Raw genomic sequence first — 72,089 nt, forward strand, 5'->3', positions numbered from 1 at the left:
CATACACAGCATATCACTTTTTTAAAAGAACTTTGGGGTTGAGGATCTTGTCTAGTCACTTGATTTTCATTAGTTGACTCCAACAGCTTAGGTGAAAGTGATTCAATTTGGTCTGCAGGATATCCTTGTCTTGTCCCAGAGACATTCACAAAGTTAGCCAAAAGCTAAACTGGATTTTGTGATTCTGTGAGTCACTCCTGTATTGATATATATATCTCCAGCCAGGTTGCTACCCAGGTAGGTGAATCTTCCCGCATTTGGAAGCATGGGATCACTGATTGTGATTATAGGTGGAGCAGAATCCTTACCTGGAGATGATTGAAAGAGGATCACTGTCTTTTTATGGCTCATAGTCATCCCAAATTGCAGACAAGCATGTTCAAGTGGTTTCTGGTTGCATATCATCACAGGATTGTATGGCAAGATCACAGTCATCAGTAAATAGGAGTCACAAACAAGTTGTTCAGTTTAACTTGCAGTCTAAGGCTGTGAAGATGCCCAAGAGTCCTGAATTTGACTCCTAGTTCAACATTATTGAAAGACACAAAAAGCGTGCAAATGCTACATTTATGAATAACGTAATAACGATATCCACCTGCTGGGTTCAGATAGCTGGAACTCTATTTTGTAATGGATGCTCTGTTCAGCTTTGAAATGTGCTGATACCAGTATTAAGCATCCCACTTGGAGACATAAAGGCATGTATTAATATTCCTAGGCTGAGCTGTGTCAAATTGCCACTTGATGAAGATTTGAGCATGAAACCTTCAAGTTGCTTTTGTTGACATGCAGACTTTTAAAGTTTTTATTCAACATTGTCATTGTTCCCTATCATTGCACTGAGTGGCAGTCCTCATGGTAAATTACACTATACATTACAATGACAAGAGAGGTTGTGCCAATGTTATATCCAATGTATTATTTTGCTGTTGAGGTGGATCTATGTTTAAAGTTGCATAGTTGTAAAATCAAATTGGTGTAAATAGGTGCATATAGATGCATCCTAAGGTTAATTGCTGACAGGTAAATGCTTTGAAAAACCTGCTTCTAAGTCATAAGAAACCGGCACAAAAGTATTGCCCTTTTTACCTTTTTCTCTTAATACTAGCTGCACTTAGAAGTTTGATATCTGAATTCTCTGTTTATTTTAAATTGGTTCCCACTTCAGTAGAAATAGCAGACAAAGCAATGAGGTGCCAGGACGTTTATACATTCCCACATGAACTTCATCAATTGGAAATTTTACTTTGTTATGTCTGAAGTGTGCTAAAATCAAAACTACGTGCATAAGATTCTTATCTATATAGTTCTTTTATAAGTATACAAATGAAAAAAAATGTGAGATACCATAAGTCCTGCTGCAAAAGTGTGCACCATCACATGATAATCTCCAGAGCAAGGCTATTCTTCCACAGCCGATGGTTAAGGCTGAATTGTTCAAATCCCAGAGGGAAACTTGAAACAACTGTCATAACCCATCTTTGCAATTTGTATGTTTCGAGGTGCAGGCTTTGAAGTCAATAGTATTAATACCACTGAGTCTCAAGACATTTTTTTTTATAAAACTAAACTAAACATTTATTAATACAATAAAGATTTTAAGCACATGCATAAGTCCACAAAATTCCTACCATAATAACTACAAAAATCGCCTAATTAATCTGACTCTCAGTTATACCCCCGTTAAGGCAACAATAAATCTCATAGATTTAAATAGACACCTGGCAAAGCACACCCTGGACAATCACATTCAAAATGAGTTTCTTTCAGCTCTGGGTTCTTGCAGACAGCAGCTTGAGACTTACAGGCTGGAGGCTTCTCACACTTGTTGGATCTTAAAATGCCTCTACCTTGCACACAATCTCTTTTCTCCTTTATACATATCTTTCTCTTTGAATGTAAATTTCCCATTGTATCACTAGGCTTTTAACTTTACCTCTTTTAACAATAACATCCTTTCATCCCACCAATTTTATTAGTAAACTGAAAAAAACCCACATTGCTTGCCGTCTTTTAGCTAGGTGTAAGATTTCACTCACAGTCTGAATGGTTTCTTTTAACAAATGCAAATTTGCACTTTACCTTCCACCCTCCTTATGTTTACCTAATTAACATTTCAAAACTACTATACATCAAAGCACCCAGACTAGCTGGCTTTAATCCAATTCAGACACATGCAGACACACACATAGAGACAGACCCCAATAGAACTCTATTTTAAAATAATTTCCAATAACATTATTATATCTTCTTGACAAAGACAGATAAGCCATCCGCAAATTTAATTTTGTACCTCATCTATAAATGTAACTTGGGTACTTTAGCTGATAGGGATTGGGGAAGAGAGAATGTTATTTGGCTCCCTCTTCCTACAGTTTACAGATTCTGCTCCTGCATTCTCAAACTCGTGGATTTTTCCTGCATTAAGGTACCTGACAGAAAATCATGGGCTGCTAGGCGCAGAAGTGGAATTGCTATACCTGACAACAAGCAGAATTCACCCTGTGGGCCATCCCATTTTGAGTAAACACGACACATAAGTGCCTAAAAATGGAAACTAGCTGGATCCAAAACGCAATTTGCAAAACTATGAGTCTCTTACCCTCTTAACAATCTGTCCTCATATTTTTTTCTTTCCATATTAACATGTGAAATGAAAAGTACCTGCGTATACATCAAATGCTTTGAAAGTTCACTGCAAATGGTTTGAAAAAAATCTCAGCGTACATTATAGGTTTTTTTTTTGCTGGAGTGAATCATTCTGCTCATCAAAATGAGAGTGTTAGCACTGAGAAATAAAACACTAATCCACTTTGATCCATCAGTGTCAGCATGAAGCCAGCCTACACATAGCATGGTGAGACGCAGAACAGATTTCCCTCTACTCTGCTTTAACAGTGAGCCTTAGAATTGCACTGTGTGACTTTTTTTCCATTCTGCACTTCAACCAACCTGTGACCTTGAGTCAGATCATCTCAGTTTTGCACTGTGGGCCCATACCCATGAGAAACTGGATTAACTGTCCAAGAAATTGGCAGTAAATTTCCACAGAGTTTTGACAGTATTTACTGTAGTTTCAAGTATCCTGGTTTTCTCAACAAATGTCAATAAATAGCATGGCTGCAGGACTGGGCAATCCAACAACCGTCGGGGTGTTTAACTTCTGGGTGTGTTAGCATTGTGGTCATGCTACTGAACTAGTAATTCAGAGATAACCTGGAGATGTGAGTTCACATCCCATCACAACATTTGGGGAATTTAATTCAGCTAATTAAATAAACCTGGGGATAAAAAGCTAGCATCAGTAATGGTGACCGTGTAGCTACCAGATTGTTGCAAAAAGCCAACTGGTTTACTAACTTCTTTAGGGAAAGATATCGACTGTTTTCACCTAGTCTGGCATATGTATGAATTCAACCATGTTTTCCACATTACAACAGTGAGGACACTTCAACAGTACGTCATTAGCTGTAAAGCACTTTTGAGAATACGGTGGTTGTGAAAAGCACTATATAAAATGTAAGCCTTTCTTTTTAGACCCACAGCAACATGGTTGATTCTTAACTGCCCTCTGAGATGGCCTAGCCAGCCACGCAATTGTATCAAAGCTACTACAACGGACTGCAGTGGTTCAAGAATGTCTCAAGGGCAATTAAGGATGGGCAATAAATGTTGGGCTAGCCATTGATGCCCACACCCCATGGATGAATAAATAAGAGAAGACAAAACTGCAAACTGCATTTGTCAGAAGTTTGAGGGCTGAATTTTATGTAGGCAAAACACATCAGCGGGGCAGAAATGTTAGAAAATCATGCTTCAGAATCGTGCTTTGTAAAGGAATTGAACCACATATTCAAATTCTGCCACTCTAACACATTTGTATAACTTCAAATGCCATGGTTTAAGACTCTAAGCAAACCTTTGTAACTTTAACCTGCATATTTGCATGAAGCTGCATTAAACTAGCTAAAACCAGTATAAATTGATAAAGTGACTGGAAGGCTGAGAACTTTCTGTTCCGTTGTGCGGCCGGGTCTAGACAGGGGTTTTTGGGGAGTGTCTGTTCTCCCAAAGTATGCTGCTCAAATCAATTTTCTTAAATCCATTACTCTTTATTTACACATTTGGATCTCTACACAAGGCTGGAGCTTCTCCTCCTTCCAGAACTTGCTTACTTCTCAGTCATGTGATCTGACATCATTATTACATCAGCATCATGTAGGCTTCTGATGTTAACCCTTTACTCTCTTTATCCCTATCATATTTACATCCTCCTACATCTCCCCACCAAAGTCTCAGACTTCACAGGGTTAGTCTCTAAGTGCTTTGACCAATCTCCCTGTTCTTGTTCTGATCTCCTTTTGAGGTTGAGGGTATTCTGTACTCTCCCTTCTGTTGGTGTGAGTGTTCTTCTCCTGGGTGGTTGTAGAGCTTATAGTAAGTCTTTCTTCCTCTTCATCAGGATCTGAGATGTAAGCCCAAGTTTCTATTGGCTTTCTTTCCAAGGATATTAAGGTGCTGTAGTTTCTCCTTATGATACTCCCTGCTCCAATCCTGAATGATTTGTTTGTGGAGAGTTTTTCAAAGATTGAGTCTCCCTTCCGTTGGTCTCGAACCCATACTCTCTCCCCAGGCTTTAGCGCTGATAATTGATGTGCTCAATTGCCTGTGATTAAAGTTCTGAGCCTCATTGCTTCTCTGTTCTTTCTCGCGCTGTTTGATCTTCCCGTGGTTAATCATGGTGATATAAGGTTCGATGGAAGCTGAGTTCTCAATCTTCTGCTGATTAATAACTCTGATGATGAGAACCTATTTCGCAGTGGTGAAATTCGATAACTCAGAAGAGCTAGATTGAGGTCTTCATTTTTCTTCTATAAATTTTCAAACTTCATATTCCTCTCTCAGCTTCTCCATTTGTTTGAGGATAAGGAGGTTCAATGAACAAAGCCATATTCATTTGCACAAATGTGGAATAGCTCATTAGCAAATTGCGGATTGTAGGTCACTACGATGTCCGGGATGTCATGCGTTACATAAATTCTCTTGAGGGATTGGATGACTGCTTCTGCCATGGTGCTAAGCAATCTGTTTACTTTAACCCACTGTGAATAGTAAAAATTGGCAATAAGGAAGATTTTCCTCTTAAAATTCAAATAAGTCTATTCCCAGGTGCTCCCACAGCCTTGATGGAAAATAGAAGGTAACAGTGGTTTATAAATAGTGATTTGGTAGTACAAAACTTGAGTATTTTTTTTTGTCGATCTTTTTCATCTTGCACTCATCAGGATAATTTGCAAGAATATCAAATGTAAGGGAAACAATTTATACTATATGAGAAGAGAGTGCTGATTGGTTGGCAAATGGACTCTGATTGGTGGAGGTGTTGCCATAGAGAATGCACCAGCTTCGACAAAAATGTCTCTATTTTCAGCAGTAATAATCCTTCTTTTTGTTCTTGGCTGTTTACGGCACAAGTAAGACAATTAGAAATTATTTTTCCTACAGTCCAAGTAATGCCTGACTACCAGACTGATTGCTGTGCTCTCACAGAACATTTTGCCCTTGATGACCTTGGTGAAGTCTTTAAAGAATATCAAACTGAAGTGCTTTCATTATGACTATTTTCTCTTTGAAGACTAGTAAGTCGTCAAAGACAGTGAGGTGCTTGCACTGTTCAGAGTACTGCCATAGTATCAGATTAGTGAGGATATGGTCTGGCCCACCCTTCAGATAATATTCTCAGATTTAGAGACATTCATCATCTTGTTGCTGGACTTGATTTATTTCCTGCAAATCTTTTGCAGTAGCTGAGTGATTAAGGATGTAGATGCTTCAACCTCCTCAATGAAGTGTAAATCCTCTTGCTCAGTTCCTTCTGATGGTATTTGTGACAGTGTGTCTGGCATTGTTTGATACTTCCCTTGCACATACTCTGTGATGGAATCATATCTCATCAATCTTCATCTGAACCGCTGGATTCTGGCCAGCATCTACACAATTACTTTCATGTTCTAAAGGATGACTAGTAGCTTATGGTCTGTTTAAATTTTGATAAGCAATCCCATAAGATAGTCTTAAAATTTTTTGCACGCCCATGTTGCTGCCAATATTTCTTTTTCTATCATGACGTATCATTCTGCTTCTGTTAGTTAACTAGAGGCATAGTAGGCTGGTCTATGCTTGCCTTCTCTTTGCACTTGAAATAAAACTACCCCCAGACCTGTAGATGGTATGTCTGCTGCTGCAATGGTTGGTAATTCTTGGTCGTAAGATGCCAAGATTTTTAGAAGAGATTAAAAGTTGTTTAATTCTTTTGAAAGCGTTTTGCTGGTCCATGTTCCAGCATGACTGTTGACCCTGTTTGAACAGCTGTTTCAAGGGCTTGTTGACCTCCGCTAAAATTTGGTAGGAACTTGCCAACTTGGATGACCATCCCGAGGAATCTTTGAAGCTCAGTTATGTTCCTGGATTGTGGAAATTATCTCATTATTTTTGTTTATTTGTGGATCAACTGTGATTCCAGTGTATTATGTATCATGGCACACCCTGTTCCAGGACTACAACATTGTGTATATCTCTCATCCTGTGCCAGTGGACATGTCTTTCAAACAGCAGCCATTGTAATTTTAATCCACAGTCCAACATAAAATAAAAAGATATGTTCTTTACAACAGTCCAACAGAAATAAAAAGATATGTTCCTTACAATAGCAGTACCAACCACAACCTATGCCAATGAGACATGGAAGGGAACAAAGCATCCACTCCAGAAATTTTCCAGAGAACAATGTATTATGTGACCTAGAAACTGGATCATAGGTTTGCTGAGCTCACATTTTTCATTCAGTGTTAGGCTTGCATCCTGTAAGACTCTCAGGATTGCTCTGACCCTGTGATCACGCACTTGTCTTATGCAGCCATGTATAATTATTTAATTCATATAGCATATTACTCCTTCCATGCCTTCTAGACTGTGAGACATTGTTCTCTGGAAAATTTCTGGAGTGGATGCTTTGTTCCCTTCCATGTCTCATTGGCATAGGTTGTGGTTGGTATTACTATTGTAAGGAACATATATTTTTATTTCTGTTGGACTGTTGTAAAGAATATATCTTTTTATTTTATGTTGGACTGTGGATTAAAATTACAATGGCTGCTGATTGAAAGACATGTCCACTGGCACAGGATGAGAGATATACACAATGTTGTAGTCCTGGAACAGGGTGTGCCATGAAAGACAGGATGGTGCTGGAAAGCAGTCCTGAACCAAGGGAGCTGCCTGGCAACAATGTTTTAATTGGCTCCTGACCAAGTGACCAGGATTTGTGTGAGGGCAGTGCAGCAGAATAGCTCCTAGCCTAAAAGGAACAAGACCTAAAATCTCTTTCTCCTGTGTGTGGAAGATTCCAGTAATTCCACAATAATAGATAGCTGGCTTTTTCTCCTCATATCTCTGTATCTGCTCTCTCTCTCTGAAAACCCCTGTCAAGACCAAAGGGGAAAATCACTTTTAGAAACACTGAAAGGCAAGTGTGCAACCAATGAACTAAAGGCTGAAAGTTCCGGAAGACCACCTCTTGTCATCAACAAGGCCTGAAAGGAATTTGGAAGACATCGATCAAAGTCAACCCATCGAATCCTGCACTCCGGAATTGGTGCTATTGAACTTTTTTTTATCCCACCCTTAAAATCTATGTTTTTGTGTGTCTTATGTGTCATGTATGTGTGTGTATAGGGATTTAAGAAATGATAGAGTTTAGGTAATGGAGTTAGAAATTAGCAGTTCATATTCCTTTCTTTCGCCACTGGTTAACAACAGTTTGTTCAGTAAATGGTTATTTACATGTTAAGTTTACAAACCTGGTGCTCGTATTCTGTTAACCTAAATTAAACAGTTAGGTAGAATCGGGGCAATCTGATGGTTTGATCAAACGTTTCACATTTGTCACAGCCTGGGGGGGCTTGATATTGCGGCACACTATCCTCAGTGAGTCGTGACACTATGCACGTGTAGGGTCACAGCTTTATGGCCGTGTTGATGGTGTTGGCTGCCCAGCCTTGTGGAGTCACTGGAAGACCAACGCTACTGTGACAATTCTTGTGTGGTCATCGATCTCTACATACCCTCCCTGGAGATGTTGCTTCCTAGCTAGGAGAAATGGTTAACATCTTCAATGTTCTATCTCCCGCTTGTGATGTGGCAGAGGTAGATGGGGTCCTTGTTGCATCCAGTTGTCATTATCTTGGTTTTCTCGCATAAGATGCATAGGCCAACCGTAGCACCACTACCCTCAAGACTGATGGTCATGTCTTGGAGCGTACACAATTTTTTGGTCAGCAAGGCAATGTCAGATGCCTGAGATTAATCAAAAATCAATAACGTGTCCTGGTAACTGGTCAGTTAGCTCGAATGGTTTGTAAAGGAGGGGGCTAATTAAGTGTTTTGGGTATAAGAAAGGTGGTTGAAACCATGTTTATTGTAGCAGAGAGCAGACAGATATAAAAGGAAGTATCTTTCCTTTCAAAACACAGAACACTGTGTTCAACATTAGATGTGATTCTGCAATTAGACAACACTTGCTAAACAATCCTGATTGTACTAAGAGTTACACTGACAACCAATTTAAATTATCTGTCAGCCTCGCAGTGGGGCTCACTTGCACATGCTAGAAGCTACATATATTCACACACAGGGTCCTATCCTTTGCAAATAGAAAGAGCACGTCTATGCATTGTGCCTTTTTCAACTACACAAAAGCTTGGGGGACAGCCATTCTCTGGTTCATTCCCCATGGCAATGCCTTGACAAATCAGAGTTGACCTGCCTAATTCGAATTGAAACAAAAGCTTGGCAGTTAATTGCTCCCTGGTGAAATCTCCATGGCAACGCTCCTACCAATAAGAGTCCTCTTGCCAACCAATCAGAATTCTTTTCTCATGCAGTATAAATTGTTGTTCCCTTTAGATTTGGTATTCTTGCAAATCTGCCCTGATGAGTGTAATATGAAAAGCTTCAACAGCGTGTCTCTTTTTTCAGCAATACTCATATTTTATACTTAATAAATCTTTCCACTTTGCTACAACTTGATGGTCTTGCTGTTCACTTATTTAGCACTACGTACTTCCCTAAAGAAAGCAAGGACAACCCTGAACGGCATGACAGTAGGTAGTTCTGAGGAACAAAGGGACCTTGGTGTGTGTGTCCATAGATCTCTGAAGGCAGAGGGGCATATTAGTGAGGTGGTGAAATAGGCATATGGGACACTTGCCTTTATCAATCGAGGCATAGATTACATAAGTAGAGAGGTCATTTTGGAGTTGTATAGAACCTTGGTGAGGCCACAGCTGGAGTACTGTGTGCAGTTCCGGTCGCCACATTATAGGAAGGATGTGATTGCACTGGAGGGGGTGCAGAGGAGATTCACCAGGATGTTCCTGGGATGAAACATTTAAGTTATGAAGAGAGGTTGGGTAGACTTGGGTTGTTTTCGTTGGAGCAGAGAAGACTGAGCGGCGACCTGATCGAGGTGTACAAGATTATGAGGGGCATGGACAGGGTGGATAGGGAGCAGCTGTTCCCCTTAGTTGAAGGGTCAGTCACGAGGGGACACAAGTTCAAGGTTGAGGGGCAGGACGTTTAGTGGGGATGTGAGGAAAACGTTTTTTACCCAGAGGGTGGTGACGGTCTGGAATGCGCTGCCTGGGAGGGTGGTGGATGTGGGTTGCCTCACATCCTTTAAAAAGTACCTGGATGAGCACCTGGCACATCATAACATTCAAGGCTATGGGCTGAGTGCTGGTAAATGGGATTAGGGAGGTAGGTCAGGTGTTTCTCACGTGTTGGTGCAGACTCGATGGGCCAAAGGGCCTCTTCTGCAATGTGTGATTCTGTGATCCTGTGATTCTGCTTCAGGAGAGCCTGAGACTGCATTTTGCCAGTGGCAGTCAATTCAGGGTCTGCTACCAGAGCTGCTGTCCCTCTCAAGGAGAGTGGCCTGCCCTCAAGAGCTGCTGGCCCACGGGTGGTGGCCTTTGCAGGGGCTGCATCTAGCGGATAAGGCCTGGGCATGCTGAGGCCAGTCAAGCAGACCCCAGTGAGTTGGGAGGGGCAGAGATTGCTGAGGTCAGGTCGGCATGGTCACTGGGGTGAGACCCCTCTATTGGCCAAGAGTGCCAGAATTGGAGGCCACACCCCCTGGAGAGTGCTGGGAGGTCAGCAAGGTTTACCTGGCAGTCACAGCAGAGGGCTCTTTCTGCCACATAAGTTGCCAGCAAAGGTGGGAGGAGGCCCTTAGTTGGCCACTTAAGTGGTCCAATTGGACTATGAGCAGATGGGCCATCTAATGCCTTCCTGTGACGTTTTGCCAGCCTTTCCTCCCTTTTGAACCCATCCCCAAAATTCAGTCCTACCAAAGTCTTTGTGAATAGTGGGCGACAGTACTAATTGTGGAGACTAGAGATTTGCATTATCGTGAAAACAAGCAAAAAGAACGCTGAAATTCCTTGGAAACACTCAGCAGGTCTGGCAGCATCGGCGGAGAAGAGCACAGTTGACGTTTCGAGTCCTCATGAACCTTCACGCCAGCTGTGCTCTTCTCCGCCGGTGCTGCCAGACCTGCTGAGTTTTTCCAGATATTTCTGTTTCTGTTTTTTCTTTTGGATTTCCAGCATCTGCAGTTTTTTGCTTTTACCAAAAAGAATGCTGTGCTTGTCCCCATTCAAACAGAGTAAATCACTGAAGTTTTACTTTAATTCATGAAGCATGATAGATTATAGCTTGCTTAGTATGAATTTTGTGTTGACTTTAATAATGGTTCTGATATATTAATTTTTATCTTTGTGATACTGCACTTTTTAATAAAAGACTGCTGCAATAATATTTTTGGTAGTTTGCATATAATTTATTATCTTTCAAAATGATCATTTGAGTACAGCTTTATAGATAAGAAATATATTGGTTTCAGAACAGAGCAGCAGGAGGTTTCATTACAAATACTGCCCTATGCCTTATCTTATGACATCCAATGATAAAATGACTATTGTTCATTATGCCTCTGTTACTGCTTAGCTACTATTATTCAGTCTGTTGGCTAGGCATCTGAAAAAAGAGATAGTATTGTGCACTTCAGTAAGGAGTCTTAGCAATTCTAAGTAATGTTAAATGTATGAATGTCCTTAAATACATTTGCAGTGAAATTTAGTTTTCAGTTTACAGTTGTCTAATTTTACATTAAATATGATACACCAACAGTGCAGATTTGATTCTCATTCCAGCTGATGTAGCCTTGGGACATACTTCCTCGCACTGCCCCTGAGAGTAGAAGGCAATGGCAAGCCACTGTGGATAAAAACTACCAAGAAAATGGCTCAGGATGAAGCATCAGCAGACGATGATCCATGGACCTGTTTTTGGGCAGAGCACACATGACAAGATATGTGCATATGATGTGCTGTTCATCTCACATTAGTTTGTAGTTAGCTTTGTAATATAGATTGTTAAAGCGATCATTAATTCATGAAGGAAACTTTAGTATTATTTGTCAATAATGTGTGATGTCCAATATGGAACTGATGCCACATCATGTCATTAATGTTCCTGCATGTACATAAATCTTATACAGGACAGCTACCAGGCAAGCATCACTCTTGCCCCCAGCCCCTGCACCTACCACTCCCACCTCCCCAAATCCAACCCTCTTACTAGTATTTGCCTGAGGGCTGCTGCTAGCTCTAAATTAGATTATTTTGTCAGTTGAGCAATCCACAGGCCTAATCGTAATTAGAGTTGCCAACCCTCCAGGATTGGCCTGGAGTCGCTAGGAATTGAAAATTAATCTCCAGGACATGGCTGTATGCAACCCTGGAAACATTCATCAGGAGATTAAAGAAGATCTTTTTTATCATTTTCTTTGAACATTTCTCTTTACCAGATGTAAAAGTATTGAATATGGGGGATAAAGTCTGTTTGGCTGACAGTTAAGCCTCATCCAATTGAGTAATGAGTCTTTCTGCTTTCCAGTTGGCTTGGGAAGGCAGTACATCACAAGGATGGATGTGTTGGAGCGTAGGGGCAAGTCGTGGTGAAACCTCCAGGACTACATTTAATCACTGTTGGCAACCCTAATCATAATCCAGCTCTGAACCAGCAAATGGGCCCAGACGAATTTTCGCTTCAGGATCTTTGATTGCTGAAACATCCAGGGAAGTTCATGTGAATCAAAATCCCAAAAGTTTTAGGCCTTGGTCAGGTGTCGTGAACAAGTAACGTAACCAATCCAAGGCTCTCTTGCTTATGCTCTATTTATTAACTGTCATTTGTCTGAAATCTGGATGTGAATTTGTCTCCAGCAATGACTTACTGGATTTGAATTGCTCTGTTTTCCTTGGTGTTTGGGGGTTCTGACAACAATTTACCAACTATATATATAAAATCACTTAACAAAATAGCCGAGAACACTTTACAGGGGGGCAGTGGGAAGCAAGTTAAAGAATGCTAGGGAAGGTTACCAAAGGCAGAGTAAGGAGTTTATGGATTCATGTTGAAGCTAAAGAAAAAGGTGACAAAGTAACGAGAAAGAGAATTCCATCCTGCAGGTATATAGTGGCTGAAGAGTGATAGTGGAATGAAGGCACTAGGGATGCACAGTGCACTAGAGTAAGAACAGCAGAAGATGCTCTCTGGGACATAGGCTGAAGAAGCTTGCAGATGTAGCAGACAGTGAGGCCATGAAGGGATCTGAAGGAGGATTTGGAGATCTGGTTTTGTTATTGTCACTTGTACTTACCTATAGCTGCAATAACCTTTCTGGATCAGTAAACTGGACTTATCAATAAAGAATGAATAACATGAATTGTACACAGATATCTGCACTAATTGTGTTAATTTATGTGCATTTTGTACAGACCCAACATAGTTTCATTAATAATCCGTTATAACACTTAGTATAAACATAATACTGTAAAACAATTTGTTTTGGATTAGTAAAGCCTTTTGCTTAAAGTTTAATTGCAGCACAATGAGTATGTCATCCAAATTACATAAGTTCTTTGCTTCAAAGTTAAGCTAATAAGGGTTTTAAAACTCCCTGAAATGGAGTGTCTCACAGAATTACTGTTGGTTGGCTGTGAACCAATCACTTATTTGCTTAACTTATCAAATATTTGATTCAAAATGATACATTACCAATTACTAATAAAAATATTAGTTTGCCACAATGCTTCTAACCAAGGTATCTGATCTGAAATAAATTGGACCATAATGTCATAGCAATTCTTATCTGGAATTAAGGGACACATGAAGACATCAGTAATGTACTGACAGCAGTAAATAATCAACATTGCATTGCTTCAGATGTTTCACAGGAATGAGAAACAGCAAAATGTAGAAGAAAACTAATAGTTTTTGATACTAGAAATAGTCAAGATTTAATAAGCAGTTGCTAGGAAATAATGTGAATGTAATTCACAACTAATTGAAATGTTCTGGCAATTTTATCACTTTCTTAATTTTTGAAATGCTGAGCTAGAATTTCAACAGAAAGTGAGCGGTAATTAGAGGCTACTAAAAGGAGATTTAAATATGTTTGTGTTATAAAATGCAGGATACACTTAAACCCAGACTTCTAAAATATTCTGTGTAAGTTTTTTTTAGCTATGCTCAAATGTTGTTGGTCCTTTCATCAAAATATATTTTTGCTGCAGTTATTGAACTTTTGATATTGTTAACATTGCCTACTGTTAATTGTAGTCTCAGAATCTTTTGGTTTTGTTCTAAATTCAAGAACCTTAATGATTTGTAAAGTCATTACAGCATGATATTTTGATAATTGTAACCATTTCTGAAGCCTGATCATTTCTTGTGGTGGTGTTTAATTGTTGAATATTCAATAACAATTTAAAATGATTGTTAAGTTTTGCAGATGCACATAGTGACGATTTTAAAATCCAATTTTACAGGTACAGGATACTGAGGTTAATGCTTCAAGTGTACAATGATTTATATGAAATCAATGGCTTTTTTTCATTTTTATAGCATACTAAAACTAGCAGTAGTCAAATGAACAGCACTGTATATTCTTCTTAAAATAATCTTAATTATGAGTAACCAATAAACTAACTTCAAAATGTACACATCTGAAAGAAATAGCTCTGCTAGTAAGCTTTATTCCGGTTTGAGCTGAACCCTTAAAAATAGTTTAGATTCACAATGAAGATAAAATTTCACAGAGCAGTGATTATCCCAGCAAAGGTCTTGCCAAACAGTTGGACTTGATACAATTTATATCACTGCACTGCAAAACCATTTTATCACTAGTATATGAAATTGCCTTTAGGAAATGGTGTCTGATCTGTCTCCCAGGTTCGGCGAAAGACTTCTATAATAGAACTGGTTGATGAAACAATGAAAGCACAAAGACCACCCCCTCATGGTGGAGCACTGAGCCATTCATATCAAGAGAGACCTATTTAATCCTCTGGTTTTGCTGACTGTGAAATTGTTATAAGTGACTTCAGTCTTTTCAGGTTATGGAGGGAAAAAAAATAGATTGGCAACTATCTAGCAACTGTTCCTGGATGTTCACATATGTGGATATTTGGCACTGAGAAGGTTTTCTTTTTTCCTTTACTCCCTCCAGTTTCCTCCCTGCTCTCTTGGAAGTACTTGACCCGCGTCCAACCACCATCCAGAACCACAGCCAATTGACAAATTTTCATGGCTCAAACTTGGTATTGAGCGTTGGCAAATTGACTTTAAATAGTGGTATCACAGGTAACACCAATACTGTTCTCTGCCAAAATCCACACATGCACACTTTCCAATAGTCACAGGATGGCAAACAGAATCCTGGTTAAGTTTTCTCATCCATACCTCAGGGGAGAATAGTTGAATTTAGCTAACATAGCACAGATCAATCACAACCTGGGACCTTTATGGCCATATAGCTCAATTTCAGGCAATGCATTTGCCAACCAAGTTGTCATACCAAGTGATGCTTGATGGTTGAAAAGTCAAATGATACTCTCCATACACATTCATAAAAGATGTCAATCTCAATAAGACTTTCTTACTATGGAGTGATAGGTCAATATGATTTGTGGCTTTCAAGAGAGAAGAGGAAAAGGAAGAGTGAAAGGTAAAATGAGTCAACTATTAGTTGATGTTAAATTTTAACCTATTTTAGTTGTACTCTTCATTATATTAACTATAAGTTCCATTAATGATTTTACTTTAAATGCATTAAGGGCTAAATATTTTCAGTATAGCAAATTTGCAAGGTTCCACATTTTTTTTTTCTTGGAAATAGGCATAAAATGGGCCAAACATCTTCAAATTTGATTTAAGTAGTTAAATCCATCAAGTACTAAAATCTACAACAAATCAGATTGTAGATTAAATAATGCTGAATAAAATATCTTTGTCATGAATTTGCATTGGTGTATTGGCCAAAAAACCATGATTGCTAATATGTGTTCTAGCTTTCAGTCATTATTTGCGGCAGGGTCAAAGGATTTATAAACATAGGCGTCCAAGGTAATTATTATGTTCAGAAGGATGTCCTCAAATAATGAGAAAAAAAAGTGGGTTAGAAATGCTTTAATAATCTGCTAAATTGTCAGAATTATCGAGTATTGGATTCTCTTTCATTGTAATGTGGCCAAGTATGTCCTTCACTTCTATCAAAGATCTACCATTTAGTATACTTCAGAAAACGTAGCAACTTACATTTCTCCACCTTAAATGTCATCAACTATCAGGTGCCAGCTGTGGCTTGGTTGGTTGCACTCTTACCTCTGAGTTGGAACGTTATGGGATTGAGTCCCACTCCAGGCTTTGAACAGGGAAAAACCTTGGCTGATGCTCCAGTGTTGGACGTGAAAGATCCCATGGCCTTATTTCGTGAAGTGCAGGAGGGTTATCTCCAGTGCGAAAACAAAAACAGAAACAGAAATACCTGGAAAAACTCAGCAGGTCTGGCAGCATCGGCGGAGAGGAACACAGTTAACGTTTCGCGCCCTCGTGACCCTTCGACAGAACTAGTTCTGTCGAAGGGCCATGAGGACTCGAAACGTCAACTCTTTTCTTCTCCGCCGATGCTGCCAGGCCTGCTGAGTTTTTCCAGGTAATTCTGTTTCTGTTTTTGTTTTGGATTTCCAGCACCCGCAGTTCTTTGCTTTTATCCCTGGGTTATCCCCAGTGCCCCGTCCAATATTTAACCCTCACTCAACACCCCCCCGAAACCTGTTCAACAGTCCTTATCACCTTGCTGCCTGCGGGAGCTGGTGTGTACAATTGGCTGGGTTTCCAATGTCTACACTTCAAAAGGGGGCTTCATTGGCTGCGAAGGGCTTGGGGGAATGTCAAGGTTGTGAAAGGTGCTATGCAAATGTAGGTGCTTTCTCAACCCTGACCTCATTGAGTAAGCCCCCCCTCCCCTCCCCCTTTTCACATTTAAACACATTCCCTATATTTGGGGCAAATAAATATGAAAATGTGATGGTCTAATTTTTAATAAGATAAAGGTTGTTGGTCCCATTCGGTAAGGAAGGTTTTTGTTTTATTCTCAGGTCCCCGTGCGGGGCTCAGCTCAGCGGAGAAGGCGGGAACTGCAGCTGAAGCGTGAGTCTGGCGAAAGAGGAGCGACCGGCACTAGGACCCGGGGCTGGAACTGGAGCGTGTGTCAGGGGTACGGGGACAGACCGGCACTAGGACCCGGGGAGCTGCAGCTGGAGCGTGTGTCAGGGGTACGGGGGCGCGACCGGCACTAGGACCCGGGGAGCTGCAGCTGGAGCGTGTGTCAGGGGTACGGGGGCGCGACCGGCACTAGGACCCGGGGAGCTGCAGCTGGAGCGTGTGTCAGGGGTACGGGGGCGCGACCGGCACTAGGACCCGGGGAGCTGCAGCTGGAGCGTGTGTCAGGGGTACGGGGGCGCGACCGGCACTAGGACCCGGGGCTGTGACCGGAGCGGCGGCGGCTCCCCCGGCGGCGGGAGGCGGACAGGGGGCGGGGGGAAGTTTGGAGGCCGCGGCTGCGAGGATGGCGGCGCCTGTCAGACAGTAAGTGACCTTCCCCCCGGCCCGGCCCGGCCCGGCCCGGCCCCCTCCTCCTCCTCCTCCTCCTCCCCCCCCCGGTCCCCGGCTCCGACCTTCCGGAGGCTCCCGGGGCCCCGGGTCAGGGCCTCAGGCCTGGGTCTCGGGTCTCGGGTCTCGGGTCCCGGGCCCAGCTCAGCCGCCTCGGCCTCAGTTTCCCCCCCCCAGCCGCTCTTCAGGCCTCTGTCCCCGGCCGCAGCCTGAGGCCCAGCGGCCTCCCCCTCCCCCCCTTCCCCCTCCCTCCCCTCCCTCCCCCTCCCCCCCTTCCCCCCCTTCCTCCCCTCCTCTCCTCTCCTCCCCCTCCCCCTTCCCTTCCCCTCCTCCCCTTCCTCCTCCTCCTCCTCCCCTCTCTCCCCCCTCCTCTCCTCCTACCCCCTCCCTCCTCCTCCTCCTCCCCTCTCTCCCCCCTCCTCTCCTCCCCTCCCCCCCTCTCCCCCCTCCTCCTCCTCTCCTCCCCTCCCTCCTCCTCCTCCTCCCCTCTCTCCCCCCTCCTCCTACCCCCTCCCCCTCCCCCTCCTCTCCTCCCCTCCCCCCCTCTCCCCCTCCTCCTCCTCTCCTCCCCTCCCTCCTCCTCCTCCTCCCCTCTCTCCCCCCTCCTCCTACCCCCTCCCCCTCCTCCCCCCTCCCCCTCCTCTCCTCCCCTCCCCCCCTCTCCCCCCTCCTCCTCCTCTCCTCCCCTCCCTCCTCCTCCTCCTCCCCTCTCTCCCCCCTCCTCTCCTCCTCCCCTCCCCCCTCTCCCCCCTCCTCCTCCTCTCCACCCCTCCCTCCTCCTCCTCCTCTCCTCCTCTCCCCCCTCCCCCTCCTCTCCTCCCCTCCCCCCCTCTCCCCCCTCCTCCTCCTCTCCTCCCCTCCCTCCTCCTCCTCCTCCCCTCTCTCCCCCCTCCTCTCCTCCTCCCCTCCCCCCTCTCCCCCCTCCTCCTCCTCTCCTCCCCTCCCTCCTCCTCCTCCTCTCCTCCTCTCCCCCCTCCTCCTCCTCTCCTCCCCTCCCTCCTCCTCCTCCTCTCCTCCTCTCCCCCCTCCTCTCCTCCTACCCCCCTCCCTCCTCCTCCTCTCCCCCCTCCTCCTCCCTCCTCCTCCTGCTGCTGCTGCTACTTGGAGTCACCTTATTGACCAAAACAGAAACAACAAACACCCACTTGGGCAGATCAGGGATAGAAATCATTCAAATAACTTTGAGGATGTTTTTGTTTTTAAAGCCAGTTTGTGTCTGTCTGTTCCCCCCCCCCCCCCACAATCCCACGCTCACCCCTTTTGGGGCTTGTGGCTCTCAGTCGACAGGGAATCAAAACCACTTTGAAGTATTTTCATGCCCTCCCTGAGGTGGCAGCTTGAATTCAAAGAGGGACAATCAAAACAAGATACCTGGACAATACCTAAACTACCAATGTTGGGTACGTCCTAAATGCAGGTAAAAGACTGGCACTGGCGACTGAAGGTGCAGTCCAGAAATAACACACCACATTTATATTGTACTCTTTGTGCGCAGAAGGTGACCCTCTTTGAGTCGTTTATTACAGTGGAAATGAAGTGGAGAAGCACAGGTGGGGAACTGGAACAAGTAAGGAAATCTTTGACAGGACGAAAGGGCTTTGGAAAAAAATTGGAGGGACTAAGTGGAGAATTTTGTAGAGGGTGGGCACAAGCGTAATTGCTGTAAACGAACAGTCGCTGAAGTTCAACTGGAGGCATAAGTGGTTGAAGAAAACTGCAATGTTAGAAGGATGTGTGCAGTGATGTAAAGCAGCAGGAAATACCTAAGCTCGGACAGGAGGAGGTCATGGAGAAATTTGGCTCAGTTGGTGGCACTCCAGCCTCCGAGTCAGAGGTTGTGTGCTCAATGCAGAACCTTGCGCACAACAGTCTAGGCTGACACTTCAGTGCAGTACTGAAGGATTGCTGCATTGTCTTTCAGCTGAGGCATTAAACTGATGCCCTGTCTGCTTTCTTTGTTAGAGATCCCTTCGCCCTATTCCAAAAAAAGAAAGGGAGTTCAATTGTTTCTTGGTGAATATTTATCTCTCAACTAATGTCACTGCAAAAAAGTTACCTGGTCATTTGATCAAGTGTTAGTCTAGATTATTGCGCTCAAAATAACATGTAATGGAATTATTTGGAAAATAGCACATGGGATTAAGGGGATGGTAATAATTTGGGTGCATATTGGCTGAGGAATAGGAGGCAGAGGGTAGCAGTGTACAAATGTTTTTCTGACTTTGAGAGAAACATGCAGTGTATTCCCCCAAGGGTCAGTATTAGGGTTGTTGCATTAGTTACTTAAATGACCAGGACTTGGGTATAGGGAATACAATTTTAAAGTTTAATGACACAAAACTTGGCAATGTAGTAATTATTAAGGGCAATTGTAACAGATTTCAGGAGGAGATAGACTGGTGAAGTAGGTAGACACATGGCAGATGCAATTTAATGCAGATAAATATTAAGTAATGCACTTTGGGAAGGAAAGCGTGAAGAGGCAATATAATTTAAATGGCACTATTTTGAGGGGGATTCAAGAGTGTAGGGACCTGTGGGTGTACATTCACAATTCTTAGAAGATTGCAGGGTAAGTTGGTAAGGTAGTTAAGAAAACATTTGGGATACTTGGCTTTGTAAGTAGTTGTACTGAAAACAAAAATGAGGACATCATGCTAAAATTTTTACAAATTACTGGTTAGGCCTCAGCTGGAGTTTTGTCTAAAAGTCTGGGCACTGCGTTTTAGAAAGGATGTCAAAGCTTTGTGGAGGTTACAGAAGGAGATTTAGCAAGATGATACCAGGGACGAGGAGCTTTAATTTTGTGGTGAGATTGGAGAAGCCGTGCTGCTCTCCTCTGGAGCAGGAGACACCTCATCAAAGCGATAGAATGTCCCCCACTTGCCTGGATGAGTGCAGATTCAACAAAATTTAGAAGCTCGACACCCTCTGGGTCAAAGCAACCTGCTTGATTGGCACCCCATCCACAACTTTAAATATTCACAATCTCTACACCGCTGGTGCACAGTGTCAGCTCTGTATGCCATCTACAAGATGCACTGCAGCAACACGCCAAGGCTTTTTGACAGCACCTTCCAAATCCACAACCTTTACCATCTAGAAAAAGGCAGCAGGTGCATGGAAACACCACCTGCAAGCTCCCATCCAATGGATATGTATCAACTTTGCTGTTAAGTCAAGTCAGAATCCTGGAACAGCCTCCGTAACAGCACTATGGGTGTGCCTTGACCACATGGATTGCTGTGGTTCAAGGAGATGGCTGACTACCACCTCTTCAAAGGCAGTGAGGGATGGGCAAAAAGTGCCGGTCTTGCCAATGACACCTACATCTCTTGAACAAATTTGAGAAATTCAAAATTTTGAAAGGTTTTGATAGAGCAATTAGAGTGAAACTGTTTCCTGTGGCAAGTGGTTCAGTAACCAGTGGACGTAGATTTAATATTTCACACCGAGGTTTGTTAAGATTTAGAACACTATCTTAAAGGGTAGTGGAAGAAGGTTCCATAGAAACTTTCAAAATGCAGCTGTATGCATACTTGCAGAGGACTAATTTGTAGGAGAAAATAACTAGAGTGTGGGACTAGATTGGACAGCTCTGCTGTACTGGAATATTCTATGATTTTATTTATCTTTGCTGTTCATGGGAGTTAGCTGCACCAATTGGCTGTTGTATTTCTTGCATTAAAATAGCGACTATGCTTTCAAGTACTTCATTGGCTGTATAGGGTTTTGGATGACCTGGTGTTGTGAAAGATGCTATATTACGTTAAAGTTCATTCTTTCTGCCTAAGGTTGAGAAATTTGAAATTGCCTTCACAGTAAAGGCTGTTGGGTACATAGCGCTTATATTGGTCAGAATATGGGCTGCAGCAATTTGAATGAGTTGAAAGATTGGAAAGGCAAAAATCTGTGGCTACCACAAATAGTGAATTTGGTGTTATTGGCAGAGCTTTACTAAGAATTTTTAGGGCTCTAAGTATCGTCACCACTCTCCTTCTGACTCCTCTCCATTCCCGAATCATTAAAACACAAACATGTCAGCATTATCATAAGTAGTCCCTCGATTCAAGGGTGACATCTACTCAGGGTGAACAAACCTAGTAAAGTTCATGAATAAAAAGGCCCATAGAATTTTAAAATTTGTTATATTTATTAATAAGTCATATCACAATATACTATGCTTAAATGAAAACATTCCACCAGCTGCTTTTTGTATTGTGGTGTGTTTCCTAGGGGCCAAGTAGTAGGCTGGGGGGCCCTTGGCAGGCCTATGTGTGTTTTTTAAAAAATATCCTTTCATGGAATGTTGGCGTCGCCAGGCGAGGCCAGCATTTTTATTACCCATCGCTAGTTGTCAAAGAGAAGGTGGTGGTGAGCCGCTGTCTTGAACCACTGCAGTCCATGGTGGTGTAGGTACACCCACAGTGCTGTTAGGGATGGAGTTCCAGGATTTTGACCCAGTCCTGAATGTTGGTAGAATTTCGGTGAAGTGTGATAACTATAAATACAATTGAAGTGTGAAAGGCATGCAGCTTTTTGAAAGTTGTAGGATGGAATGAAAGGAAGTTCTACAGAGTTATTTTTATTCAAAATATCATCCATTTTATACGTGTAAAAAGATTTTGATAGGAATTCTTTTGCGTCTGTTTAGTTGCACATAAATCCTAGTATCTGGTTCTTTTTTGCTTTTGTGCTGTTCCCATCATGTCCATGTTAGCAGGGAATCACAATAGATTCCATAATAAACAGCAGAAACTCAAACAGAACACCAAATTGTGCTGAGAACCACTTCAGGCAACAGAACGTCAAGAAACTAAACCACAGGGTGGGAATGCAGATTATAATGATTTGGATTCAATTCCTTTGTGTGCAAGATGACAGGTTAGCTCAAAGTCCATCAACAGCTTTCATTTATGTAGTGCTTTTGATGTCATCCTAAGGAAAGTAATCTGTAGCAACATACCCTGCGTAAAATAAAATAAACCTATTTACTGCCTGTAGAATACACATGGGATTTGCACACTGATTACTAAAGTCATTGATATGTCATGCCAGGCATTCATGTAACAGACCTAAATATGAATCTTGTTTATCTGCAGTTTGTAATTTACACAGAAGTGAACAGTAATGGTGAGTTGTTGAAGCTGGACCAAATAACACAACATTGAATAAGTTCATGAATTGATTGGCTTTATTTTCATATCTTTTTTTAAAAGGAGATGGGCAACCTTTCTTAGAAGGGGCGTAGTCATTTGATTGTTCCAGTTATACTATTTCTTAGAATTATTTGGGTGTTCCAACTTCTGTAACTGCAGGACATGCACACAAGTGCTAGCATACTGATCTGTGTTTTCTTCATGCCTAATGTAGTGGGTACAAAAATTTACTTACAATTTGTGGAAATAATTTTAAAGTGGTGAGACCACAAAATCGTCTTACGCATCAATGAGTGCACCATTACCGGAATATCCTTTTCACACTGTAGTATGTGCTGAGTGATGTTAACTGACACTTGGGCTCGAACCCTTCAGGGTCTTATCACTCCATTGCAACTATGCGATTTGAGTATTTCCAGTTCAAAACAAACGCTTAACGTGTGAATGACAAGTCCTTTATGTAGTATATCAAGCCAATGCAAATAAATACCCAGCAGTGAAGTTCAATGCCTTAAGATTTGTTCTTGTAATTTGCTGATGGGTTTTGTACGACTTAATTGAATTACTCTTTAACATACTCTGGGGTGTGGTGTAAGATATATTAGCAATGAAAAGTGGTCTATGCATTCCTGATTGTGCAATACCATAATACACTTAATATTGCCCACACCTTGATAACCATTATGCCACTTCCACTGTACCAATAAAAGACAGCAATTTAAAATATTTAATTTCCAAACCAACAAGGTACCAGGTATAATCTCTGGTATGCTATTTAGTGAATCTTATCTGGGGTAATAGTTGGCCGCAGGGCCCCAGGGTAGATATGGGAAAATAAGCTTTGATTCATGATTGCATTTCTAGTAGAGGCTCCTGAATATCAATGTATGTGTGAACAGAATTGGAGTCAGTTGTGATATTCTTGAACATCCTTCTGGCTGCCATTTTATGGCTCACATTTGAAGAGTGCAGATTTGTGAGAGATATTGCTGAGCAGTTGGTCCCTCAGGAACTATACACCACTGAAAAAGAAAGCTGGAGAGGAAAATAAAGTTTCTCAGTTAAAATTATAAACTATAGAATTTAAAGTAATCAGGAATTGCTGTTCAACACTGTGGGTTCTATCGCATAGATACTCAAACTGCCATAGTATTTATATTGTACAATAGGTTAAATTTTGAGTGAGAGAAATGTTGTCTATGCAAGTAAGTCATTTGCATAAATTCAGAGTTTATGTAGAAACTATGTGTGTCTAGATGTGACTGTTTGCTTTAGGCCCATTTTAACTGATCTTTCTGTCATCGTATTTTTTTTGTTGAACTATTTGTAAAACAGATCTTCAGAAATTTTCATGTAATGAAGTTTGATAACGGGTAAAGCGATTGCTTCAGTGCTTCAGTGAATGAAAAGAATTGAATATTCTGGCCATTGTGTTCTGGATTAACTAACTCACTGTGTAGGGACAGTTATTGCACTTGCAGTCTTCGGGCTTCTATGAGGTAAACTTGAGGAGGAAATTGCAGTTGGATTCGATAAGGCAAGGTTATATTACATGAGGTGGGAGCTGCTTTTCAGGTTAATTTAGATTGCTGCAAGGAAAACAAACAATTTGCTCTTATTTGTGTAAACCTCTTGCAAAGTATTTCCACAGAATAGGAATAAAAGTTGAAGAATTTAGTGAAGTATACTTTAATTTATTTAAAGGTCTGAGAAAGCTGCATATTCCTTAAGTGTTTGCTTTGGTTTTGTCATTGTTGTACTTGAGCTTGCCACCTATGAGGTAAATGAGAGTGACGAAGAATAATTTGCCCTTTAACTTTTGTTCCCCCTCCCTCCAAGGAATTCCTTAGTGTCCATGGTTTCCCCTGTTGGAAAGCTGAGGTAACAAAGTTGTGTTGTAAAGAATTATGCATAAGACCCTGTTATGACGGAAGCAGAGTTTTCATCCTGTAGGCCATATGTGTGTGTATATATGTTTGTTTTATCCCCAAATGTTTTCTTGGAACTTGTATTAGGAATTGCAGATGGGGGGGAAAAGCTACAAAGGTAATCAAATTATTATTTCTTTGAAAGGCGAAGGGTAGTTCATATGGTGAACAGTAAAGCACCCGAAGGCACCTCACAGGAGTGTGAATGTGGTGGGGACAGCCAGGAGTCCACATTGTGTTGAGGTTTTAATTATTGTCAGATGTCAAAAACAAACTATCGGATATCCGAGAAATTCAAATTACTCTTTTTTCCACCCAGGCATCTAAGTGATTAACTTTTTGGTTGTCTAACCATCTGAAGGGATAAAATCATTTGAGCATCAAGTGAACCTCCTTTTATATCAAAAGAGCCCTTCTATTTTGGGGCCAGCCTCATTTCTGCAGTTTACAGCCATTGTGCTCCGGATTAGCTAACTCACTGTGTAGGTATGGTTATTGCACTTGCACTCTTTGGGCTTCTGTGAGGTAAACTTGAGCTCATCCAAAACTCTGTTGCCTGTACCCTACCATAACTTGCACTGAGTAAGCCCATTCAACCATCACTCCTGTGTTTGCCAACTTACAATAGATCCCAGTCCAGCAACACCTGATTTTTGTTTTTTTTAAATTCCCATACCCTGCCCGATCTCTGTGCTCCTCCAGTTTTCTTTGGACCATTGGTGACTGCGCCTTCAGCTGCCAAGGCCATGAGCAATGGAATTCCTTCCCTAAATCTTTCTGTCATTCTGCCTCTAGCTGTACGTTTTAAGTCCCTAGTATTTCTGTGGTCCGTGTCTAATTTTGGTTGATGATTGCCCCTGTGATACACTTTGGCATGTTTTACTAGGTGCTATATATAAATGCATGTTGTATTTAATCTGTAAGTAAATCTGACATGGTATTAGCCTGCACCTGGTTGTCTGTGTGTTATTTTGTGCTTTTTGGAAAGGGCTTGGAGAGCACGATGAGCCTGAATATCACACGTACAGTATTCTTCAGTGAACAATAAACTGCAATTCAGCCCTAATTATTAAACTTCAGCACGCTAGCCTACGCACGATGCCGTCTAAAGGTGCAGATTTTGGTTCATATGAGACTCTTTTTTTTGCTAATGGAAGCTACCAGGCTGTTAGAATAAAACCGAAGTGTTTGATTTAAAAACCCAAATTTTAACATCTGCGTCCTACTGTTTTTGGTGCAGTGTTGTTTAGTTTCTGAGTTTATGCCATAAATGTTGCTTGGTGGCAGCAGAGAGCGGGCACTGTATTTTCATAGGAAAGTAGTAACACAAAGGAAAATCTACATTGCCAAGTTAGTGACAAAAAGTGAGGCAAAATATTACTGACCCGAACAAAGCTCAAGTGTAAGGATAATCAAATTAAGAAACCCTAAGTATTACCAAAAAGGCTGATCCTTTCACAGTAGGTTATTGGTTTTCTTTAAGTTAATCAAACAGCAACTTATTTACATCGTGCTTTTAACGTAATAAAACATTCCACGGTGCTTCACAGGAACAGTATAAAACAAAGTATGGGGCTGAATTGTGCACAGTATTCTGATTGAGGCCTAATCAGTGATTTAGGAATGTTTAGTAGAACTTCTCTGCTTCTGGAATGAACTGTTCTCTCCATGACTGACCGGTTCACCCTTGAAGATGATAAGATGATATCTGGGCAAAAGACCGAAAACTTGGTCAAAGAAGTAGGTTTTAAGGCGCGCCTTAAAGGAGGAAAATGAGGTGAAGGGAGGTAATTCCACAGGTTGGGACCTGGGCAACTGAAGGCTTGGCCACCAATGGCGCTGGTAAAAATCAGGAATGTTCAAGAGGCCAGAATTGGAGGAGTGTAGATATCTCTGAGTGTTGTGGGCCTGGAGAAGATTAAAGAGAGAGGGGGTGGGCTAAGCCATGGAGCTAATAGAAAACAAGGATGAGAATTTCAAAATCGTTGCTTGACTGGGAGGCAGTGTAAACCAGTGAGCACAGGGGTGATAGGGAACAGGAATTAGTGCGATGGCAGTAGAGTTTTTGATGATTTCAAATTTACAGAGAGTAGAATGTTGGGAGACCAGCCAGGAAAATGTCAAGTCTAAAGGTAATGAAGGCATGAATGAGGGTTTCAGCAGAAGAAATGTTCGTTTGGGTAAAATTTGATTTAAAGCTTTCTTTAAGAAATAAACAAAGCCCAGAAATAAAGGAAGTCTCCTTCCCTCACTTGTCAGATTAGAATGTACCGGTTACATTACTGGTAGTGACTGATCAGCCTGGTTAAAGGTTAGGTTAATGTTGGCCAGAATACTTCATAACTGAGTAGACTTGTTTTCAGTTCATTAGGATCTATAACAAGTCTGTTCCACACAAATATCTGTCATTCTTTTTCATTTTTTCACACAGCACGTCAAGGTAATGTGGTCTTGCCTGATGTTTGGATGGGTGTATGTTTAATATGAATCAGATCAGCCACACACAGACTTCTGCTGTTATTCCTAAAGTGAAGTACCTGAATTGTGCACAGTATTCTGATTGAGGCCTAATCAGTGATTTAGGAAGGTTTAGTAGAACTTCTCTGCTTCTGGAATGAAATGTTCTCTCCGTGACTGACCGGTTCACCCTTGACCTGCTGGGTGTTACCAGGTGTTATCATTTTAACTCTTTGAAACAAAAGATCAGCTTTGACCAATATGATTGGTATGTTGTGTTTAATCAACGTTCAAGACAGGTTATAACACACTAGTTATACAGCCGAAACGTACGATCATGACAACTAACGAGTACCGGCCCAGGTCGGGCAAGATGACCGACCTGTGAAAACAGTTCCTCTTCCTTTCTCTGGTGCCTCACATCTTCATGAATTATCTAAGTGTGTTAGACTGAAGTCAGCATGGATCCACTCTCAAGAGTTCTGCAGTTTGCCAGCTGCACTGGGGTCTTCTAAATTATATACTTTATACCCTTTTTTGGGGGTGGGCCTAGGGTTCATTATTGACAAGGCCTCATTACACTATTGAGATTTTTCTTTAATACAAAGTGCCAATAGTCAAATCGAGTTCTTTTTTCAAACCATGGAGAAAAGCCTACCATGATCGTGGCCTTAGAGCATGCTCAGGATCGCTTCCCCAGGATCAGTTTGCCTGATCAGTTTCACAATCCTCTGGGGGCGCATAAGCCTTCAAACATACTCAGTTAACGCCCCTGATGTCCCACGTCTGTTATCAGTTGTTATGTTTGGAGCTGCTCATGGGCCAGTTGTCCAGTCTGACTTCTACTTCCTTGTCAAACTATTTTACCTTAGGATTAATGTTTACACATATACCACCTCTTTTGTTTTTACATACTGATTAACTTAAACATTTTAGCAAACAGCATTGCTAAACAAGGTTGAAAGAGAATCCTTGCCCAACTTTATGACATGGTTGTTTATTTAGACATCTATCCAGTTACTTTGCAGTGGGATCATCTGGCCATGCCCAGCCTCTTGGGTTATTGGTCCTCCTGATCCTGGGACAATTGTAGCATATCCAATACTCAATCCATTTGTTTTTAGTGAAAGAAAAACTGCAGCATCAATCTAATCCTCCATTAAACTTCACAATCATTAAAAAGCAACTAGCCAAAGATTGCAATATATGAACATTTTTAAACCCTTATTTTAATTGCCTCAGTTTAAAACAAAGTCAGCAAAGTAGAATACATGAAACATAGGAGAAGTGAGTGATAGACTGGAAAGAAATTTGTGAGACTACACTTGTATTACCATTTTGCGTTTCAAGCAAAGTCAGTTGAGCAATGAAACAAAAGTGCAACACTGAAGTCAGAGCCTGATGCCACTCAGAATACCTCAAAACCCAGTTGGGGAACTAATCTTGCTCCACTTGGCCTCAGCACCAGATGGAGAATTGCATTAGCCTGGATTATTAACATTGCTGCTACATTTTATAGTAATTTACAGTCATTTTCTTTCTCTCTTCACAGATATGGGCTAATTTTGCCCAAGAAGACAAAGCAGAACACTATAGCCTTGTCTAAACACTCTATTTTTGAGGATTCGGATGATGAGGTAAATTAGATATTTTATAAAGCAGATGTTGCATTATCTTTTTATTTCCCATTTTCCACTGCAACAAGATGTGGTCACCACATCACAGGAAGGACGTAATAGCTCTGGAGAGGGTGCAGAGGATGTTTACAAGGATGTTGCCAGGTTTAGAAAAGAGTAGCTACGAGGAGCGATTGGATAGGTTGGAGTTATTTTCCTAAGAACAAAGAAGGCTGAGAGGTGACTTGATTGAGGTGTACAAAATTATGAGGGGAACAGATAGAGTGGACAGGATAATATTGTTTCCCTTGATGGAGAATTCTAGAACCAGGGGACATAGATTCGAGATAAGTGGCAGGAGGTGTAGGGGGGACATGAGGAAGAACTTTTTTACGCAGAGGGTAGTGGGTGTTTGGAATTCGCTGCCCAAATTGGTGGTAGAGGCAGAAACTTTAAACTCTTTTTAGAAAGTACCTGGATCTGCACCTAAAGTGCTGTAAGCTGCAGGGCTATGGGCCGGGTGCAGGAAGGTGGGATTAGAAAGGGCACCTGGGTGTCCTCGGGCTGGCATGGACAAGATGGGCCGAATGGCCTCCAGTGCTGTAACTTTGCTATGGTTCTATGATGCGTACGGTAGTGATGTTTCAAACATTAAATTAAACAAAGTTCAACTGTTGTTGTTTTTGAAGTTGGAGTTGGGTTTTAATTTAGAGATCATAATGAAAAAGAGAGAGAACATTTGGATGTTACAGTTTGAGCTTGGAGAAAAAGCATGCAGTTATCTTCCTGCAGTAAATCCTGAAAGGGATTGCGAGAAGTAGTATTATCATCTCTTAGCAACTTTGAATCAAGATATCAGCATTTAATAATACTTTGGCCCCTTCAAAGAGGTATTGTGGCAGCAAAGCGTACATGCTAATTTTAAGGACATTGCAAATCCAGCTTTTGAGTGTGGTGTTTAAAATATTAAAGAGAAAGTTACAAAATCATGGACTAAAATCTATATTGGGTCCAGATCATGCAACACTTTGATTTTTAAATTTTCATCCCCTTTTTTTCAAATCCCTCCATGACCTTGTCTATTTCCTATCTCTGTAATCTCAATTCCTACAACCCTCCAAGATACCTGCATTTTGCTAATTCTGACTTCTCGAAGATTTCTCATTTTAATTGCTCCACTGTTGGTGGCCATGTCTTCGGCTGCAGAGGTTCCAGCCTCTGGAATTCCCTTCCTAAATCTCTTTGCCTTTGCCTCCTTTTCCGCCTTTCAGACACTCCTTAGCTTTCGGCTACCTTTGCGATGATATTTCCTTATGTGGCTCGGTGTCTGATTTTTTGCTTCAGAACCCTCCTGTGCAGCACCTTGGGACGTTTTATAAAGTTAAAAGCACTATATAATTTGTTTGAAAGTAGGTGTGTAACCCATCCTTCAGCAGGCTCCTTCACAACCATGGTGAAACAATAAATACATTGATTAACTCCAGTATTCCTATCGTTTGTTTCCAGTTTTGTCCAGTTTACTCTTTCTGTTCTTGCTGAGGCATAACTTTGTGGGTATTAGGGATATGTCTTTTTTTTCTCCACCCCAATAACTCAAGTGCTGAGGCCAGTTGCAGAGCCAATCCAGCCAAAACAACGACTATGCTAAATACAGATGTTCCTTTTGGCTGTGGCTCAATTACTGTTTGGCTCGACTTATTGTATAGACTTATTGCATAAGTCCATCTGGCCACCCCCCAATCAAACATTACATCTAAGCTTTTATTAAACAATAGCATACAATCCCTGCCAATAATTCTAATTTAATCTTTCAAAACTTCAATTAGCTCACTTTAATTGGTGACATAATATCTGTAAAGCTGTAGATTATTCAGAATTAACAATATGGTGATAACATTTAAACTTCCTGCATCGTAACAAACTATTCCCTTTTCCGAATAAACGTGTAGACAAGCTAGGGATACCAGAGTTGGAGGATGGTTCCATCTTCAAAGTCCTTTACATGCTACAGCCTCTTTCAATAATAATCAAATACAAAGGGGTAAAAATTAACATTTTATAAATAAGCTAAACCAAATGTTTGCTATTGTTACACTTTTATATAAAATTGTTTACTTTTCAATGGAGCAAAGAGCCCTCATAGTGTTTGGAAAACAGTTCTTGAATCAAATTGAACAAACAAACTAATAATTTGTCTGTAAGTATAATAAGAAAGTTGGTTTTCATTGCAACATTGCTCGATGTGGCCCAAAGTGCCCCAAAAGCAATAAAACATTGTTTTTGTTTTGATTTTATCTCGAGGAGATAAGATGTGTATTTCTCCAGCACAAAATCATTTCATTAGTTTAGTAATATTTTGTGAATGATGTAGATAAGTCAAATCATAGCAGGTAGGGAATTTCATTTCCTGTGAAGTATGAAGCTTCATGTCAGTTTTGATATTCAATGCTGGCTCTGAATGTTCTGCAAAAACTTTACTATACGCTTTGCTGTGGGGGAAGGAAATGAGAGAGAGAGAGAGGAGACAAGATGAAGTAGATTTAGTGTAAAATTTGAGCACCAGTTATTAAACTTCCATAAACATAATTTGTATTGTGCCTGGGAATGGCAGCAGAATATTCTGCATTACACCATGGGGCAAAGGATTCATGATTAAAATGGCTAAAATTGCAGGAAATTACATTTTTTTTCTATCTCCAGCTCTGTCTGTCTGTCCATCTCTCTCTGTCTGTCCGTCTCTCTGGAATATTTTATTTGAGACCTGAGCCAGCATAGAAATATAGCTGATTTGATTTAATCACTGCACATGACACAATGACCCAATGCCACAAATTACCAGCTTGATCAATTTACACTCGATTGAATTTAGTCCTTTCTTTACTTCTTTGCTTTAGTTCTTTCTATATTAAAATGCACTTAATGTGGAGTTATGATTGTGTAGAACTGACTGGCTTTTCCACCGCTACAAATACCCTTCTCAAAAAAAAAATGTTAACATGACTATCTTTATATGTGCAATATTTATATCCAAAGACTTTGTTTTTGAAAACGAGCACTGTACTAACCAGCTTCTGGTTCATTTGCTATTTTGTATTCTTGTTTTAAGAACCTCTGACAAATGAATTATTAGCATTTTTCCAGATGAGTGAGGTGAAATGCTGTCTATTATTATTATAACAGTATTAAAAAAAACTGAGATTACCAGTGCTTCGAAGCAGAACATTTAATAAAGGTTTGATTATATCTCGCAGGCATCTAGCAAAACAGGAAATATCTATCAGTCATTGGGCTTGGGAAATTGTAATAAATTGCTGATGTGGTTGAATTTGCATTTTTATTTATTTGTTTTTTTTTTAAAGAGCAAAGTGAATTGTAGAATTTATTCTAAGATTTAGCTTTAAACATGTGGTTCATTGTTTTCTTCATTATTTTCTACAGTACACAGTTTTGCTGACCAATTTCTCACAATTCATAGAAATATTATTTTATCTAAGGAACATTTGTCCTGGATACTGTACTGTATGAGTGACTGCTCAGTATCTGGAGCTTGCAACACAGTACAATGTTTTAATGTAAGCCAATGAAGGGTTTCATTAAACTGACACTGACTTGTCTTAGTGGAACAGTCATTGTAAAGTGCATGTTTGAAGCACATCAGAGTTGTCATGTCATTTTCTTGGTTTAGGAATGTTCTGCCTACTTTACAAAGCTCTAAAGCATTCAATTGTCCTTTTGAAATTTTGCTCTGATCAATGTCAATTTCCCAACCCATTTTAAAACTCCTCCTTGATTTAAAGTTACCTCATTGTGAATTAGAGCATTTGATTTTTGGAAAGACTTTCATCCAGGATAGCAAATGAGATATTTACTAGTTCCATTTTGTTTTTAAATGGTCAAATATGTGAGATCTGGGTTGGATTGCAGATTACAGTAATAACTAATCCCAGTCCTGTTATGTAGAGTGCAACAATGTATTTGATTCATTTATCCTCCAGGCTTTTGATTGATTGATTACCTTTTAGGATCTGGGGGGAACTCGAAGCTTTTTGTTCAAACCTGTGGTTATTCATATTATTGGGAGTTAAGCTGAAAGTAGGCAATTCTGTGAATTTAACATTGTTGACCTCTCCCACCCATAGTCTTGCCTAAACTGAAAGAAGTCACAAATGCTAAGAAATGCCGAAGTATAAATTTAGTTCACTCTACTTCACTCAATACTCATAGTTGATTGCATTCTGAGAAGGCACTGCTCAGCAATTTGGCAGCATGTGAGAGTGAAATAATCTCAGGCTCACTCTTGTCTACCTGCATAGTGAACAATTTAGAACTCTAGCTGAGGACCTGGACCTTTTCACCTCTGAAGTGACTCATTGTGTGACCTGGGCAGATGTAGATTCTGGTGGACCAAGGGCTAATAAAATATGGTTCATATTCCTGGCAAGGTAATCAGTGTAAATTGAGTTGCTCCTTCACCATTTGTATATTTATTGCCTGTTCTCTAGGAATGTGATGTGCTGTGGCACTGGTCATGGAAAGTGAGTCACCTTAATTTGTCTTTCGTGCTATGAAGATTTAGCAGTATTTCTTCCTGGAAAAAAATTCAATCTATGTTGATCCAATTTTGAGAAAACTACAGACCAGTCCCCCTCTTTATATTGCATATTTTGTTAAAGCAGGTTATACAGATGATCTAGTAAATCATTCACACTCATTTTTTGATAGTGTAATGAAAATATATTAATTTATAATATTATTGTGATTTATTGTAAAATTGGGTTAATAGTGGGGTTTGGATTAGTTTCTCTATGTATGTACGTGTGGGGAGGGATTTAACTGAATTGGAGACAGCTGGTCTGGAGGCTTTGAGTTATCAAAAAGAAGCTAGGTTTGAAATGCTAACTACATAAGCATGGCTGAAGTTTTAGAAAATGAGGTGGAAGGAAAATTTGCATTTTTAGATAAACCAGAATAGCTTGAATTTTAAAGAGATGGTAAGATGTTACACCTAACCAGAAGAAGCTAAGCCAAACAGTGTGTTTATTTTTCCCAAAGGGTACTGATAAAATTAGCACCATGAAAAGATTTATATTATCAGAAAGGTAAAGTTCCAAAGACATAGTGGAACAATAGAATTTGCACTAAAAAGTGAGAAACGTATGAAGGAGATGAGGCTATATGTAAGAGGAGAAGGCATTGTAAGACCTAACACAAGTGTGAAAAGCCTCCAGCCTCTGTGCATCAAGTTGCTGTCTATAGGAACCGAAGCTGAGAAAACTCATTTTGAATTCTGCTGCCCAGGGTGTTGTGTGCTTTGCCTGGGCCTGTTTAAATCTATTTTTTTTTTTACTGTTGCCTTAACGGAGGTGTAACTGGGAGTCAGATTAATTAGGGGTTATGGGAGTTATTATAGTAGTAATTTGTAGACCTATGTAAGTGCTTGGAATCTTTTCTTTTGTTAATAAATGTTTAATTTAGTTTTCTAAAAACCTCTGAAGTTGTGGTAGTCTTATTACTTCTGAATTCAAGGCACACATCTCGAAATAAAATACAAATTGCAAGACGGTTGTGACCACGCGATCAAGTTTCCCTCGTGGATTTGATCTGCCACATCCTAACAATAACATGTTTAAAATTGAATGCACTTCACATTATAGCCTCAATACAATGCTGCAATGTTAGGGCACAAATGCTTCATGTATTTGCATGAAACTAACATTTTTAGTTGAGGCATTTATCCATTCTAATGATTTGGTACAAATATTTCAAATATTATGCTAATAATATGCAGCCCAATGTCTAGACTCCTGTTTCTTAGTTCTGTAACACAATTTAAATTCTAAATTTGAATATTAATGTGTCTCCATTGGACAGATTAATTTCCATATTAAAGTGTTGCTTTATCATTTAATCATAAAATAAATTATTCCACATAAAGAGTTTGAGTCAACACTTTGATTTTCTGCTTGCAGACTTCAGTCAATGAGAGCCTTCAGAAGGAGTCACTAAAGAAAAAAATGATGAAGCAGGTACGTTTGTTTAAACTTTTCAAACTGTAATTTTTAACCTCTAAGAAAATGGCATGTTCAATTTAATTCAAAATTTATTTTAAATTAACCTAACCGTGACGAATTCTAATCATTTCAGTAAATTCCACAGCAAAACCTCAATGCAATTGGTGTAAAATGATTACAGAAATTCAAATTTTGTGCAAGAAAATGTTTTCTTGAGTTTCATATGTGGTTATATTGAATATGCCAGTCTCCTCAACTGAGGAGATGTAGCATGAAGGAGAAAGGGTTCAGAATAAAGGAGGGAAAAAACATATTATGCTATGTTTGAATCTGCAGCTGCATGTATGATGGGCTCCATCGTGTGCTCAAATTCACCTTTGAAATGGAGCAGTTAAATGAGCTCCCTTTCCTCAACGTGCTGGTTGAGAAATCTGCCAGTGGGTTCTATGCTACTGTCTACTGCAAGTCGATCTTCACTGGTCCGTAAACCCATTGGGTTTCCTACAGATCCATGCGCTTTAAGATTGGCCTTTATCAGCAACTGCGTAAGTGTGCCCAAGCCATTTGCTCACCGTGCAAGCTTGATGCTGAAATAGGGGGCATCAAAGCCATCCTGTGGGAAAGTGGCTACACTGGTTAGAACATAGCTTGCTGTGTATCATGCAAACTCAAAAGTGCCCCGTCTATCTTAGGTTGCCCTGGAAGGATAAGGTGTCTCAAAAACCTGAGCAACAGGTGAGGCTAGCCGTTTCACGCTGCTGCTATGCAGTAGCAACATGAATGGTATTCTCCGCTAACAGGATGCTGCCTTCAAGCCAAAAAGACGTTCTGCCCATCACGCAAATGAGTAATGTGGCATATGAATTTCAGTGCCGGTGTGATGCCTGGTATGCCGGCCGTATGTCCCAACAACTGGCCGATCTTATCAAACGGCCCATCCCTTTGGCTATTCGCAACAGGCAAAGTGCTGACTATCCATCCAGCCATGCTTGCAAAACTCGAAACGTAGACCAGAACTTCCCAGCCCCCTCACGCTGATGGGATCTTCCGGTCCCGCCGACGTGAATGGAGAATTCAGTGGCTCGTTGGCCCTGCCGCAAGGAAACTGCTGCGAGGTAGGGGGTTGAAAAATTCCGGCCATAGTCTCCAGCATCAGATGTGACTCCTTGATTAGACAGCAGTTGGTCAAACAATCCTGATTTGTGCTCGGAATTACATTGACAACCAGTATAAGATTCTAAAGCTCACAGTATGGCTCACCTACACAGGCTAGGAGCTACATAGATTCACACACAGGGCCCTGTCCTTTGCAGGCAGAAGCAGCATGTCCACGCATTGCACCATTTTCAACTAAACGGAAGCTTGGGGGGGGGCAGTTTTTCCTCGATTCGTTCCCCTTGGCAATGCCTTGACCAATCAACAGTCGAACTGCCTGGTTTGAATTTAAACCAAAGCGTGGCAGTTAACCTTTCCCTGATGCATTCTCCATGGTAATGCCTCTACCAATCAGAGTCCACTCGCCAACCAATCAGCATTCTCTTTTCAAGCAGTAAATTGTTGTTTCCCTTTGCAATTGATGTTTTTGTGTATCTGCCCTGAAGATTGCAAGATGAGAAGCTTTGACAGCATGTCTCTTTTTTTTTCTCTCAGCAATACTCAAGTTCTGTGCTACTAAATGAATAGTTTAATATTTAGTTGGATAACTTGAAATGTATCACTGAGGTATTAAGATGAATCACAATGTAGTCTTTATGGGTTTAGCATATTTGCCAAGTTATCTCACATGGTTATGCCCACTAACACCAAATACTTTTAATGTAGACATCTATTTACAGTTGAAAACTGAATTTCTATTTTAAGTGACCAAATATGGCTTTGTGGGAACTGTCTTCCTTGTCATTTAGAATTTGAGCACGCTCTTTCCCATTCTATATCAAACACATTTACAAACAAAATCTTAATGCGTCTTTTGCAAGGTATCCTGTATTTCAAGTAAATTGCTCAATATTAAGTTATAATTAATATTTCTTAATGAGGGAAAAAAATGAGGCCTTGAAGCAATAGATCCAAAGAGAAAATCCAGTTACAAGTGGACATGAAATATTCAACCTGCATGGAAAACACTGATTTGTCTCAGTCATATCAGATGAATGATCAATGTACACACATCGTGGACATCTGTAAAATGGTTTTGTGTATGTAGTGTCGTTCTGTATTCATTATTTCCCAGGTTATTGCATGGATAACACACACAACAAGTAACCCTTTCATTGCTAAACTAAGAAAGGAATAACTTGTTTATATAATGCCTTATTGCTCATAACATCTAAAAAATATTCACATCTAATGAATTACTTCAAGGAGCATTCACTGTTGAATGCAACAATTACTTGAAGTTAGGTTTTTCTCACACCTTTCACAACTCCAGGTTGTCCCAAAGGACCTCACAGACAGCAGATTACATTCTGAGCGTTAGTCATTTTTTTTTAATGTAGGCACATTGGTGGTGGTGGTTGATGGATGAATGTTGGCTAGGGTGTCAGTAGAACTTTTTTTTCAATCTTGTCAAGAGATCTTAATATCCAGTTGAACCATTGGAATGGAGTGTTAGCTTAATGTCTTGACTCGTCCAAAGAACTAACCCTTGGTTCTGTACCAAATTGTGATTTGTGGCGCACTATCCTGCCTTGACCTCACTGTGCATTTGACACAGTTGACTACTTCATCCTCTACCATCAACCCTACTCCATTTTCCAGTTTGATTGGACTGCCTGACCTAACTTCACTCTTTCCTAAATTCCTTCATGATTTCCCCCTCCCTGTCTGTAATGTCATACAAATTTCTCTTTTACTATTCCTCCATTCTATTTCCCTCTCTCATTCTTCTCCTCCACCCTCCCTCCCACTGCCACCGCATCCTCGCTACCTCTTTTCTCCCCTGCCCCCCCCATCCTATGCAAATTCTCCACTTCTCTGACTATCTTTTTGCACACCTCTTCCCTCTCACCGCCCCAAACACATGATAGTCATAAAGGCAAAATACTACGGATGCTGGAAATCTGAAACAAAAACAAAAAGTGCTGGAAAAACTCAGTAGGTCTGACGGCATCTGTGGAGAGAAAGGCAGGGTTAAAGTTTCAAGTCCGTATGACTCTTCATCAGACAGTCATGCCCTTTGCGAGCTGGATGTCTCACTCTGGGAATTACCTCCCTAAAGCCTTCTGCTTATCCACTTCCCTCTTTTCTTTGAACTTATTAATATTTCCTTTTGGTTCTGCATTCTGCATAACACTTCTCTGAATTGCTTTGGACTGTTCCTGCATTTGTGACACTCTGTGATTTCTTGTTGTACTGGTTTAGTTTTACAATATTTCCTGTTTTATGAAAGAAGTTGCCACCTTTTATGAAACTACCAAATCTCAAGTTTGATGATTTAACCACTATCTGGTAAATTTTGTTTAACAGACTAAGTTAGAAATTCAAAAGGCACTGGAGGAAGATGCCACAGTCTATGAGTATGACAGTGTTTATGAGGACCTTCAACAAAAGAAGTTGGAAAGCAGCACAAAGTTATTGTCCGGTACAAATAAACAGGTAAATGTACTAATTGTGAAATTATTTTATTTTTTTGCCAGCTGAGCTTCTCTCTTTTAAAAAAAAAAATCCTTATTCCCACCCAATGCCCCAATCCCTTTTCTTGGGACTTTCCATACCAATGGTCATCTCTGATATGAGAACAAGCAGGTCAAATAGCCTTAGTTCTGCTGGCACTACTCTGAATAACCTATCAGATGATGCAGTAGATTAAAATGAAGTGTTGCATGCTCTCATTTGATCCTGCTGACCTCTCCATTGTTTTGCTTAAATATTAAACGCTGAAAATGTTGAAAATCTGTAATAATAACAGATAATACTGGAAATATATAACCAGTCAGGCAGCATCTGTGGAGAGAGAAGCAGAATTAACAGCCTGGATTTTGTCAGGCCGACAGTGGTCTCACCTACTGGTTGGAGAGCTGGCAGGGAACCCCTGTCAGTTATATGGAAGAGGCCTTACGGAATCAAATGTCCTTCAGGCACTTAAGTGGTCACTGTCAGGCCACATATGCATTAAGGTTATCAACCTAAAGCATTAACTCTGTTTTTCTCTTCATAGGTATTGTCTGACATGCTGTGTATTTCCAGAATTTTCTGTTATTTAATGTTTGCTCCTTGATGGAGGAAGCTTGAGGATTGCATATACATGAACCATATCCTAATATGCCGCTAAACTATTATGTCAGACAGACTTTTTTTTTAGTTAATTAATTACTAATCGAAAGCACTTTGCAAATATTTTTAATTGGTGAGCAATTTATTATTATTTAGCATGTGCATAGTCACAGAGCCCAGCAATACCCTTGTCGGTGGCTAGATAGAATTCTTCAGACCCACTTTCAGGCTTAGGCAGTGGACACTCCTCAACAATGTGAGTCATTGTTTGGACTGCATCACTGCTGCAGTCTTGGGTGGTCTTGACAACTCCACTAACGTTGGGTGGCTGCACCAGAGGCCTTGGCTAATCCAGAAAGTGAACGTACAGCCACCGTGGGCAATCAAAGCTGACTAGACAAGCAATGGGGTCTACAATGTGAGAGTGGTTTCTGGTGGATGTTTTCTCTTGTCATCCCTGTCTTAGGTCCTCGGCTGTTAACCATTGGCGTGGTGGGTTTAACCATGTGGGGTGGTGTGAGGGAAGGTGAACAATAGACTGAAAGCCCACACAAACTTTTGTAATGAAGAAGCACTTTAAATATGGAATATGTTAGAAATAAAGAATTGTAGAATTAAAGCTTCTGGTAGATTATTATTGCTCAGTAATTATTTTTGCTTTGGGTGTTCACATAGATAGAAATTACTCATAGAAAGTGACAATGCATGAATTTTTTTTGAAGTATAAAGTTTTTATTGCTCTTTGGATTTGAAAGAAACACATTATAATTACATTTTTTAAACACTTTAAATTTGTATTCAAATTGAAGTTATTTTATTAATAGCTTAACAGGTGTTTTCCTTTTTGTCCATTCACTCAATTCAAACAAATGCATAATTGACCTTTAAAAATAATCTTGAAGCGTTTGGCCCAGACTTTTTAGTGGTAATATCAATGCTGACCCATTTAAAATAAATGGGATACGTGAAAAGTCTTCAATGTGTGAGTAGAATCTTCGGCTCGGTGAGTGGGGGCAGGGCCCACTCGCCAAGGCGTAAAATGACGCAGGCCGACATCGGGTGTGTGTCCCGACATCACCGCGTGTCATTCAGATTCTCAGTTCAGCAGGCGCGCAGCCAAGGCAAACTGTCAAAGGCCTATTAAGGCCGTTTAACAATCAATTAAATCATTGACCTGAGCTGCCCATCCAACCTTAAGGTTGGCCGGCAGGCGAAGAGCCCAGGCAGCCAAGCAGTCACGGGCGGGGATGAGGTTTCATGAACATTTTTAAAGTGTTGGAAAAATTTTTATTAATGTTAGTGGATGTGTCCCAGCTCGTGACAGTTTCACATGAGGGGGCATATCCTCTTAAAAAAAAAATTCTCCCTTTTATTCAATGTTTTATACGTGAAACTAAATTCTTCCTGCGCTCTTTCACACACGTGCATGAAAGAGCACACTCCCCGACTCAGCTTACTTCCCGACTCAGCCTGCTCCCCACTGCCTGCACAGGGAGCACTCAGCACTTCCGAGTGCACATCATGTTGGGTGGGCCTTACTTGGCCTGCCCATGTAAAATGGTGGCGCCCAGCTGATCAGGGGCGCCGATTGACTGCGTGCCCACCCGCACAACCCCCCTGACGGGGAGAAAATTCTCCCCTATAGACCTAGAGGATGCCTAAAAACAACTGAGAAACACTCTTATCGTTTTCAAGGAACTGAGTGAGAAAGTAGGCATCCCCTGGATAATATTTTAAAACATTCCAGCAGTCCTTTTTTTTAACATAAGTAATAAGATGTTGGAGAAATTATTCTCCAATTTGTCTACCATAAGAGAACATATTGGAGACCATTAATTAAATTCATATCAGAATTATAATTCGGCGGCTACAACAATTTTGAAAGGTTCATTCACACGTCACAAATTTTTACCTTCAGTATTGTCCTTAAAGTCCGTTATTGGATGCAAGTAGTATCAGTTTGAAATGTGGACCGCTTTCACTTGCCCATCTTTTCACAGTAGCAAGGAATTTTGAAGTCCTCCCTCTGAGGAGTTGCTGTGAGTAATTATACATCTTCAGCAGGGAATCCTGTAATAATAATGACTAAGTAAACTGGGAATAGTTCATGATGGTTGCATCGTATGTGGTCAGTTGGAAAAATGGGCTTCAGGTGTTTAATAACTTAAAAGCCCTTTCTCATTCCATTCTTTGTAGCGTATGTTCATATTGGTAAGTTTAAAAACTGATTTTAGTTGAAGACTAAGCAACTAGTTTCTCCCCCCATATCTTTGAAGCCCAAGTACATTGAGAGCCTACTGAAAGCTGTAGGGGAACGTAAAAAGGAACAAGACAGACGGATGGAACGAAAAATCCAAAAGGAAAGGGAGGCTGAAGGAGAGAAGTATATGGACAAAGATGCATTCGTCACTTCTGCCTATAAAAAGAAGCTCCAAGAACGAGCCGAGGAGAAAGAGCAAGAACGCAAGGAAGCAGAAAGAGAGGGTAAGCTATCTTATATCTGTGCACAAATAACATACAGAAACCCTGAACTCAGCTTTAATAATCTAGGTAGTTTTGAACAACAAGACGTAACCAGACTCAAAGATTGCATTTTGTCTTGTATAGGAATATCATGTTAAAATATCCTTTTGGGGTGGTGGGTTCTGTCTTGATGTTTTATGCTCCAGAGGGATTACAAATTCAAAGATATGGCGGAGAGCATTCCCTCTCCCTTCGCATTAAGCCAGTGCTCCATGTAAAACAAACGATGAAAACCTCAGATCAAAACAAAAAACTGCGGATGCTGGAAATCCAAAACAAAAACAGAACTACCTGGAAAAACTCAGCAGGTCTGGCAGCACCGGCGGAGAAGAAAAGAGTTGACGTTTCGAGTCCTCATGACCCTTCAACAGTTCTGTTGAAGGGTCATGAGGACTCGAAACGTAAACTCTTTTCTTCTCCGCCGATGCTGCCAGACCTGCTGAGTTTTTCCAGGTAATTCTGTTTTTGTGATGAACACCGCAGTTTGTGTTGAATGTTTATTAAAAACTGTGTTTTTGATAATTTGCCTGAATTGGTAGATGGGATTTGAATTGGCCAAAAATGACTTCTTCCCAATGGTTTCTGCAAATGATTTGAGCTGGTTCCGGATCAGCAAGATACCTCTGAAGAGGTGGTGTTGACATTCGGACAGTGTAAACTTGCCAGTGAGCTGCAGCACCTAACACTTGGCACAAAACAAAGAACGACCATGCACGTTCCAATCTCTTCTGGCCTCCAACTGCTGCCCTGTAGCATTTTTTTTCTCCAATTCTCCACTATATAAAGTTATGTTAAGATTTAATTCAAGCTAATGAATTCAAAGTTTTTTTTTGCACTTACATTTGCTTTACTTTACTGACACTGCAGTAGCACTGAAGGACACAAAAACTGTCCAATGCAATTAGGAGTAGCCAAATTGGATGCTGGTCTCTGATTATCATCATAGCTGTGAATATAAATAGGAATTTTCATTTGCATGTTTTGCAGTGAAAGCCAGTGCTATAATTCAGTATCCGGATTGAACTACACCAATGACGTTGGACGTGGATGCCTGATTTGTTATATTGTAATTGGTAATTTCCCCTGGGGGCAGAGAGTAAAAATCTACCTGTAGATCAGTGGTACAGAGTTGATAGACAAGTATGAATGCAGGACAGGATACATGTGAAAAGTTAGGCAAGTTGGAGTTTACAGAGGGTGGAGGATCGGAGGCCACCAAAGAGAGCATCAAAGCAGAAACCAGAAGTGCTGGAAATACTTAACAGGTCTTCCAGCATCTGTGGAGAGAGAGAAACAGTTTTGGTGTTTTGGAGTTGAATATGACTCTTCCTCAGAACCTGAAGAAGAGTCATATTTGGCTTGAAATGTTAATTCCGTTTCTCTCTCCACAGATGCTGCCAGATCTGCTGAGTTCCAGGATTTTTTTTTTGCTATTATTTGTGTGTTAAAGTAGTCTAGTCTAGAGGTGACAAAATATGTGTGTGGGTTTAAAAAACAAAAGGAACACAAATGGGCAGTCTGGTGGTGGAAGTAAATGATCTTGGTGAGGGATAGTCAATGCAATTAAAGCTCAGCTCCGGCTCGTTTAGCCTAAGAGATTGAAAGGAGGAGGATACAGCCAGTGGTTATGGAGTGGGGTCCTTTCGCAAAGAGTGGTCTGGCCTTCCTGATACTGAGTATATTGTGACTCATCCAGATATGAAGTTTGACAGTACTGCTGTACTGACTGACTGTGGAACAGGGTACCTTAGTAATATGTTTGCAGAAAATGGAGATGGTCAGGAAATCAGTCCTTTAGGAATAATAATGCTTGTGTGGTGTTGAGCATCTTTCCCATTGGGCTTTATGTGAACAATTCAGTTCTGGTAAGCCTCTGAAGTTTGTTAGGCTTGAATAAACTGGAGACAAAAATAGTGAGTTGGCATGTTGGAATATAATACTCTGGATATATACAATATGGATGGTACATTTTTTTTACGTAGAAGCATAAAATTTAATTTTTATTTGCATTGAGGTTGGTAATACCTTTAATGTAAAATGCATTGAATTTAATTGGAGACCATTTTATGCTTCATCAAGAATTTAAACCATAAAAGTAAATAGAGATTAATATTGCCGTAATGGAATAAATTGATGCACAATTAATATATGTACTTGTCGTGGAGTGAGTTGTTCTAATTTACTTATTTAGAATATTTGTATTTTGTGAATCATCTTGACCTTTCCATCTCTGGCCCTCCAAAAGAAAAAAGGTAAGGGAACCACAGATAGCTTAATCCTAACGAGCAGAGGACAGTGTAACTACACAACTATCTTTACAAAATAAAATACATGCACACAGCCATAAAAAATACAATGAATGAGACTCACTAGGAAAGAATTTCTGTGATGCTAAGGAATGAGCACATACAATTTCTGTGCCTTTTACTACTGTAAATTTACTCATGCGCACCACATAACTCACACCCCTAAAGCTGATTAGGCTGTTGAAGAATGACAGTTTTCAAAATGGGAATAGGATGTGAGAAAAATGGACAATAGATTATACTAATCCAGTGTCATTTTGGATTGATTTCTACAATCACATCAATGTAATACACTTTTCTATGAATTGGAAGCTTGTTGATGATCATTTCTACTCTTAGCAGGCCCAGGGAAAAGAGCCCTATGAGTGACGTAATGCAATTCTGCATATTTATAGTTAGAAAGTGTAGTTTTTCTTTCAAAAGGCTGTTCGGTTGCAAAGTTTGTTGGCAATCAGCAATATTCTGCCCCGTCGGGGCAAACTCATTGGTAACTATGTACAAGTAAATCAATCAGTTGAAAATGTTTAAGGATTTAATACCAATCATCCTTTCATTAAATTAGAAAAAATTGAAGGTGTTTGACACAAAAGATTGAATGGCTTCATGTAAGTAAAAGGGGAGGATATTACAAACTGAACCTGAAAGTTACAAAGTGTAAATGTAAATAAATCCAAGCAGTTAAGCAAATTACTTTCAGGACTTAATGTTTTTGTGGCCTAATTCTGCATGCTGCATTGTAAGGAAACGTGGACACACAAGATTACATTTGGATTGCTGAGTAAAAAGTGTTTAAAGAAATGCAGAACTTTTTTTTAGTTCCATTATTTTACTTTTTAAAGAAACACATGGAATTAGTTCCTTAACTTCTGATATATAGATAAATAAGTAATGTGTTTCAGTTCATCTGTCAGATTGTTTTGCTATCGTGGATTACACTTGGAGCTTTTTTTATTCTTTCATGGGATGCGGGCATCACTGGCAAGGCCAGCACCTATTGTGTTCCTACTTGCCTTGAACTGAGTGGCTTAGGCCATTTCGGAGAGCAGTTAAGAGTTAACCACATTGTTGTGAATCTGGAGTCACCAAGTAAGGGTGGCAGATTTCCTTCACTAAAGGATATTAGTGAACCAGATGGGCTTTTTTAAACAACAATCGATGATAGTTGTCACAGTCACCGTTACTGAGACTAGCTTTATATTCCAGATTTGTTAATTGAATTTAAATTCCACCAGCTGCTGTGGTGGGATTTGAACCCGCATCCCCAGGGCATTAGCCTAGGCCTTTTGGATTACTAGTCCAGTGACATTAACAGTGTGTCACCATCTCCCTGAATGCACAAACAAGCTCTTGCATAAAAATTACTCTGACCAAACAACAGTGCGACTGTGATTGACCTATCACTTTATTTGAGAGCAGTTATACTATGGCTGGTAACCTTTAAGGCAGCAGAATAGTACTTTGTGCATTATGTAACACAACAATGTCCCCTAATTATAAAGCTATCTCATGAGCAATACTACTGGAGATTTGTTAGTTCATTCTAAAGCATGTCTTTACTTCTTTTCATTCTTGTTAGCTTCTTTGGATGTAACAAAACAGAAGGACCTCAGTGGGTTCTACCGGCACTTTTTGAATCAGAAAGTGGGTGAAGAATTGATTCCAGAATGCAGTATTCGTGGAACCAAAGGGTAAAATGTATAGTTTTATTGCCGTATTGGCACCTGCAAAAAGGTGCAAGTGGAATTTATATACTGGAAACTGAAAGCAGCAAATTGACGATGTAGGGCTGCACAAAATATTTGACTACGTAATGCTATATGAGTGTGCAACTTAAGTTATATTTAAATCATGCAAGCTGTCAAAACTGTTTCCAGAGGCATGATGAATGAATGCTGTAAGATCCGTTAATTGTATATTAATTGTGTTTAATTATATGCAGGTGGAGAGGGCATTAATTGAACATATGAACAAGGAGCAGGAGTAGGCCATTCAGCTCCTCAAGCTTGCTCCACCATTTAATGAGATCATGGCTGATCTGATAGTAGCCTGAAATCTGCATCCCACCTATCACCCCCATTGCTTACCAAGAATCTATCTACCTGTGCCTTAAAAATATTCAAAGGCTCTGCTTCCACCACCTTTTCAGGAAAACCGTTCCACGGACTCACGACCCTCAGAGAAAAAACTTGGCCTCATCTCTGTTTTAAATGGGCAAGCCCTTATTTTTAAACTGTGTTTGGGGTTTCACTTGAGTTTGAAAAGAGAGGGACACTTATTGGGCTGTAACTTCTAGGCTCCCCTGCTTCAGATTTGGGGAGTACCCCAAAGACGCACTGGGGAACCCCTCTTGGAACTTCGAAGGTCAGGGTTTGCACAGCAATTGCCCCAGAAGTGCTAACTTCCTCTGGGAAATTGCTGTGCTCTGGGAACAATCCAAAAATGTGATTTAAATCGCAAACCTCAGGTGGTTCTGCTATGTTACACAAATAGTTACTCAGAAAAATTTAGAAGAATTAAAACTTTTTTCTAACTTCTGGGTAAGTCCCCCACCCCCACGGGACTCCCCCCGCACCTCCAACCCCCCAGCGGGTCTTCCCCCCCCAAACCCCAATTACCCCCACCGCACTGTATTCCCCACCTACCCAACTCTCCATGGGATCTCCCCCCTGACCTGTTTCGATCCCCCCAACCCCTGCAGTACCGACGCCCCACTGTCCCATTCCCCCTTCCCAACCTGAGTGGACCTCCCTTCCAATCTCCGACACCAACACCCCCCCCACCTCCGATGTCCGTTTTTTTTCCCGTGTCCCCCCCCCCCCCCCCACCTCCCAAATCCTTTCCACTTACTCTAGTCACTTGCCTTCTCCCTAGCCTGTCAATTTCAATCAGACCTTTAAAATCACCTGGTTTATGGTAGCTAGTGCTGTAAAAAAGGGGGCATGTCCTTCTGCAATCTGACAGAGCTAGACTGTGACTCTGGACCTTGGAGACAGCTGCACTGCCTGGATCCCACCCGGCCTGAATAGGAAGGTTGGGAGAGACAGGCACTTAAGAAATTTAGAGTAAGTAATTGGGCACGAAGTGGCAATCCAACGCCGATTGCCACTCTGAAGAAATAAAAACAAAAAACTGCGGATGCTGGAAATCCAGACCAAAAACAGAAATAGCTGGGAAAACTCAGCAGGTCTGGCAGCATCGACGGAGAAGATCAAAGTTGACGTTTCGAGTCCTCATGACCCTTCAACAGAACTAAGTAAAAATAGGAGAGGGGTGAAATATAACTCCAAACACTCTGAAGAAGTTATGGCCCAACTCAATCCCTCCGCCACCTCCACAGCCTCTCGCCACCCTGTTCCCTCCTCCCAACCTGACCGGACCTTATTCACAGTAAGTACACAGTCCATGTGAACCATTAGGCGACTTGTGGGCAGACACACCACACTCTGAAACCAAGTGACAGATGCCACCCCAAAGAGATGCTGTGCTATGACCTTATGCCCATTGAAACTGTGGGGTAGTTGAGTTAGGAGGTATATGCTTGCAACATTTCACATTGTAAGTAAATGTAAGATTAGTTCCAGTATCATCCTTCACCAACAGGCTTTCCAGAATGGAACAATAACTTTCCAAGCCATCCATTAATATCAATTCTATTTCACCATCTAAGAATAATTCTGTGTAACACCTTCTGATGAGAACTGCAGGTATCAACTACTAGTTGTTCCAAGCAAAGCTCCCAGAATGGGTATATTGGGGGCTAGGTGGAAGACAGACCTTTGGCTGCATTACCCCAACCCCCAAAATCCAACTGCACCAGTATGATATTTCCAATTTCGACGCAAACTATGGATTTTTGACCAATCTGATTGAAACTGACTTTAGTGGCCACTGACAGCAGCATCCTGCAAATAACTCTTGAACACTTTTGGTGATATTTATTCAACCAAGTTAGACACCAATTTTTAAATACCAATTCACAGTTAAAAAAAATTAAGAATCACTTTAACAGAAGCACTCACTAAATCTGCCATAATCAAAATCTAAGTGCTGTTGGTAAAAATAACAATTGAGGGATAATCATTGTGAGCATTGATTAGATTATCCATGTGCAGACGAGTATAACTGCGACCTCATCTACTGCCATTTGGCAACTTTGTGGGATGTTAATGGTAAAGGAAAAGTAGAATATCTTGATAATATATGTCAATCAAATTGATTTTTCTGATTGAAGTGAAACAAGGCCCATTTCTAAATGTAATTCTTTCCTCATTAATTGCTAATCTGACCCAGACTGTGACAAGGAGCTCAAAATAGAGAGAAAATAACCTTGCCGCTGGTCAAAGATAGGCATATGTAATGTCCAAGAGTAGATCACCTTCCTGTCCTGTCAACCATGGGAAGCTCATAGCATGGAAATAGGGAAAAGAGGAAAACAACTGAATATAATATTTATTTATTAAAGTGTGAACAGAATGGTGGAATACAGATTTGACTCCTGGTCTCTAGTGAGTTCCTGATTCCCTGCTTGCTGTTACAGAAGGGGGATCGAAAGCTGCTTTTCTGACAAGGAAGATCATCCTTTGGCCTCAAACTGGTTGCGTTATGTTGGCATTGGTGGATGCCTTGGACCAGTTAGTGCATGGCTTTTCAAAGAAAGCCGGGAGAAGTTAATATTTAAAAAATAAAAGCATTTTACGTGTGAACATACAAATTAGGAGCAGGAGAACGCCAATCAGCACCTCTAGCCCGCTCCACCATTCATTAAGGGCATGGCTGATCTGATTGTGGCCTCAACTCCACATTCCGCCTACATCCCAACAACCTTAGATTCTTATAAAAACAAAAAAACTGCGGATGCTGGAAATCCAAAACAAAAACAGAATTACCTGGAAAAACTCAGCAGGTCTGGCAGCATCGGCGGAGAAGAAAAGAGTTGACGTTTCGAGTCCTCGTGACCCTTCGACAGAACTTGAGTTCGAGTCGAACTCAAGTTCTGTCGAAGGGTCATGAGGACTCGAAACGTCAACTCTTTTCTTCTCCGCCGATGCTGCCAGACCTGCTGAGTTCTTCCAGGTAACCTTAGATTCTTGACTGACAAGGGGGTCAATCCATCTCAACCTTAAAAAAATATTCATTGACCCTGCTTCCACCACTCTCTCGGGTAGAGAATTCCGAAAATTCACAACCCTCTGAGAGAGAAAATTTTCTTCTATCTATCTTAGTTGGGAGACTCCTTATTTTTAAACTGTGTCCCCTAGTTCTAGTCTCTCACGTGGGGAAATATCCTTTCAGCATCCTCCCCGTCAAGTCCCCTAAGGATCTTATGCGTTTTAGTAAGTTCACTTCTCAACCTTTTAAATTTGAGTGGATACAGGTCCAACCTTTCCCCATAAGATAAACCCCCCCCCCACACCATCACCACCACCACCACCACCATCCCAGGTATCAATTGAGTGAAAAAGGTAAAATACTGCGGATGCTGGAAATCTGAAACAAAAACAAAAAATGCTGGGAAACCTCAACAGGCCTGACAGCATCTGTGGAGAGAAAGACAGAGTTAATGTTTCGAGTCCATATGACTCTTCTTCAGAGCTGGAGAAGAGTCATATGGACTCGAAACATTAACTCTGTCTTTCATTCCACAGATCCTGTCAGACCTGCTGAGTTTTTCCAGCATTTTTTGTTTTTGTATCTATCGAGTGAAGCTTCTCTGAACTACTTCTACTGCTTCTAATGTACTTATACCCTTTCTTAAATAAGGAGAGCAAAACTGTACACAGCATTCCAGATGTGGTCCCATGAACAGCCTGTAGCAAAATATCCCTGCTTTTATATTCCATTCCCCTTGCAGTAAACAACAACATTCCATTTGCCTCCCTATTCACTTGCTGTACCTGCATACTAACTCTTCCTGATTCAGGACACCCCAGATCCCTCTGTACTGAAGAGTTCTGCTATCACTCTCCATTTAAATAATATGCTGCTTTTCTATTCTTCCTGCCAAAGTGGACAAGTTCACATCTTCTCACATTACACTCCATCTGCCAAATTTTTGCCCACTTTCTTAACTTATCTGTGTCCCTTTGCAGACTCCTTATGTCCTCTTCACAACTTACTTTCCTACTTATCTTTGTGTTATCAGCAAATTTAGCAACCATAACTTCGATCCCTTCATTCAAGTCATTAATATAGATTGTAAATCGGTGAGGCCCCGAGCACTCCACTCGTCACCACTTTCCAACCCGAAAAAGGACCCGTTTATCCCTAATCTCCGCTTCCTGTTAGCTAACCAATCCTCTATCCATGCTAATATGTTACCCCCTACACCATGAACTCTTATTTTGCGCCACAACCATTGATGTGGCACCTTGTCAAATGCCTCCTGGAAATCCAAGTACAGCACATCCACGGGTTCCCCTTTACTTACATTGCTTGTTACTTCCTCAAAAAACTCTAATAAGTTAGTTGAACATAATTCCCTTTTCACAAAACTATGTTGACTCTGCTTGATTGCACTGAGATTTTCCAAGTGCCCTGTTATAACCTCCTCAGTAACGGATTCCAGCAATCTCCCTACAACAAATATTAAGCCAACTGGCCTGTAGTTTCCTGCTTTCTGCCTTCTTTCTTTCTTGAATAGAGGAGTCACATTCACTATTTTCCAAGCTGACCTGACCTTCCCAGAATCTAAGGAATTTTGGAAAATTAAAACTAATGCATCTACTATCTCAGCAGCCGCTTCCTTTAAGACCCTAGGGTAAGGACAATCAGGGCCTGGGAATTTGTCAGCTTTTAGTTTAAATAATTTTCTCAGTACCCTTTCCCTGGTGATTGTGAATCAGGAGGTGAAAGGGAGGATTACAATTATTTCTGGGATGTTAGTTATATCCTCTATAGTGAAGACAAATGCAAAATATCTGTTTAATTCATCCACCATATCCTTATTTTCCATTATTAATTCCCCATTGTCACTCTCTAGAGGATCAACGCTCACTTGAGTTACTCTTTTCCTTTTTAAATATTGTGGAAACTTTTACTCTGTTTTTATATTTCTAGCTAGCTTTCTCTTGTACTTTAATTTCCCTCTCCCTATTAATATTTTAGTCATTCTTTGCTGTTCTTCATATTCTGTCCAATCTTCTGTCCTGCCACTCATCTTTGTGGAATTATATCCTTTTTCTTTCAATTTGATATTTTAAATATAGATGTAATTTATTAATTTCTTTAACTGATTGCTGCTGACCATAATCCTGCACAATATATTGCTGTGTACAGGTATATGTCTACTTCTCAGAATATTACTTGAGGAAAAAAATTAAGTGGTGTGCAAGTTTGCACAAACTCCTTTTGTTCCCGAGATCCATTTAGGAGTCAGTATGACTGATTTGACTAAAATGGTCTGTTCTTCTGGGGTTCATGGTGAAACTATAAAGTTACATATGGTATAATAAATGTTAAAGTTGCGTATGTTATTGAAGTTGTTTATGCTAGAGTTGACTGTTTAATGCTTTTTGTCAGTTGACAGCTGAATTGCAACAGCCATCTATTCCAGTATGCAGAGTTATTCTCTCAGATGGTACTGCAGATTAAAGACTCAGCACTTGACCTCAGAATTGGCCTCATCTTTCAAGGAAGAGATTTGCGTTGGGTTGAAATAAACAGCCTGATGTGAACTCATGCCATTTGTTGTGAAGAAGGAAATCTCCACATGTTTTGAGCATTGAATGTAGTACCACCTGGCAACTAAACTGGTCTGACAATCTGGAGCTAAAAACCATTAGGGAATTTTGTTCAGAATGAAACACTCTGGCCTATAAACAGATGGTGACAGGAAGGGACACAGAGTACAGGGAGTACAAATCCAAGAGCAAATCAGCAGATAAGGCTAGAGGTTACATAAATAACAAAAAGACCAAAACCTAAGGCACTGTACTTGAATGCATGTAGCATTCGAAACAGATGAACTGATCGCGCAAATAGAAATAATTAAGTACAATCTGATAGCCATTACAGAAACATGGCTGCAGGATGACGTAGATTGGGACCTGACTATTGGAGGGTGTGTGACACTTAGGAAGGACAGGAAGCTAGGAAAAGGTGGAGGGGTGGTTCTGTTAATTAATGATGGTATTAGCATATTAAGAGAGGGATGACCCAAGTTCAGAAAAACAGGATGCAGAAACAGTTTGGGTAGAGACGAGAAATGATAAAGGCACAAAGCCACTTGTGTATGGCCCCCAAACAGTAACCACACAGTAGGACGGGGTATAAAGTAAAAAATAATGGAAGCTCGTCAGAAAGGCACGATGATAATCATGGGTGATCTCAATCCTCATATCGACTAGCAAAATCAGATGGGCAAAGAGAGCATAGATGACAAATTCATAGAATGTTTTCGGTATAGTTTGTTAGAACAGCATGTTCTGGCGCCAACCAGAGAGCAGGCTACACTAGACCTGGTATTATGCCCCAAGATAGGATTAATTAATGACCTCATAATGAAGGTGCCCCTAGGTGGCAGCGATCATAATATGAATTTTACATTCCGTTTGAGGGAGAGAAGAGTGGGTCCAAGACTAGTATTTTAAATTTAAATGGCAATTATGAGGGCATGAAAGCAAAGCTAGCTAAAGTGAACTGACAAATTAGATTGAGGGATAAGTCAATAGAGATGCAGTGGTAGACATTTAGGGGGATAATACAGAATAGATACATTCCAATGACCAAGAAAAATTCTGAGAGGAATTCGTAGTTAACTAAAAAAGATAGTATCAAACTTAAAGAAAAAACGTATAATTGGGCAAAGATGGGTGGAAGGTCAGAAGATTGGACAGAATTTAAAAACAATGAAGAAATACTAAAGGTTAATAAGGAGAGAAAAATTAGAGTATGAGAGAAAGCTAGCTAGAAATATAAAGGCAGTGAGAGTTTCTATAGATATTTTTAAAAGAGTTAACAAAGTGAGCATTAATCCTATAGAAAGTGAGTCTGGGGAATTAATAACTGAAAATAAGGAGATGGCAGATGAATTGAACTGGTATTTTGTATCAGTCTTCACTATAGAAGATACAAGTAACATCCAAGAAATCAGCTGTAAATCAGGAAATGGGAGGGAGGAACTCGGGGGTGAGAACCGGTGGGGGGGTGGGAACCGGTAGGGGGTGTGGGGGGGGTGGTGGGGGGGGGGTGGGGGTGGAATTACAATCATCAGAGAAATAGCACTGTGCAAATTGTTGGAGCTAAGGGCTGACAAGCCTCCGGCTCCTGACTTTATCCTAGGGCCTTAAAAGAAGTGGCTAGTGAGGTAGTAAATGCATTGGTTTTAATTTTCAAAAATTCCCTAGATTTGGGAAAGGTTCCATTAGTTTGGAAACTAGTTAATGTAACTCCTTTATTCAAAAAGGGAGGGAGACAGAAAGTTGGAAACTACAGGCCAGTTAGCTTAATGTCTCTCAAAGGGAAAATGTTATTAAAGCTATTATTAAAGACGTTGTAGCAGGGCACTTGGAAAAACTCAGGATAACTAGGCAGTCAACATATGCTCTGGATAGAGTGGAACCAATGGGTGTACTGTACTTAGATTTCCAGAAAGCATTTGATAAGGTGCCACATGAAAGGTTATTGTGAAAAATAAAAGGTTATGGTGTGGGGGGTAACATATTGGCCAGGATAGAAGATTGGCTAGCTAACAGGAAACCGAGGGCAGGCATAAATGGGTCTTTTTCTGGTTGGTGGATGTAACGAGTGGTGTGCCACAGGGATCAGCGCTGGGGTCTCAACCTTTTACAATTTATATGAATGACTTGGATGAAGGCATCAAAGGTATGGTTGCTAAATTTGCTAATGAGACAAAGATAGGTAGGATAGTAAGATGTGAAGAGGACACAAGGAGACTGCAACGCGATATAGATAGGTTAAGTGAGTGGGCAAAGACTTCACAAGTGATGTATAATATGGAAAAATGTGAAATTGTCCATTTTGGCAGGAAAAATACAAAAGTTAGTATATTATTTAAATGGTAAGAGATTGCAGAGCTCTGAGATGCAGAAGGATCTAGGTGTCCTAGTGCATGAATCACAAAAAGCTAGTAAGTTAATAGAATGTTATAATTTATTGTGAGGGGGATTGAATACAACAGTAGAGAGGTTATGCTTCAGTATAACAGGGCATTGGTGAGACCACGACCACATCTGGAGCACTGTGTACAGTATTGGTCTCCTTATTTAAAGAAGGATATAAGTGCGTCGGCAGCAGTTCAGAGAAGGTTTACTAAGTGATACCTGGATTGGGCGGAAAGGTCTTACAAGGAAAGGTCAGACAGGCTTTTTTTCCTTTATTCTTTCATGGGATACTGGTTGCCCAGGCAAGGCCAGCATTTGTTGCCCATCCCTAATTGCGCTTGAACTGAGTGGCTTACGAAGCCATTTCAGTGAGCAGTTGAGTCGACCACATTGCTGTGGGTCTGGAGTTACATGTAGGCCAGACCAGGTAAAAATGGCAGATTTCCTTCCCTATAGGACATTAGTGAACCAGCTGGGTTGGCTTGTATCCACTGAAGTTTAGAAGAGTAAGAGGCGACTTGATTGAAACGTAAAAGATCCTGAAGGGTCTTGACAGGTGGATGTGGAGAGAATGTTTCCTCTTGTGGAAGAATCTAGAACTAGGCGGGGGGGGTCACTGTTTAAAAAGAAGGGGCTGTCCATTCAAGACAGGTGAGGAGAATTTTTTTTCTCTTGAGGGTTGAGAGTCTTTGGAACTCCCTCACAAGGCGACGGAAGCAGAGTCTTTGAATATCTTTAAGGCAGAGGTAGGAAGATTCTTGATAAGCAAGTTATTGTGGGTTGGCGGGAATGTGGCGTTGAGGTTACAATCAAATCAGCCATGATCTTGTTAAATGGTGTTGTGGGCTCGAAGTGCTGAGTGGCCCATTCCTTATCATTTGTACGCTTGCCTGTATGTTCGTATGCTCTTATTCTGAATTTGGCCATAATGGGGCCCTCAGCATTGAGGAGAAAGTATATGAGAGATCACTTCATATAAGATACCCTCCTGTTTAATGAATATGCTCCCCCTACCTAATTGATATGCCAGAGCCTGAATTTGAGTTGTAATTCTTCAAAGAGAAAGTTTGTTGCCTGTCTTGTCTAAGTCAATTTAGCACTGGAATATTTCTAGATACTTAAAATTTTATACACAAAATTGCAAGTTTGAAGCTGTGTTAAGAGCTTTTGTCTTCCATGTGTTTTCTTCAAATCGATCAATTTGTTTATTCACTTAATCAGTAAATAAAATGGAAATTTTAGTAGCATTTAGGATTCTGGTAATCCTGTCACTCATTTTATGTTCGTAAATTTAAAAAAGAAATTTGTGCTTTACCTGATTTTGCTGGTCAGAGTTAACATTGTGTATTTGTCTCCTCAGTGTGAAAGAAGAACAATCCAGAAACTATCCTGATGAGAGTGACTGTAAAAGTCCTGATGTCATATCAAGGGAGTCTGTGGATAAACTCAATCAAGAACTAGATGCAGTCAGTGACTTTGAAATTGACAGCGGTGCTGACAAAGCTAAAAGTAGCCAAAAAAACATGGCTTCCAAAACAAGGAATGATGATGAGAGTTCAGAGATTAATGAAGAGAAGGGAAGAAGCCGTCAATACAGAAGGCATGTCGAGTCCTCTAGTGACGAAGAGCAAAGTCACCATCAACACATGGGCCGTTCAACCAAAGAAGGCAGAAGTGAGAAAAGCAAGAGCCATTCAAAGAGTCATAAAGATAAGGAAAAAAACTTCAAAAGTAGAGAAAGTTCCAGTCATAAGGAGCACAAACATGAGAAGGAAAAGCATAGGGAAAAGGATCATGGTAGGAAGGAGAGAGAACACAAAAGATACAAGGATAGCAAAGAACAGAAGAGAATCAAGGAGGAAAAATCTAAAGATAAAGACCACAGCAGTGGAAGGGATGAGAGACACCGAGATTACAGAGAGAAGCCCAAAGAAAGGGATGAGCAAGCAAAAGATGAAAAGCTCAAAGAACGAGAAGGAAACAAAGTGGAAAAGTATTCAAAGAAAAATGATAGAAGAATGGAAGAAAATTACAGAGAGCAACACCAGGAAGAGGGAAACTGTGACAAAGAGATTAGTGAAAGGGAAAAGGAAGGAGAAACATTTGAAAGACCCGATGATAAGAAATATGAAAATAGTGATATAAGGGAAGATGGCTCGGCAGAAGAGAAACCCAGGAAACATGATCACAAGAGATCTAGGTCTGAAGAAAAAATAATTGAAGAACTGAGTGTAGAAACCAGCAATAATGAAGATGAGGGCAAGAACCTGAATTTAATGTGTGCACAAAAATCAGAAGATGATCCAGAAAAGGAAACAAATGGAGCTGCAGACAACCAACCGTTCAGTAAATTTATCAAGCGCAGCAATGAAGAGACTATAACCTCCGCAAAAGAGCGATATCTTGCAAGGCAGATGAGCAGGGCTTTAACAAAGTCATACATTGAACCAGAGGAAAATGAGTAGTTTTATTGGGACTGCTAACTGAAAATTTTCAAATTTTAAATGTATAAAATAATCTTTGAAAGTTTTTGTGAAGCCTTGTATGAAACCATTATAACTATTAAAATAATCTTCATCTCTTAACAGCAAACCAAGATAATTATGGCATAGTGAATGGAAATGAATTAACACATCTCTTTTGAATTTGCATTCCAGCGTAAGTATATGTAGGCATTTTTAAGGCAAACCATTCACTCTTTTTAATCTCCCTGGTAGTAACAAAAGTAAATACTTTGGTGTTTAAGAGAATTCTACTAAACATTATATTTTATGAACTTATAATGGTTTTACCATAGCGTAAAGAAGAACAATCAAAGATGCTACAGTAATTACAGATGATTGGAGGAAGTCATAGCTTTAAATGCTTTGTTGAACTAAACCGGTAGGGGGGGAATATTTTTGGAGTCGAAACGTTTGAATTTTTCCATCAGTTTGATATTCTTTAATTAAGAAGAATTTTGTAAGCAGATATTTCATGACTACATTATAAAAGACAGAAACTCTGAGAGCCAACAGCTTGCTTTCTGTTAGCATGCTTTATATGCACCACACAGTTGGTTTAAGTTTTTAAGTCATTGCAAGTGGCATCTCTTTTGTTTGCATATGCGATGGCTTTAGTTTGGTTTCTGAAGAGTATTTTCAAGGTACAGACATGATTAGAATTTTTTTATTGAAGCTGTCAGAGTAAATGTTTGTTTCAGTTTTGAAAAAAGCAGATGTCAATGCGGACATCTATTCATATGCCATATGAACATACAAATTAGGAGTAGGCCACTCGGCCACTCCGGCCTGCTCCACCATTCAGTAAGATCATGGCTGATTTAATGTTAACCTCAGCTTCACATTCTTGCCTACCCCTGATAACCTTTCATCTCCTTGCTTATCAAGAATCTATCTAACTCTGTCCTAAGGATATTCAAAGACTCTGCCTCAACCAAAGTTGAGGAAGAGAATTCCAAAGTCTCACAACCTCCTGAGAGAAAAAATTTTCCTCATTTCCATCTTAAATGAGCCATTCCTTATTTTTAAATAGTTTCACAGTTCTAGATTCTTCCACAAAAGGAAATATCTTTTCCACATCCACCCTGTCGAGTCCCCTCAGGACCTTGTATGTTTCAATCAAGTTGCCTCTTACTCCTCTAAATTCCAGCAGATACAAGCCTAGCTTGTCCAGCCTTTCCTCATAAGGTGATCTGCCCGTGCCAGGTATTAATCTAGTAAACCTTTTCTGAACTGCTGTTATGACACAGCAGCTATTAAAGGCTAAGCTATTTAAAATCCCGGAGGGAAACTTTAAACAACTGTCATAACCTATATTTTCAATTGGTATGGTTTCAGTTGCAGCTCTAAATTCAGGAATAAGATCACCAAGTCTCAAGAGGTTTTTATATCAAACTAAATGAAACATTATTTTCCAACAAACCAAACACATACACATGGCTGCAAATCACTACTATCATAATGTTTTAACAAATTCCCAAATTGATCTCTGCTAAGGCAACAATAACCAATAGACTTAAACAGACACCAGGCAAAGTATTTTTCACCGTACGAGTTCGAAATAAGGCTCCTTTTAATTTGTTCCTTCGCAGACACAGTGATAGGCTTACAGGCTTGGACCTTACATGCCTCTGATCTGCGCACACAAAACTCGTTTCTGTTATACCCAGCCTTCCCCTTTGAATGTAACTTCTCGTATCATCAGACTCTTTGAACCCCTTTCAAAGTACCAATTTTATTAGTAATATAAACATTGCTTGGTGTCTCCTAGCTAGGTGCAAGATTGCACCCCCAGTCTTTGAATGGTTTATTCAACAAAATGCAAATGCACCTTACTGTTTACATCTCAAAACTACTATGCATCAAAGCACCCAGACTAGCTGGCTTTAATCCAATTAACACACACACACACACACACAGATTAAACCTTTATTTGAAAAATTCCAATAACATTATATATGTTAAAATCTCTTCCTGACAACTTCCAATGAATTTACATCTTTCCTTAAATAAGGAAACCAGTACTGTACACAGTACTCCAGATGTGACCTAACCATCAACCTGTATAACAGAAGCATAACCTCCCTACTTTTGTATTCAATTCCCCTTGCAATAAACAATAATATTCTATTAGCTTTGCTAATTACTTGCTGCATCTGCAAATAACCTTTTGCAATTCATGATTTAGGTAACCAGACCCCTCTGCATCTGAGCTCTGCAATCCCTCACCATTTAGATAATATGCTTCTTTTTTAATCGTCCTGCCAAAATGGGCAACCTTACATTTTCGTACATTGTACACCATTTGCCAGATCTTGCCCACTCATCTAATCTATCTACATCCTCTTGTACCCTCCTTATGTCCTCTTCACAAGTTACTTTCCTTCCTATTTTTGTGTCATCAGCAAATTTAGCAGCCATGCCACCAGTCCCTTCATCCAAATCATTGATTTAAATTGTAAAGAGTTTAGGCCCAAGCACTGATCCCTGCCAATCAGAAAATGACCCGTTTATACCTGCTCTCTGTTTCCTGTTAGCTAGCTATTCTTCTATCCATGCCAATATGTTCCCCCTACACCATGAGCTTTTATTTTTCGCAACAATCTATCATGTGATACCTTATCAAATGCCTTCTGAAAATCTAAATACAGTACATCCACTTTTATCCACAGCACACATTACTTCCTCAAAGAACTCCAGTAAATTGGTTAAACATAATTTCCCTTTCGCAAAAATATTGACTCTGCATGATTGCTTTGAATGTATCTAAGAGTCATGCTATCACACCTTTTAGTAATAGCTTCTAACATTTTCCTTTTGAAATGACAAGCTAACTGGCTTATAGTTTACTGCTTTCTGTCTCTCTCCCTTTTCGAATTAGCCATTTTCCAACCTAATGGAAGCTTCCCCAAATCTAGTGAATTTTGGAAAATTATCTCACTAGCCACTTCTTTTAAGACCCTAGGATGAAGTCCATCAGGACCAGGGGACTTGTCAGCCTGAAGCTCTAACAATCTGCCCAGTACCACTTCCTTGATTATTATAATTTTCCCCGAGTTCCTCCCTTCTTTCCAGTTCCTGATTTGCAGATATTTCTGGGATGTTACTTGTACCCTCCATAGCGAAGACTGATGCAAAATATTTGTTCAATTTATCTGTTATCCCCTTATTTTCCATTATTAATTCCCCAGACTCACATTCTATAAGATCAATGCCCACTTTAACCTTTTTAAAAATATCTATAGAAACTCTTACTGTATGTCTTTATATTTCTAGCTAGCTTTCTCTCGCACTCTAATTTTTACCTCCTTATTAACCTTTGATTTTTTTTTATATTCTGCCCAATCTTCTGACCTTCCACCCATCTTTGCCCAATTACATGTTTTTTAATTCATCCACAGGATGTGGGCTTCACTGGCTGGGCCGGCATTTATTGCCTATCCCTAGTTGCCCTTGAGAAGGAGGTGGGGAGCTGCTGCCTTGAACTGCTGCAGTCCATGTGGTGTGGGGACACCCACAGTGCTGTTAGGAAGGGAGTTCCAGGATTTTGACCCAGCAACAGCAAAGGAATGGCAATATATTTCCAAGTCAGGATGGTGTGTGACTTGGAGGGGAACTTCCAGGTGGTGGTGTTCCCATATATCTGCTGCCCTTGTCCTTCTAGATGTTAATGGTCATGGGTTTGGAAGGTACAGTTGAAGGAGCCTTGGTGAATTTCTGCTGTGCAATTTGTAGATGGTACACACTGCTGCCACTGTGCGTCGGTGGTGGAGGGAGTGAATGCTTGTGGATGGTGCCAATCAAGTGGGCTGTTTTGTCCTGGTTGTCCAGGTCTTGCTACATTTGGACATGGACTGCTTCAGTATCTGAGGAGTCGTGAATGGTGCTGAACATTGTGCGAACATCCCCACTTCTGACCTTATGATGGTAGGAAGGTCACTGATGAAGCAGCTGAAGATAGTTGGGCTGAGGAACTTCTGCAGTGATGTCCTGGAGCTGAGATGACTGACCTCCAACAACTACAACCATCTTCCTTTGTGCTAGGTATGACTCCAACCAGCAGAGTGTTTTCTCCCTGATTCCCATTGACTCCAGTTTTGATAAGGCTCCTTCTGCTACACTTGGTCAAATGCTACCTTGATGTCAAGGGCAGTCACTCTCACGTCAGCTTGGGAGTTCAGCTCTTTTGTCCATGTTGGAACCAAGGTTGTAATGAGTTCAGGAGCTGAGTGGCTCTAGCAGAAGCCAAACTGGGCATCAGTGAGTAGTCCTTGCGAGACATGTGCAAGAAGCTTCCCACGCACGCTGAGCCTTTGCCTTCATACTCTCATAACCCCCAAGGCCCTAGCACTATAAGTACTACATGCTGGGATTCCCCTTCAGTTGTCCAGTTGAGATGACCTGCATCTCCACTCATTCCCGATGACCTGACTCCCATACTGTATCTTGAGATCGCCAACATGAGGCTTTAAATAGCTGTGACCAGCTATGGTGGTAGTAACGTTTGAGGTAGCATGTAACACTCCCCCCCCCACGCCCCCCTGTCAACCACACCCTCCCCCCTCATAACCATTGACCCCCCCCCCCTCGCTCCCCAGGAATCATTTTCGACCCCACTATGGTTACCCTTCAACTGTCCGCCATCACCTTCCATCCTGTCCGGGTAAATGCAGAAGCCCCCTTCCCGACAATCCCACCCCAGTAAGAATAGATGTGCCTGCGCTAGTCCTTCTGACACCCCACAAATCTGCATCACTTTCTGCATCCCCTCGAACAACTCTCAACACCACTTCACACAACATCAGCGTACCCTGACCCTCCCACCCTACCAGCTCCCACTGCCCCCTTTAACCAAGACCACCCCTTCCTACCACCAGTATCCTCATTTTCCTGTCCAGGTATCCTCCATTGACTCCCCTGACCATTCTGAACTTCTTTTCCCTAGGTAGTTCCCCCCATGCCTGTCTATGGCTCTACACCCTACCCCATGCTCCTCCACACCTGCACATGATCCCCCACCCACCCACAATCCAACAAGGCCCTTCCCACCCACCCACCCACCCACTCAGTAGCAGCTCAGCCATTGCAAGACCGCCCACTGAATCTCTTTTCCCTACCACTCGCAACCTCCCCCACTCCCTTCTAGGCTTGCACACCCATCTCACCACTTCATTCCTCTGCTCCCCATCTCCACCCCCCCCCCACCACCCCCCCAGCACAGACACTCACCGCCCACCACTACCTCCTACAGCCTTCCACCTTTGGAAACTTGATGCTTCCAAACCCTGGAAGAAGTTGCTGGTTGGAGATCCAATCCCTGGGAGAAGTTGCTGTACGGAGAACAACCATCTCCTGGATGCTGCTGTGTGGAGAAGATCCATGTGGTTGACGCTCTACCCGCCCAGTACTGCAGGTGGTGTTCCAGGGTCCGGTCACTGGGGGTTTCCACCTTTGATCCCAAACTCTGGAGGCTGCCCCAGATAAGCGCTGACATTTACACATCATGTTGGTCCTGACGTGTTCGGGACTGGTGTGATTACATACTGGCATCATGGACAATCAGGCGGGGGACAATTCTGGGCGGAACTTCACCTGCATCTTCTTGGCGGTATGCAATTTGGTTTCATGCCAGCCCCTGGTGGGAATGGCAACCCACCATGACAGCCAGGAGCGGAAGATCCTGCCATCATTTTACACCAACGGGAAACTGATTTTTGAGCTTCCGCTGCATTGTTTCCCCACTCCCCTGCCCGCAATTAAACCTGCCACAGGGTGGGTGGGGGAATGGAAAATTCCCACCACAGCCTTACGTTTTGCCCTTTGATTATTTTTGTAACCTCTAGCCTTATCTGTTTTACTCTTAGATTTGTACTCTGCCCTTTCCTATCACTGCATATCATTTCCCATATTAATACCTTCCTCTCTTACCTTGTCTCTACACTTTGATATACAATATCTTCCCACATTTGATCCCTTACGCCCACGATTTAGTTTACTTCTACTTCTACTTCCCTGGTTATGCAGTTTGCAAGAACACTGGCTGTAGCATAGTTCAGGTGTAGACTGTCCCACCAGTACAGCCCCTACTTACCCCAGTCCTGCTACCAGTGCCCCACAAACAGGAACCCACTTCTTCCACACCAGTCTTTGAGCTACGCATTCATCTTTCTAACCTTATTTGCCCTATGCCAATCTGCACGTGGCTCAAGTAATAATCCAATGATCCAAATTTGATGCCTAGCGCCTCATACTAACTATGCAGATCCTCTTTCCTTATCCTGCCTATGTCATTGGTACCTACGTGGCCCACGACTACTGGATCCTCCTCCTCCCACTGTAAGTTCCTCTCCAGCCCTGAGCAGATGTCTCAAATCCTGGCACTGAGCAGGCAACACAGCCATCTAGACTCACGCTCTTTGCTGCAGAGATCAGTGTCAGTCCCCCTCACTATACTGTCCCCTAGTACTACTACATTCCTTTTTGCTTCCTGTACCATGGTGCCATGATCAATCTGCTCATCCACTCTGCAGCCTTTCGGTCCACGCAGGTTGAAAGCACCTCAGACCTGGTTTGACAATTGCAAAGTCTGAGTCTCCTCCACTCCTGTCTGCTTGGTACCTTTACCTGTCTCCCTCACGGTTACACCCTCCTGTCCCTCACCGCTGACCAAACCAGGCAACCCTATCCTTAGAAGTATGACTGTCTCCTGGAACGAAGTGTCCAGGTATTGTTGCGCAGTGTCTGCGGTTTGGCTTCTAGATCAATAATCCTGATCCAGAATTCCTCTAGCTGTTTACACTTTCTGCAGACGTGTTTGGCCTGGATCGCCTTGGCATCCAAAAGTCCCACATTCCACAGCTGCAACATAAAACCTGTCCTGCCATTATTGCTTATTTGAATTTAATTACTTTCTTAATTAACTTGGAATAATTCATGTATATATTACAGTTTACTGTGCTTATTAAATGCTAATACCACTAACTACTAAAAGTTATGTTTCTTAATTACACAGGTATGTGTCTTAAGTGTTTATTTTAATTATTTTACTTTATTTATTTAAATGTTTTAGTTCATTTTATTTATAGATCTACCCTAACTCTGGTGACCGAAGCTATCTGTTAATACACTGTCCCTTACACCAAGCACTTACCGGCCAATGAACTTACTAGTTTCCTGTGATATCACAGTTGTGTTTTTTTCACTTAGTTTCTTCTGCAGCTAAAATGGCCACAGTCTCAGCTCCATCCTCGCAGATTTTAAACAGTGAAGCTCCCGGCTCCTTCCTCGCAGATTTTAAACAGTGAAGAACGTGATGCAGGATTAATCTTGCATCCTGATTTTTGGAAGAGCGTGTTTGTGAGTCTAAAAGGATGGCCTACCTGTCAACATAAGACTGGGTGATGTTTATGGATGTTTACCTACCCCCTCCCTCACCAGCCTCCTAACTGATTGTTTCTTACAGCTGTTTGTCACTGTTTGAATAAATCTAGTGTTTTGCCATTCTTGAAATGACCTTTAACAGTCCAGCAAATATTGTAATGTTTCTGAGTGAAGTATTTAATAGAGGCCTACTGGAAATACTTGATTGATATCTACCTCCATTTGATCAATTATTTTCTATAATGAGCAATTTTAAATAAGAGAATTTGCAAACAGTGCAGCTACTCAGACAAACCAAATGGATTAGGTGTTTTATAATATTTCCATTCACCAGGAAATATTAAGTTTGCTGAACAACTTGGTGAAAGAGCAGAATAGTTGAGCTGCCCGTAAGGAGGCTGATTCTCGCAAACAAATGTGAGCAGGTCGATGCTGGCTGATTTGACTGAGTGAGGAAACAACTGCTTTTGTCCTCCCATCTCCTGAACAAGATCGTGGAAACACTGCTGAGAGTTAAGTTGATGCATCCTAAATACATTTGAAGGAAGGCCATTTGTCCCATCTTAGCTTGTCAATTTCCCCCCTTTCAAAAAAATGATTTCCTTATTTTCACCTGTCTTCTTTATCAAGACCAAAGTTTCTCCTGTCTTTTGTAATATCATGTTGACACTTGACATCAGCCACGAGTCTTTTCTGTATAGCTTCTAATGTTAAAATATTTTTTCTCTTTTTGATTATTAACATTTGGTTAAGATGCTGTTTGAGCAGTACTCTACAGTTTTAGCAAGGCAACCTCTGATTTAGCAAGATAGTTCACTGTGCTATCACTATTTATTGATGTTCAATCATTTGACATTTAATTGCTGAATCTAAAATACAATTTAAAGAAGATTGATGTAACTTTTCTTGGAGAGAATAGTCAATTCTAAGTTAAATAAATATTTGGTGTGTGCAAGTACTTAACATTGTATTGTTGAGGGTTAAATGTAATATTAGATTCATGGTTTTTGCTCTGATCTCTATCCAATGATGTCTACTTGGAAGTTTTTGCTTGGTGAGGACAATATCAAGCCTATCTATTGCCCAATGACCTGTCGAATCTTTTAGACATACAGCGAATTGTTACTTGGATGAGGTATGGGATGTCTAGCTGGATCTGCAGAACTGCACAGCAACAAGGAATCATAGCACTTGCTCAGCCTTTCTATGGCTCTTGGACTGTAAATTGCAGTAATTAAAAATTCAAAACAGCACAGCCTCCTCTACAAGGAATCTGTGGAAACAGGGTAAACAAGACTGTATATCTCCTTAATCAGATTAAAGATTTTTCAATGAGCTTAAGTCAGGATGTGTAAGTTAGAATAATTAATTCAATACCAAATCATGTACAAGGAGGCTAAATAGTGAAGGAAGGAAAGACAGATGGGAATAAGAGAAATGAGATGATAAATTTAAAAAGGAACCTCCAATCGTAATTCAAATCTGAAGAATGAGACTCCACATTTGTAAAAGTTCATTCAATACTAGAAAAGTTACGAGACAGTAAGTAAGACTTGCTGTACCAGTTATTTTTTAAAAATCACTTCCATTTGAATGGAAAAGCTCCAATACATTCTGACAAGTTTAGTAAGCATCTATCATGTAAGTCCTGTAACTTCATGCGCTTCCATGAGTCTCAAGGTGGAGTCCCTCAGTATGATACTGGTACAGTGAAACTTCTGGAGAAGCAAGACAACTCTGATAGCAACTTCCAGATTTCCACATTTAATTTCTCTTGTGGAAGTTACTGACCGGTTTACTCAATGTTGAACACTGATAGCCTCACTGTTACTCTTAGCACAAAATCCAGGCCATTATTAGAACCACTAAATTCAAACAAAATCTCAAATTCAGACCTTTTGTTCTGACCCAACAGTAAAAGAAAAACATAAATGACCAAACCTGGGAGCATTAGTTAATTGGGAAGAGATAATGCACCACACTACCCTGATCCAGGATTTCAGACTGGTCTTACAATTTCTGTCTCCCACTGCCCAACCCTCGACATCTCCCATGGAAAACAGCCACCTCTAGGATGTTGGTTGGTACAGATCTTACTTTTAACAGCAAGAGTATGCATCCCCCAGAGGCTGGGTAAGCTGTTGGTGAGATGTAATTGGAGTACGTGATAATCAAATTCCAGGAGCTGGAGAAAGACGAGGCCATCTGGACTCTCTTCTTGTAGATTCATAAAGGCCATTAGCCACCCTCAATGTCCTGGTACCACACTGCCCCCTTCTCTCTTAAAGAACAAACTGACCAGCATTAATGAACACACCAAGAGTGCAGCACATCACCCTAAACCTCCAGTTGATGGCAGCGCAATATTAAAGGCACTTCTCTTGTAAAAGGTATTTCCCCAACTCCAATTCCCTCATTGAACCATTCTTTCCCAATCGTACCTAACAAACTACCTGAATGGACAACACTAGCCAAATCTATACCACTCTATCAACAAATCAAGCCACGATTCTAAATTTGCTAATTTCAACCTAACTTTCACAAGGGGGAATGAAACTATTAGCACTATTTGGTTTGTGATTTTTAAAAGATATATTAATGTTTTTTATACAGACTAATGCATACAAATTCCAAATTCATGAATAAGCCTAGCAACTAGTCTAAATAATTAATGTTGTTGTGGCAAGGACTACCTAAATATGGTTGGAGTGTGTTAGATAACTCTTCACAGTGCAACTTGAAATTTTCTGTTTTCCACAGATTATTGCAAAAGAATGCAATTTGTTTTCAAACATGAAGATGGTGTGCAGCTTATTTCTTCTGTTACATGGAACAACTCTAGAGCCAATCATGGAGCAGGCTATTTTAGATCTGGTAATGATCAATAAGACAGCATTAATCAATAACCGCAATGTGAAATAGCCTTTAGGTGACAGCAATCATAACATGATGGAATTTCAGGTTCGGTTTGAAGGCATGAAGTGTGGGTCTAAAACTAGCATTTTCAACCTGATTAAAGGTAGCTATAAGGATATGAAAGCAGAGCTAGCTAAAGCAAACTGGGAAACTAGGTTAAAAGATAGGACAGTAGAGATGCAGTAGCAGACTTTTAAGGAGATTTTAACAACTCTCAGCAAATATTTATCCCAGTGAGATAGAAAGACTCTGAGAAGTATGCATTGTCTGTAGCTGAATAAAGAAGTTAAGGATTGTATCAAATGGAACCAGCAAAGGATGACTAAAAAATAATAAAGAGGGAGAAAGTTCAGTATGAGAGAAAGCTAGCTAGTAATATAAAAACAGACAGCAAGAGTTGGAAAATATTTGAACAGGAAAAGAGTAGCTAGTTTTGGCCCTCTAGAGAGAGGGAGAGCCAGGACGTGGCAGAAGTGTGTATCTTCACTGTTGAAGACTTTGGAAACTTCCCAAAGATACTTGAAAATCAAAAGGTGAACAGAAAGGAGGAACTTAAAACAATCATCATAACTAGGGAGGATGTTTCCACTTGGGAAGACTAGAATTAGGGGTAAACCAGCTTATATTTCACCTTTTTTTCTATTTTTCCTTAGTTCTGTTGAAGAGTCATTGGGACTCAAAACGTTAACTGTGTTCCTCTCCGCAGATGCTGTCAGACCTGCTGAGTTTTTCCAGCTATTTTTATTTTTGTTGTGGATTTCCAGCATCTGCAGTTTTTTGCTTTTATCTAAGAATAATAGGTAGCCCTTTTAAGACTGAGATGAGGAGAATTTTTTTCTGTCAGCGGGTCATTCGTATGTGGAATTCTCTCCCCCAGAGAGCAGTGGAAACTAGGTCATTGAATTTATTCAAGGTAGAGTTAGACAGATTTTTGACAGATAAGGGAGTCCAGGGTTAAGGGGAGCAGACAGAAAAGTGGAGCTGAGACCATAACCAGATCAGCCATGATCTTATAGAACAGCAGATCAAGCTTGAGGGGCCAAAAGGCCTACTCCTGTTCCCAAGTTGTATGTTCCTCTGTTCCAGTTTACAAAATGAAACTCATACCCCAAATATCAAGAGTTCGTTTTTGGTCTAGAAGGATGATGATGTTGATCTCTTGAACACAATAGGGAGCAAAACCTGGCCTGCTCATAATGGGACCCTTGTGACCATTGCAGATGTTTTACATTAATTGGGCGATTTAATTGTTATTTCTTTAACTTTGACTTAGCAACAATATTTCTCACTTCTTTATCAGCTTGTCAGTGTATCAAGACTTTATTTGTATCAAAAGAAGAAACATAAATTAACTCAAATTTCAAACCTCTCTAACTTAGCAGGAAAAAAAAAGTTTTTAAAATTGTACATTTAAAACGTTACTTCTGTAGTCTTCTGTTTTCAGAACAAAGATAGTAGAAAGGAAAATTGATATCTCACTCTGTCTAACGATCCTGTAAATGAATAGTCAAGGAGGCTGGGCAGGAAGCAACTAGGAATAGATGTAACTTTTGCTCTCTTACATACAAATTTGTTGAGTCATTGAAGTATTCACTCTAACTAATGGAAATGATAAACTTTTATTTAATAAACGTAAAATAATATCAATAACTGTAGGCACACATTTGCAGGATATAATTACTACAACAATTTAGAAATATAATTTGCATACGTACAAAAGCTGGACCAAGACATTGGATAGTAACACATAACTGACAGTGTCAATAAACATACAGACTTAAGCAACAGATACAGTCAACATACAAAAATGGCTTGATATATAAGCAGTTGCATAAGCAACTTCACAAATATGAAAATACTGTACTTAAAAACAAGTGAGTAAAGCTGTGTGCACACTAAAGAGCAGTTAATGATCTTTTCAATGTGCAGGAAATTCCAACAGGTTTCTTTTTAAATGACTGGAACTCTACAGAATCTTAATCAACAAAAGTTAATGTTACAGTACCTGAGCTCATCAGCTATTCAATCTGACAACTTGATCAAGAGCCAGTTTATTAGCCCTGGTTTATGCACAATTTTTGGAAAGTTTGGTTGATAGCCCAACATGAAGCAAGATTTGAAATCATTGTCCATTAGGAACATCTAGACTGAAAGCTATTCAACTGAAAGCACTTATCCTGGGCTGAGGAAGGGAACAATAGTCAATTGTCCCATTCATAATGGAAGTGCATTTATGTAGATGACAAGCAAAAACAGCCTACTGATCTAATGACAACAGAAAGTTAAAGGCTGGTATGGTCATGACTTACAACCAATTTCTCAATCCTTTTATTGTACCATGTTAATATCTCTTTAAAATTAAAGACAAAATGTGCTTACCTGAATTATCCCATTATAATAAATGTTCTAAAAGGGGTTTCCTCTTTTTGTACCCTGGAATTGTTAAATGATGTGATCAATGAGTAGAACCTAATGACAGCAACAGTTCTACACAGAATAGCTGAGCTTGTACTGCTTCTAATTAAACAGTAATATGAGGTGATTGAGAGATATTGATCAATTTATCCATTTAATTACTAGGATTATGGGGTAAGTTACTTGAGTGCACTTGCCCTTCAATTCCCTGATCTAAGTATTTTACAGTAATTTGTACAGTTACCTAAATCAAGATTTTCATAGCTAATTTTGAGTTATTGTTACCAAAGCTGCTTGCTAAAATCGTAAGAATATGTTACTGTCGAGGGACTTTGATTCGCTGGAGTCCCTTTGCTGCCAAAATCATACTAGTTAGTTTGCAGAACAAACGAACTGTCAGAAAAAATGATTTTTAAATACACAAATAGCAAAAAGACACTGTCGTTAAGCCTGAAAGAATATCTCAATTAAGTTAACTTTACCACTGTTGAACTAAAGGTTATTAATTCCATTAGTACAAGGTAGTTGTGAGGTGTATCTTCTTGTAGCAGGTTCAAATCCTGACCTCCCACATGGTTTTCAAATGAACGATGAGCTTCAATCCTGACTGACGGAGAAAAGGTAAGGAAATGGAAGGCCTGCTCTACACCAAAGTGACAAGGAATGCTGTTTTTTTGCAGGTGGGCAGACCATCGCACCCTAAATGGTGGAAGAAGTTATCCAAGTTGCAGGGAAAAATTTGGGAAATAAAAACTTTAGAAAAATTGCAAGAATTCATTCAGCAGGAATCCATTGTTTAAACTTCCCAATTCCTTTCGCTGTTGGGAGGGGTGGGGGTTGTTTCACCACTAACAAAAGTGTGTACCGGGGACAAGTACTTAAGGAGTTTAATCTCTGCTCTGACGTTAATTGATCCACAGGCCACTAGATGGTGTTTTGCAACACTGTACATCGAAAACAATACAAATCTCATAAGCTTACTTACAATTACAGCATTCACATTGTCCTTTTAACGGGCTGGGCCCATTCATCAGCTGGGTCTCGGTTTAAGTTGACTTTTTATAGACCATTAAATTCTAAACTACTAATCTCAACTCAAGAATAGAATACAATGAACAATATATTAAATCAGAGAAACTCCTTGACAGAAACATTTATTTTAAGGGAACAATTTCACCTATATCCATACCGTATCTATATCGGAATTATTTAGCGTGGACCACTTTTGAGTGTTTTGTTTTGATGCAGCAGTATTTAGTATTTTAAAATAATTTTCATCTCGCTGTGCTGTAAACTGGCGGGAACAACAGTAACCACAGGGGGGTCTGCAGCCAATTCATTCAATCCTCCCTAGCTGTACAAAGTGTAAGTGGCTAAGCTGAGGAGAAAAAGTTGAAGAAACATTTTTATTGTTTCTCCACCAGCCCTTTTTCTAAGTGTCAATCAAAAATCTTTCAATTTAACTGCTTCAGATCAACGTAATTGGGTCTGGCCGTTTTGGAAAAAAGTGAAGTTTTGAATAAAGTTACTTGGGTGACCTTAACATTTTACAGTGGTTCACATTTGCTTGTGAGTGGTGCTGTGAACAGACGAATCCTATCCATGTAGCCTAGTGTTTGTGTAAACTGTGCCACCATTTCATACGTGACTGTAGAAAAATAACTCTACCCCCAGCAATCACATTACAGAGGATATAAAGCCATGAACTCTGTCCATAAGAGTACACAATTAACGCCCTGATAATTGAATTGAGTAGAATTGAGTGTTTTTAATAGCATCATGATGAAATGTTGCCAGAACAGTGAACAGAAATGCATGATGATGCCTTTTAAGATGTCTGGATACAGCACAATGTTTTAGCTTACTACACAATGTAAAGTGGTAACTGCAGTCTAATGCTCTTATTGTTGATTCCTATTGCAAATAAAGGACATATTGTAATACAGGATTAGACTTTCATTTCAAGAGGAAAGATTTTGTTGCATTATGGAATTTGCCTCTGCCTTTTATTTTTTACAAACCTGGTTAAGGTACAGTGAGCTTAAGTTTCCATCATAACTTGCACTACGCATGCATGCTTAACTCTTTAGTGAGATAATATCACTGGCTACCTTAACCCCCCAGGACCATGGTCCTGAGCAGAAATCAGTAAATAGAGTGCAAATGCCACACAGATTTATTTGTATCAAAATGAGCAGCTCAAGTCATTCAGATGTGTAAAGAAATGGATTATGTTACCATCTGGGTGTAAAATAATATAACTTGAATTATAACTATCCTGTCACTGGATATTGCTGTTTATAGCAATTGACTTTCACCCTTTTTCATATTGAACTAGTCGTTATGACTAGAAAGTCCTCCATAACCATCATTCTGAAGTACAGTACTTAAGCCTGTCTTGAAATTTTTTAAAATTTAAAAAAGTGTATGAAGTATTTTGTAAAAATTATATTCATTTTCTTTTAATACATTTAAAACAGAACATTGTGTATAAAAATGAATGTTTACTATTCCAGTTATCACTTCATTGGGTGATTCTGTTTCTCATTTACCTGCATTTTTATAAAAGCTGTAACTTAATATTGAAACATGAAATATAATGAATAAGGCACCCTGAACATATATGTGAAGTACTGCAGCAAACACAACCAAAAATCAGGTTCATGACTACACTTGGACTAAAAGTGGACAATCTGCAATTCTGAGCAAATACACAAGCCAATTACAATGACTTAACCCAACCAAAATCCAGCTTATGTTAAAATTAACTTTATAATTACCTTTGAAATGTTGCTTTGGCAGCTTGGTCATAAAAAAAAATTCTAATGTTGTAATTCACCAATAAATTGCTTACCTATAATTACAATACCAATTGCTCCATAAAATACACAAAATACATCATTATAGGACATAGCAACAGTCTGCAGTCACTGGTATTTATTCATTATAAAAACAATGTGTAGCATAATGCCCTGTAGGCAGTAAAAAGAAATTAGTATATTTTTCTGTCTTTTATCATTGACCTTACGTATGTGTGTGTGTGTGTATAGAATACGTAATAGACCCCAGTACAATAATATACAGAAAAGTCTAAAGAACTTGAGGGCAATACTGACATCACTAAGCTGCATTTTGAGAATCACTCTGTCTCCTTGTGTCTATAATTTGGGGCATTTTTTTTTAACCTCTCAATACCATTGGCTGATCTGAGCAGTCAGTCCAAGAAGTTAAGGACACTCATTTTGGCTGTATCAAACAGAATTCAGGTGGACACCAGAATTAGGAGTTTCGTTTTCTTCAACTTCTGGGGTGATGCTTCTCAAAACCCTCTGTTTTAAAAAATAACAATTAAAAGCAAATTATAAGTAGGTTACTGCATGTCGTTTATTTAATATACAATAAAAAGTCACTACCCCTTAAATCAACATGATATAACGAAACAATCATTTATGCATGCATTTTGTAAGACTGAGCCAAAGAGAAATTGATCTTTCTTGTAATAGGTGTGCCAGAGTACCATGTGGG

At 40.4% G+C, this 72,089-nt stretch overlaps 2 protein-coding genes and 1 long non-coding RNA gene across 8 annotated transcripts in view; 2 read left to right on the plus strand and 1 right to left on the minus strand.

Moving 5' to 3' along the window:
- Positions 1–16,923: 16,923 nt before the first annotated feature.
- Positions 16,924–55,937, plus strand: nsrp1 (nuclear speckle splicing regulatory protein 1). Of its 5 annotated transcripts, none has more exons than XM_041197169.1 (7): positions 16,924–17,055; positions 28,176–28,260; positions 34,209–34,265; positions 37,716–37,844; positions 40,739–40,946; positions 44,868–44,979; positions 54,713–55,937. In XM_041197169.1, exons 1-7 carry the CDS (start codon positions 17,036–17,038, stop codon positions 55,815–55,817), a joined length of 1,716 nt encoding a protein of 571 aa, XP_041053103.1. In that variant the 5' UTR covers positions 16,924–17,035; the 3' UTR covers positions 55,818–55,937. The 5 variants fall into 5 exon arrangements, with proteins under 5 accessions (XP_041053103.1, XP_041053105.1, XP_041053107.1 ...); XM_041197171.1 differs by lacking the exon at positions 16,924–17,055 and adding an exon at positions 18,197–18,496; XM_041197173.1 differs by lacking the exon at positions 16,924–17,055 and adding an exon at positions 18,197–18,479.
- Positions 55,938–59,858: 3,921 nt separating this feature from the next.
- Positions 59,859–70,509, plus strand: LOC121283087. Of its 2 annotated transcripts, XR_005944184.1 has the most exons (4): positions 59,859–59,897; positions 63,060–64,519; positions 65,994–66,107; positions 69,245–70,509. It is a non-coding gene; the product is annotated as an uncharacterized LOC121283087 (long non-coding RNA). The 2 variants fall into 2 exon arrangements; XR_005944183.1 differs by lacking the exon at positions 59,859–59,897 and having other exon boundaries at positions 62,267–64,519.
- A 1,254-nt stretch (positions 70,510–71,763) lies between these two features.
- slc6a4a (solute carrier family 6 member 4a) overlaps positions 71,764–72,089 on the minus strand; it is a 304,082-nt gene continuing 303,756 nt past the window's right edge. Inside the window, exon 13 of the mRNA XM_041196723.1 lies at positions 71,764–71,893. Within this exon, the coding sequence (XP_041052657.1) occupies positions 71,816–71,893 (78 nt within the window). The 3' untranslated portion in view covers positions 71,764–71,815. The remainder of the gene's footprint in view (positions 71,894–72,089) is intronic.

Source organism: Carcharodon carcharias, chromosome 10 (assembly GCF_017639515.1).
Source record: "Carcharodon carcharias isolate sCarCar2 chromosome 10, sCarCar2.pri, whole genome shotgun sequence".
NCBI classification, from domain to species: domain Eukaryota; kingdom Metazoa; phylum Chordata; class Chondrichthyes; order Lamniformes; family Lamnidae; genus Carcharodon; species Carcharodon carcharias.

Excerpts from the sequence above, each read along its gene's own strand:
- nsrp1 (XM_041197169.1), top strand. The coding sequence starts at position 17,036 with ATGGCGGCGCCTGTCAGACA. Across the intron at positions 34,266-37,715 it reads AGAAAAAAATGATGAAGCAG|ACTAAGTTAGAAATTCAAAA; the intron begins GTACGTTTGTTT and ends TTTGTTTAACAG. Across the intron at positions 40,947-44,867 it reads CAAGGAAGCAGAAAGAGAGG|CTTCTTTGGATGTAACAAAA; the intron begins GTAAGCTATCTT and ends CATTCTTGTTAG.